We start from the raw sequence: 72089 nt of genomic DNA on the forward strand, positions 1-72089 counted from the left end.
ATTATGACAAAACACTGGCTTGGTTAAACAGACACAAAAAAACAAGTGTCCCTTGTTTAGTGGTTTACACATCGCAACAACTTGCTTTTTGAAAAGTTCTATATCTTGAAAACTTGATTGCTGACATGCAACACATTTTGGGAATCTATCAACAGTGGACTAATGAAAAAAATATAGAATTTTGAGTGGATTATTCCTTTAAGCAATGGTCCAGGACCAGGATATATGGGCAAAACATTGAATATATGCATTAGGAATATCGTTCTTATAACCATTCTAACAAACCAACCAATCAGTCAATATATTCTATTTGAATACTGGTATAGTCAATCTCCTAGCTAGACACCCTCCTAAGATCTCTCTGCAAATTAACCACCAATAAATCAAGGCAGGTACCTGATGATACCAAATAGGAGTTTCAAATCAAAATCAAAATTAAATGAATTCAATCTAATGAAATTGATCCATTCTAATGAAATCATGCACCACAATATAAATATATAGAGTAGAAATTGACATCAACTGTCACGCCCTGACCTTAAAGATCCTTTTTATGTCTCTATTTTGGTTTGATCAGGGCGTGAGTTGGGGTGGGTATTCTATGTTCTATGTTGTGTATTTCTTTGTGTTTGGCTGGGTGTGGTTCTCAATCAGAGACAGCTGTCTATCGTTGTCTCTGATTGAGAACCATATTTAGGTAGCCCTTTTTTCCACCTGTCTTTGTGGGAAGTTGACTTTTGTTTAGGGCACATAGCCTTTAGCCTCACGGTTTGTTTTTGTAGTGTTTGTTGTTTTGTTCGGCGTCTTTTTTCAAATAAAGAGAAAATGTACGCTCACCACGCGGCACCTTGGTCCTCTCCTTTCAACAGCCGTGACATCAACTAACAAGCTAATGTACAGCTGTCTATACATTTGTGGAATATCGTATATGACCTATCAGAACAATAATGTTACTGATAGCTACAGGAAACTGCAAAAATAATGGAAACACTTCACTTGAGTAAATGAGGGATAGTATATTGAAAGCAGGTGCTTTAACCTGGCCAAGGCTTTCGACTCTGTCAATCACCGCATTCTTATCGGTAGACTCAACAGCCTTGGTTTCTCAAATGACTGCCTCGCCTGGTTCACCAACTACTTCTCAGACAGAGTTCAGTGTGTCAAATTGGAGGGCCTGTTGTCCAGACTTGTGGCAGCCTCTATGGGGGTGCCACAGGGTTAAATTGTCGGGCCGACTCTTTTCTCTGTATACATCAATGATGTCGCTCTTGCTGCTGGTGATTCTCTGATCCACCTCTAGGCAGACAACACCATTTTTTGTATACTTCTGGCCCTTCTTTGGACACTGTGTTAACTAACCTCCAGACGAGCTACAATGCCATACAACACTCCTTCCGTGGCCTCCAACTGCTCTTGAATGCAAGTAAAACTAAATGCATGCTCTTCAACCGATTGCTGACCGCACCTGCCCGCCCGTCTAGCATCACTACTCTGGACGGTTCTGACTTAGAATATGTGGACAACTACAAATACCTAGGTGTCTGGTTAGACTGTAAACTCTCCTTCCAGACTCAAATTAAGCATCGCCAATCCAAAATTAAATCTAGAATCGGCCTCCTATTTCACAACAAAGCATCCTTCACTCATGCTGCCAAACATACCCTCGTAAAACTGACTATCATACTGATCCTTGACTTCGGTTATGTCATTTACAAAATAGCCTCCAACAATCTACTCAGCAAATTGGATGCAGTCTATCACAGTGCCATCCGTTTTGTCACCAAAGCCCCATATACTACCCACCACTGCGACCTGTATGCTCTCGTTGGCTGGTCCTCGCTTCATATTCGTTGCCAAACCCACTGGCTCCAGGTCATCTATAAGTCTTTGCTAGGTAAAGCCCCACCGTACCTCAGCTCACTGGTCACCATAGCAGCACCCAACTGTAGCACGCGCTCCAGCAGGCATATTTCACTGGTCACCCCCAAAGCCAATTCCTCCTTTGGCTGCCTTTCCTTACAGTTCTCTGCTGCCAATGACTGGAACGAACTGCAAAAATCACTGAAGCTGGAGATTCATATTTCTCTCACTAACTTTAAGCATCAGCTGTCAGAGCAGCTTACAGATCATTGCACCTGTACATACCCCTTCTGTAAATAGGCCACCCAACTAACTCATCCCCATATTGTTTTTATTTTTTATTTTTGCTCCTTTGCACCTCAGTATCTCTACTTGCACATTCATCTTCTGCACATCTAGTGTTTAATTGCTAAATTGTAATTATTTCGCCACTATGGCCTATTTATTGCCTTACCTCCCTAATCTTACTTAATTTGCACACACTGTATATAGAATGGTCTATTGTGTTATTATTAACTGTACATTTGTTTATTCCATGTGTAACTCTGTGTTGTTGTTTGTGTCGCACTGCTTTGCTTTACCTTGGCCAGGTCGCAGTGGTAAATGATAACTTGTTCTCAACTGGCCTACCAGGTTAAATAAAGGTGAAATATATATATATTTAAAAACACAGGTGTGGCCTCCCGGTGGCGCAGTGGTCTAGGGCACTGCATCGCAGTGCTAACTGCGCCACCAGAGTCTCTGGGTTCGCGCCCAGGCTCTGTCGCAGCCGGCCGCGACCGGGAGGTCCGTGGGGCGACGCACAATTGGCATAGCGTCGTCCGGGTTAGGGAGGGTTTGGCCGGTAGGGATATCCTTGTCTCATCGCGCTCCAGCGACTCCTGTGGCGGGCCGGGTGCAGTGCGCGCTAACCAAGGGGGCCAGGTACACGGTGTTTCCTCCGACACATTGGTGCGGCTGGCTTCCGGGTTGGAGGCGCGCTGTGTTAAGAAGCAGTGCGGCTTGGTTGGGTTGTGCTTCGGAGGACGCATGGCTTTCGACCTTCGTCTCTCCCGAGCCCGTACGGGAGTTGTAGCGATGAGACAAGATAGTAATTACTAGCGATTGGATACCACGAAAATTGGGGAGAAAATGGGATAAAAAAATAAAAAATAAAAAAAAACACAGGTGTGGTTCCTGAGTTAATTAAGCAATTAACATTAAGCAATGCTTAGGGTCATGTATAAAAATGCTGGGCTAGCCATTATTTTAGCTACCATGGCTATGCCCCAATAGGATGGCAATCCCTCCATCCACAGGGCACGAGTGGTCACTGAATGGTTTGATTAGCATGAAAATGATGTAAACCATATGCCATGTCCATCTCAGTCACCAGATCTATACCCAATTGAACACTTATGGGAGATTCTGGAGCGACGCCTGAGACAGTGTTTTCCACCACCATCAACAAAACACAAAATGATGGAATTTCTTGTCAAAGAATGGTATCGCATCCCTCCAATAGAGTTCTGGACACTTGTAGAATCCATGCCAAGGTGCATTGAAGCTGTTCTGGCTCATGGTGGCCCAACGCCCTATAGTACACTTTATGTTGGTATTTACTTTATCTTGGCAGTTACCTGTATAGCTTACTTTAGATCACTCACCTTGTTTGATAAAGTAGATCTAAGTTCATCCACATGTACTGTACTTATGAGGCCAGTTGAAAATGAGACACTAACATCTCCATTGAGGTTATCAAGTTTGACAGGAAACCATGGAAAGATTTGATTCATACAATTTGGTGAAACAAGATCCTGTGGTGCTATTCTACCTGTGCAATCCAAGCATAAAGGAATCTGTGCAGCAAAGCTTACCTTATTCTGTAGCTAAAGTAGGTGTCACTTGTCAGGCAACTGCCTATGGACTGCAGTATCTCCTAGCGCAGGCCCAGATCCAGAAAATAATATATCAGAACCCCAAATCAAAGTAATGCCAGGGTTCTGTCCTGTTCTGTTGGTAGGGAGTGGGTCCCAGCAACCATCTTCTACTGCCCTGCTTTACATTTCAAATCCAGGTTGCATGACAGAAATTTCCATAAACCCTTTTAAAATATTTAAATTAGGCAACATGGGACAGAGACCTAAGGTACCCTTTATAAAAAGCCAGTTTCACTGGATTGATAATGATAATTAAAACATGGTAATAAAACATCATCATACTGTATTACTCTCCTCCAACTTACTTCCTCCAACGTTTGACTTCGGTTTACACCTGCAGCTTCCGCATCATCCTTTCAAAAGCATTTCTTTATGTCATACAGTTTCCAATGTCGCAAAAATGCAACATTGAGCTTCAATGGTAGCAACAATGTGATCAGAAATTATATTAAAATCACATCAAAATGGATTAAAAGCATTTACATGTGATGAAAAATATTGTCTAATGGTATATATATTTAAAATGAATGTACCTACCTGGGGCGGCAGGTAGCCTAGTGGTTAGAGCATTGGGCCGGAAACCGAAAGAATTGCTGGATTGAATCCCCGAGTTGAAAAGGTAAAAAAAATTGTTCTGCCCCTGAACAAGGCAGTTAACCCACTGTTCCCCAGTAGGCTGTCATTGTAAATAAGAATTTGTTCTTAACCGACTTGCCTAGTTAAATAAAGGTTACCTTAACCATTTGGAATGAATGCCTAACCTTAAGAATTTTGAGTTAATGCCTGAACTCAACCCTAACCTTAAAAATGTGGAGTTAATCCTTAAACAAACTTGTCGTTTGGAACAACTTTGAAATTTGACGTTTGAGGAACATGGATGAACATCTAATTCTGACGTGAGAGCTGGTAGCAGCATACAATGTTTTCTAAATTGCATCCTGCAATCATGTCAAACACTGTATAGTGCATCTCCTTAGAACCAGATGTATCTTTTAATAATATTTGTTCAGTGTCAGTATGATTACTGTAGCATCAGTAGCCTCTGGAAAATTTGAAAACTGTCCACTCATCTAACACCACACTGGCCAATACACAGGCATATGTTGTAGGCCATCCATGCAAGTACATGACATGAAATATGTTTTCCTGTCTTTTCTAAGATGTAGTGATTATGTACAAAAAATGAAAATCTAGAAACAAACATTCTGAGTCAGAGCTAGAGGTAGTTTTGTAAGTGTTGCAAAAAGGCAAAATTGGGTTTAAAGGCTTGACACACTGATAGATACACTCTTAGAAAAAAGGTGTTATCTAGAGTTTAAAGGGGTTATTCGGCTGATCCATAAGAGAACCCTTTGAAGAACCCTTTTTGGTTTCAGGTAGAACCCTTTTGGGTTCCACGTAGAACCCTCTGTGGAAAGGGTTCTACATGGAACCCAAAAGGGTTCTACCAAAAGGGCTCTACCTGGAATTAAAAAAGGGTTCTACATGGAACCAAAATGAGTTCTCCTATGGAGACAGCTGAAGAACCCTTTTGGAACCCTTTTTTCTAAGAGTGTAGGGCCACAATCATATTTTGATAGACATGTTCCCTTTCCAAATTCTGCAAATATGGACAACCAAATACTTCAAGAGTAACTTTGATGCCGTCTCTACACATCAAAATAACAAAACTGTATATACAATTTAAGATAGAAAGGACAATCAGATATTACTTCTCCATACACAGAAAACTCACAAAATAGTTTGTACTTTCAAAAATATAAACATTCGGATTGTTCAAGTTGATCAATTTAGCTATTTCAGACACCTTTTTTAAATGAACCTTCATTTAACTAGGCAAGTAAGTTAAGAACAAATTCTTATTTACAATGACGGCCTACCCCGGCCAAACCCAGACGACACTGGGCCAATTCTGCACCGCCCTATGGGACTCCCAATCACAGCCAGATGTGATGCAGCCTGGATTCAAACCAGGGACTGCAGTGACACCTCTTGCACTGAGATGCAGTGCCTTAGACAGCTGCGCCACTCGGGAGGGTTAAGGTTTGGGAGGTAAGGGTTAAGGTTTGGGATAGGCTTAAAACAAAAAAATAAAGAACTACTTTCTATTTCTGGATTCAAACTTGCAACCTTTGGAATCAGAGGCAGTTGCTTACACCCATCCACCATCCCAGTCCCCAATGCCCTAGCAAAATCAAAACCTTCTTGAAGGTAACAGCGCTCCCTGTTGCCCCTAGTGTCCGGTTTCCACGTCATCTCCCGACATCCTCAGAGATGGATGGACGTCGAATACTGACTTGTATCACGGGTGACCTGGCTGGTATTTGTACAATGTTGGGTCTCACAGGGTTAATGAGCAACAGAGCCCAAATGCCAACTCAGTAGGCTATAGAGGAGCCAGAGTTAAGTGCAGGCAATTGAATTTCAAATGTGAACAGTTCCAATCTCTCTACAGTTGAAGAGATTTACAAAAACCCTGCATCACAGTTGTGTGGGGTTGTTGAGATCGTAAGGGAGGATGGTAGGCCCCCTACTTGGCAGGGATGGCTCAAAGCTGTTTGCTTGGTGCTGATGCTGGGATAGAGCTAATGCCAGCAGAGAGGATCCAGTGTAAAACGTTTATTTAGGCTCAGGAGAAAATAAGTTTACTGATAAAAAATCCTGGATCAAAATAGATTTTAAGCTTGCAAGAGAAAAGCTTGATACTATTTTGTCTGTTTTCCATCCCTGATTATCAAGGACAGAATTCATTCCTACCTTCACAATCACTTTAGAAAAATAGCATTGTTAATTTCTATACTGCCGATAGAATGCTATTCTGCAGAGTGGTTTACAGCAGCTGGAAAGGTAACCAAAGTCTTAATGTATTTAAGTGTATGCAAGCAAAGAGTAATTTAGTATTATGTAGTAAAATTTATGACTAGATTATGTTTCCAAAAGGTGCATTGAAGAACTTGACTTCAATTTGTCTGTAGGTGAATTTGTGTTCTGTTGACATGCTCTTGTTTTGTGGTTTATAATGATTGTCATTACTGTGATATTACTTGTGTAAGAAGATTTTTTAACACTTGTACTAGACCCTCCTGAGGATGAAGTGGTGAATCTCAAATGGTTTTCTCCACCTTTCTTTTTTGGTAATATTTTTGGGTGATGTCTCTCATACACATAGTATGTCACCTTGACTGATCTCTACATTTAATATATCTTTTTTTTTTGGGACATGGGTTGAGAAACAGACTTACAGAAACACAGCCACCTACAAAGATAAACCGAACCAAGACACTCCACAGAGAAAAGTGTAATTAAGTAAAAGTAAAAGCTGAAAAACTACTGGAGAAAGAAGGGGGGTGACTGAAACAATAAAAAGCAACTCTCCACTCAAGAAGAAGTCTTAAGACTTAATTTTCTCTAATTAGTCAGGAGACAAAAGGATCACAGCTGTGACGCACTGCCTTGTGGGAGACGGCAGCATTGTAGGAGGGGAGTGCGTATGTTTGTGTGGGAGTCTGTGCTTATTTTCCTACTTACCAGTCATGGAAATAGCAAGCTGCAATCTGTCTTAAACTTCAGCATCTACCGCCCAAACCATGTTCTCTCTCGCACTCAGCTTTATCAATAGTAGCCTCCCTTAAAAGCCCAGCCAAACTCCCCTCAGCTGGAACATCATACAAATATACAAGACGCAACCTGACAATAAAGAACATAGGATCTAGGAAAGTATGGGAATAAATGTTTCATTTTGTCATATTGATGTTTTTTAATAGCACAACTATAACTATAGCAGTTAGCAGTATTAATTTGATAATAGTAGGCCTGCCCCATTATTCTGCAGTAGAAAACTGGCCATTGATAAAGTACTATAACACATTTACCTCTCAATTAAGGAAGGCATTTTCCAATGGGTTGGCAGTATACACTGAGTATACCAAATATTAGGAACACCTTCTGCTCTCAGAACAGCCTCAATTCATTGGGGCATGTGGACTACAAGGTTCCACAGGGATGCCGGCCCATGTTGACTCCAAGGCTTTCCACAGTTATGTCAAGTTGGCTTGATGTCCTTTGGCTAGAGGACCATTCTTGATGCACACGGGAAACTGTTGATCTTAAAAAACCCAGCAGCGACGAAGTTCTTGACACAAACCCGTGCGCCTGGCACCTACTACCATACCACAGGAGGTTGGTGGCACCTTAATTGGGGAGAACAGGCTCGTGGTAATGACTGGAGCGGAATCAGTGGAATGTAATCAAATACATTTACATTTAAGTCATTTAGCAGACGCTCTTATCCAGAGCGACTTACATCAAACACATTTCTATATTCACCCTTTGAATGGCACACATACACAACTAATGTCTCAATTGTCTCAAGGCTTAGAAATCCTTCTTTAATCTGACTCCTCCCCTTCATCTACAGTGATTGAAGTGAATATAACAGGTGACATCAATAAGGGATCATAGCTTTCACCTGGTCAGTTTATTTCATGGAAAGAGCAGGTGTTCATAATGTTTCGTAAACTCAGTATAGGCTTTGGGTATTTATCTTATTAAATTAAAAGTGGTCTGACTTAAAGGGACATTGCGCAGTGACATTATGAAGGATTTTTAAAATGTAATTTAAGTATAAGAAAACAGACTTAATAACTTCAAATTCTTTGATGCATTTAAACAGATGTCATCTTCAAAAGTCACAACACATAACATGTATTGTCTCTCTGGGAGGTAAGATAAGACAATGATACCAACATGATCCTAGATTCTACCTGCAGTTGCTAAGCAACATCCACCTACAATCTCTCAATCTGTCCCATTGGTCAGTGGGTAAAACGCAGTAGTCACCTCATTGGCTCAGAGGAAGTTAATAAACTTTAGTCAAGACCTGCCTCTCTTGGAGAAAAAAACACAATGAAGAGTTTCTTGTGAATGAGAGGTGTCAGTACTTGCGCAGTAGAGTGCTGATATTTGCATTGAGCAGCACGGTGCACAGACCTTTCAGGGGTGCTCAAAATTAAACGTTTTAAAATAACAACTTTATAATATAATATTCATAATCTTCCAACTCATTATATATGGCTGGCTGGCTGGCTAGTGTGGATATTTGAGTGGTGGTTAGCTAGTCCAGAATACCTGTGTTGCTGCTGCCCTGACACACATGTGCAACTTCCGACTGAAGAAGGGATGGAGTTGAGTCGGAGGGTCGTTGATTCAGGCTCTCTTCTTTGTCTTTTTGCCTCCGTGCTGCGCGTATCAGCAAACCAGACCGAAATTGATGACGTAAATCCAGTGTTATCGTGTGTTAATTAAATGTTATGCTGCTGTGGTAGCTTGCTACACACACTTGACCGGTGACCGCATCTCAAGCAATGCACGTTTGGATACCGGCCGTGCGCAATCTCCATACAGGGCAGACTGGAAAACAGGCGCAACCCGGGCGCGCCGAACCCTGTACAGGTCAAACCTACAGGCTAACTTGACATAATGACTTATGTCATTGGGTCAGTGGGTTCAGAACAGCTATACAAAAAAAATATGTATACAGTGCCTTCAGAAAGGATTCTCATCCCTTGACTTTTTCCAAAACACATGTTATAATCACAGCTGCTTTGTACAATATTTGCCCATTGTTCTTAAAAAAATTATTCAAACTCTGTCAAGTTGGTTGTTGACAATTGCTAGACAGACATTTTCAAGCCTTGCCATACATTTTCGAGCTAATTTAAGTCAAAACTAACTAGGCCACTCAGGAATATTCAATATTGTCTTGGTAAGCAACTCCTGTATATTTGGCCTTCTGTTTAAGGTAATTGTCCTACTGAAAGCTTAATTCGTCTCCCAGTGTTTGTTGGAAAGCAAACTGAACCAAGTTTTACTCAAAGATGTTGCCTGTGCTTAGCTCTATTCTATTTCTTATATTTGAAAAAACTCCCGTCCTTGCCGAAGACAAGCATACCCATAACATGATGCAGCCACCATCATGACTGAACATATGAAGTGGTTCTACTTGTATTCAGGACAAGTTAATTAATTTGCAGTATTATTTTATGGGCTTATTGCAAACAGACTGCATGTTTTGGAATATTTATATTGTGTTCATTCTAATTTATGTTAGTATTGTGGGGTAACTACAATGTTGTTGATCCATCCTCAGTCATCTCCTATCACATCGATTAAACTCTAACTGTTTTAAAATCACCATTGGCCTCATGGTGAAATCCCTCAGCTGTTTCCTTCCTTTCGGGCATCTGACTTAGGAAGGGTACCTGTATCTTTGTAGTGACTGGGTGCATTGATACACCATCCAAAGTGTAATTAATAACTGCACCATGCTCAAACGGATATTCATGTCAGTTTTATTTTTTTTACCCATCTACCAATAGGTGCCCTTCTTTGCAAACCATTGTAAAACCTCCCTGGTTTTTGTGGTTGAATCTGTGCTTGAAATTCACTGCTCAACTGATGGATCTTACAGATAACTGCATGTGTGGGGTACAGAGATGGGGTAGTCATTTAAAAAATTCTAAAAACAATTATTGCAGAGTGAGTCCATGCAACTTATTAAGCACATTTTTACTCGTGAACTTATTTAGTTTTGCCATAACAATACATGAGCTTTTCATTAATTACATTTGTAAACATTTCCTTTTTGACATTATCGGGTATTGTGTGTAGACCAGTGACAGAAAATCTAAATTTATGCATAAAATTCAGGCTGTAACAAAACCAAATATTGGAAAAAGTCAAGGTGTGTGAATACTTCCTGAAGACACTGTATACCACCACCCAAAAGGGCACTCAGCGTTTTGGAGGGCATGTGCTCAGCACAGTTAGACTCCCCATCTGTGCACCTGGTATTAACTTCCTGGCTAAAAATAAAGATCACATTGGATGCTGTGCAACTGAAAGACTGAATTTAAAGTGATGAGTTGGCTTTCCAGACATAATGTAGGTCAGATGTTTTCTTTGAAGCTGGTATCAAAGCTGGTATCAAAGTGCATGTACAACACCTATTGTTAGAGCTGGTCGAAAACAAATGTATTTACTTAAGAGCGGCAACTAGATGGGGCTCAATACAGCTCTCAGTGAGTTGGAATTCTTAACACTGTTCAACATTCTGACCTAATATTTTATGAGCCCTACATTTCTGTTTATGATGTGTAGCCTGATATTGAACAGTGAAAAAAGTTCCACAGGTGAATGAGTTTCCCTATACAGATGGGTTACAAACGGAATGAACAAACATCACAAGTCTCCATGTCAACAGCATTCACATGACTTGACAGTAAAACTGCATGTCTGATAACTCAATCTACCCCTTCTGTTCAATATTACATTGAAAGGAAATATATGTACACTAAACAGGGAAAAGCCCAGAAATGAACCATTCGAGAAGAAATTGGACGAGTTGAATTATTCATGTCAAAAACCAACCACATACATTACTAGTTAACTAAACATTTTATTACTAAATAACAATAGCAAATTATCTGTACAACAAATGTTAATGTAGGAAATAAACATTTAAAAACATGAATTCTAAAACCAAAAATAAAACTAAGAACAAGTTCAGAATCATACACAATTCAAGCAAAAACTATTCAAGAAATCCATAGGACTTAATTTCTCTCTCCATAACTAAACACGATTCCCTAATTTCTACATGACATCAGCAACATCTGGTCAAAAGCAGGCCTCACATCCTCTTTGTCACACTCTTGAATTTCTGGGAGGTTTTATAGAATATGGACTTTTTCCTCTGAACATCCATGAGGTGAAGATTCCCCTCAGAAACACTCCTCATAACTCTTCTGGGCTCGTTCTCCTCTGACCCTAAGGAGAAACACAATGTTTAGATAGAGCCCCCATCTGTATGGAGAGCTTCAAATTGAATGTTTTTCCTTTGCAGTGTGAAAAATCTCATTATTTAAAATAAAATAAAGTTGGTTATTTTTAGATTACTGAACATACATAAATCGAACAATAAAACAAATTGCTGTCTAATACACATCACACCAAAAGTATGCAATCGGATGAGAAACCAAATTCTGCAGTTTTGTCCAAAAGCCAAACAAAATCCTTAAAATTAAAATAATAAGTGCCATAAGTAACAGGCAGACAAGCTCCTTCATTGTAGATTAAAAACAGCTTGGTTTTCTAAAAGCAAGTGTCCTTCATAACAGGCATATAAAAAAAAAAGAGCATATTCTGGCCTGGCCCTGCCCTGAACTTTGTGTTGCAGCTGACAGATGTAGGCATAAGCTCGGAGTGTAAGCACCACTAACTGAAATGAACATGGGGATTTTAGAGGGGGAAATAGCCACACATTTCATATATTTTTTATAAATAGCGAATAAAAGCAAGCTACATTCTTTCCCTGGTCACTTCAGGGGTGAAATACTGGTATTGTTGCACTCACCAGCAAAACGACGCACTCTTAGTGGTCTGCTTGCTACTACTGCGGGGTCCTGCTTTATGCGCTTGGGTGCTGAAAGGATTTCGTGCTCTCTGCTGCTGCTGCTACAGGGGGAAATGGAAACAAGAGATGAAATGTGTTAATATCTGAGCAGCACAACACTTCCTTCCCTGATCCTTCACTAAGAAAAATGTATTTTGAGTACATCACAACCACACTTACCAATTAATTTTGCGTTTGCCCTGCACAGCTGAAGTCATGGCCATGTAGGTCTTGCCATGTCGGATGTCCAACAGAGACGGTATCTCCAGTCTGCGGGAAACAACAAGTCAGGCAATTTCCTTCTCAATATTTGAACAGTCTCTGACGTGTGACCAAATCAAATAAACAGACTGGAATGAGTACAGCACTCTGTTACGTTAGACATTTCTGAGCTCTCTCACTGCCACTTGCTCGTACCTAAAACTTAAGAGACAAGGCAGCTCAACGTTTAGAAATAAGTACTTGGAGGGGCTCGAACCCGAATACAATTTCTGCCAGTCTGTCACCTGGGACAAAATGTGTAAAATAAAAATGTGAATCGTTGCAATAGTAAGAGAGGCAAAAACAACAACAACATATACTGAGAATGTCTTAACTTCTCTTGGGTAGGGGACAGCATTCGGAATTTTGGACGAAAAGCATTCCCAAATTAAACTGCCAACTACTCATCCCCAGAAGATAAGATATGCATATTATTAGTAGATTTGGATAGAAATCACTCTGAAGTTTCTAAAACTGTTTGAATCATGTCTGTGAGTATAACAGAACTTATTTAGCTTATTCAGATTTTTTTTGTTTTGAGGTCACTCTCTTTTCAATGAGTTTTCATTGGGAAACCAGATTTCTAAGGGACCTTCTTGCAGTTCCTACCGCTTCCACTGGATGTCAACAGTCTTTAGAAATTGGTTGAGGTTATTCCTTTGTGTAATGAAGAAGTACGGCCATCTTGAAGGAGGGTCACTCGAAGTGTCCTGTTTGTTAGAAGCGCATGACCAGAAAGCTAGCTACAGTTGGCTTTAATCCTGTATTGAACACAGATCATCCCGTCTTCAATTTGATCGATTATTTACGTAAAAAAATACCTAAAGTTGTATTACAAAAGTAGTTTGAAATTTTTTGGCAAAGTTTACAGGTAACCTTTGAGATATTTTGTAGTCACATTTCACAATTTGGAACCGGTGTTTTTCTGGATCAAATGCGCCAAATAAATGGACATTTTGGATACATATCGACGGAATTAATTGAACAAAAGGACCATTTGTGATGTTTATGGGACATATTGGAGTGCCAACAACAGAAGTTCGTCAAAGGTAAGGCATGAATTATATTTTTATTTCTGCGTTTTGTGTCGCGCCTGCAGGGTTGAAATGTTTGTTTACAATAGTGCTATACTCAGATAATAGCATCGTTTGCTTTCGCCGAAAAGCCTATGAATTCTGACATGTTGGCTGGATTCACAACCAGTGTAGCTTTAATTTGGTATCTTTCATGTGTGATTTAATGAAAGTTTGATTTTTATAGTAATTCATTTGAATTTGGTGCTCTGCATTTTCTCTCTCTTTTTGCCAAGTGAGACAGTAGCGTCCCGCCTAAACTCAGATTTTTGGATATAAATATGAACTTTACCGAACAAAACATACATGTATTGTGTAACATGAAGTCCTATGAGTGTCATCTGATGAAGATCATCAAAGGTTAGTGATTAATTTTATCTCTATTTATCTCTATGCTTTTTGTTACTCCTCTCTTTGGCTGGAAAAATGGCTGTCTTTTTCTGTGACTTGGCTCTAACCTAACATAATCGTTTGGTGTGCTTTCGTCGTAAAACCTTTTTGAAATCGGACACTGTGGCTGGATTTACAACAAGTGTATCTTTAAAATGGTGTAAAATACTTGTATGTTTGAGGAATTTAAATTATGGGATTTCTGTCGTTTTGAATTTGGCGCCCTGCAGTTTCACTGGCTGTTGTTGAGGTGGGACGCTACCGTCCCACATACCCTAGTGAGGTTAATCTATGAATGTATGCACTGTTTTACATTGTTCAGCAGCTAATATTAAACTGGACTGTTGAAATGACGGAGTATGATGACCATCTTCGACAATACCACACCAACCTTTTGGGGGGTTTGCTCATGTCATTGGTTCGGGGAGCCTGCTGTTGGCTTGGACTCAAGTGGCACGAAGACTCCGCTTGATGATTGGGGCCACATTGGTAAAGGACGATGGTAGCGTTGGCAAGAGCTGCTTCATTGTCTTCATCTTCAATGTCAAATGTCATGTTGGGGTCATTGACTGCAGAGTGCTGGAGAGGCAGGAGTGAAGGCCTGTTGAGTGTACCACTGGCCTCTGGAGTGTAGAGCAGTGGAAACATCCCCTCCTGTCTCAACACATCCTGAAGGACCATGGGAACCTGCGCTGAGGCGGAGACAACACTCCCAGGATTTGGTGGAGACACTGCCAGCTTCCTCCTGGTAGGTTTCTTGGGAATGGGTTCCATCACTGTCACCTGGGCTGCTGGGCCTAGAAAACAACATCAATATGATTTCTTTTTTTATGAAGAAGCCTCAATACAGTCCAATCCATGCACTGTGAATTGACAATTAGAGGATTTTTCAATTTAGGCCTATCTCTACAAATCACTTATTGAATTGAGAGAGGTCAAATGGAATTGACCTCAACCCTGACTTCTATAAAAATACAAATAAATTCTGTTAAGTAATTTAGAAACATCCTCCACCAAGCACTTACATGGAAGTGTATACACCTTGAATGTATTCACTGTGTTAAGACCTTTGGAATGTTGCGGATATAAAACGTAAAGAGTTCCATATTTTACTTGACAAACAGTCACATCTGTTCTACATACATTTATATGGGAGCGTTCTATAAACTTGCTTCTCCCTGAACAGGGTCCAGGGTTCATCCTGTTCAGCCAGAACACTTTTTCTGTTAGTGGTTGGTGAGGCCTTGCTACTTGGTTTACTAGTTTGAGCTCAAGTGCAAGATAAGAATGCATTAATCAGTCTAAATCACAGTAGGCTGTCGGCTTCAGCATGTGGGTATTCACTAACAACATGCCAGTAGTTTGTCATAGCAATGTCATACATGGCCCAGGGATTAAAGTTATTTAAAAAATTTTTTTTTTTTTTTTTTAAATCCCATGACTAAAACGTTTTGGCTCAAGGTCCACATCGGGATTTCAAAATTCAACAGAGGGCAGCACAGATTTTTTTAATGACCGATTTGTTTATCTAAATCGATTTAGTCATGAAAAAGAGCAGTTATTTGAAAATAGATACAGTTGAAATCGGAAGATTACATACACTTAGGTTGGAGTCATTAAAACTCGTTTTTCAACCACTCCACAACTCGCCCCCTCTGGACTTGCCTCAGACAAGAGAGCTAGTTTTATTTCCAGCTCTGTATTACAAAGCACTACAATTGTTCCATATGCCTACCCAAACCTCTGTGACCTGTGTATCCACTATACACAGGCCCCATTACTTATGAATGCATTTATTGGGTCGATGCATTGTTAGCTGCCCCCCACGACTGTTAAAATAAACAGAAAACCGCTAGGGGGATCCATGGTGGCATGAGCATAACTGCAACAAGAAATAAATAAATAGAGGTACATACAGTTGAAGTTGGAAATTTACATACATTTAGGTTGGAGTCATTAAAACTCATTTTTCAATCACTCCATAAATTTCTCGTTCACAAACTATAGTTTCGGCAAGTGGGTTTCGGCAAGTGTGGTCCCGTGTGGCTCAGTTGGTAGAGCATGGCGCTTGCAACACCAGGGTTGTGGGTTCATTCCCCACGGGGGGACCAGGATGAATATGTATGAACTTTCCAATTTGTAAGTCGCTCTGGATAAGAGCGTCTGCTAAATGACTTAAATGTAAATGTAATGTAAATGGGTTAGGACATCTACTTTGTGCATGACACAAGTAATTTTTCCAACAATTGTTTACAGACAGATTATTTCACTGTCACAATTCCAGTGGGTCAGAAGTTTACATACACTATGTTGACTGTGCCTTTAAACAGCTTGGGAAATTCCAGAAAATGATGTCATGGCTTTAGAAGCTTCTGGTAGGCTAATTGACATCATTTGAGTCAATTGGAGGTGTACCTGTGGATGTTTTTCAAGGCCTACCTTCAAACTCAGTGCCTCTTTGCTTGACATCATGGGAAAATCAAAAGAAATCAGCCAAGACCTCAGAAAAAAAATTGTAGACCTCCACAAGTCTGGTTCATCCTTGGGAGCAATTTACAAACACCTGAAGGTAACACGTTCATCTGTACAAACAATAGTACACAAGTTTAAACACCATGGGACCATGCAGTCGTCATACCGCTCAGGAAGGAGACACATTCTGTCTCCTAGAGATGAACGTACTTTGTTGCGAAAAGTGCAAATCAATCCCAGAACAACAGCAAAGGACCTTGTGAAGCTGATGGAGGAAACAGGTACAAAAGTATCTATATCCACAGTAAAACGAGTCCTATATCGACATAACCTGAAAGGATGCTCAGCAAAGAAGAAGCCACTGCTCCAAAACCGCCATACCACAGTTTGCAACTGCACATGGGGACAAAGATCATACTTTTTGGAGAAATGTCCTCTGGTCTGATGAAACAAAAATAGAACTGTTTGGCCATAATGACCATCGTTATGTTTGGAGGAAAAAAGGGGACGCTTGCAAGCCGAAGAACACCATCCCAACCGTGAAGCACGGGGCAGCATCATGTTGTGGGGGTGCTTTGCTGCACGAGGGACTGGTGCACTTCACAAAATAGATGGCATCATGAGGGAGGAAAATTAGGTGGATATATTGAAGCAACATCTCAAGACATCCGTCAGAAAGTTAAAGCTTGGTCGCAAATGAGTCTTCCAAATGGACAATGACCATGGCATACTTCCAAAGTTGTGGCAAAATGGCTTAACTTCTTATGGCTAGGGGCAGTATTGAGTAGCTTGGATGAATAAGGTGCCCAGAGTAAACTGCCTGCTACTCAGGCCCAGAAGCTAAGAGATGCATATTATTAGTAGATTTGGATAGAAAACACTCTGAAGTTTCTAAAACTGTTTGAATGATGTCTGTGAGTATAACAGAACTCATATGGCGGGCAAAAACATGAGAAAAAATCCAACCAGGAAGTGGGAAATCTGAGGTTTGTAGGTTTTCAAGTCTTTGCCTATCCAATATACAGTGTCTATGGGGTCATATTGCACTTCCTAAGGCTTCCACTAGATGTCAACAGTCTTTAGAACCTTGTTTCAGGCTTCTACTGTGAAGGGGGGGGAAAATAAGAGCTGATTGACTAAGAGGTCTGGCAGAATGTCATGAGCTCAGTCAGGCGTGTGCCCGTGAGGTAGCTGCGTTCCCTTTCATTTCTGAAGACAAAGGAATTCTCCGGTTGAAACATTATTGAAGATTTATGATAAAAACATCCTAAAGATTGATTCTATACATCATTTGACATGTTTCTACGAACTGTAATGGAACTTTTTGACTTTTCGTCTGGCCTGCGCCTCGTGAATTTGGATTTGTGAACTAAACGTGCAAACAAAAAGGAGGTATTTGGACATAAATGGACTTTATCGAACAAAACTAACATTTATTGTGGAACTGGGATTCCTGGGAGTGCATTCTGATGAAGATCATCAAAGGTAAGTGAATATTTATAATGCTATTTCTGACTTCTGTTGACTCCACAACATGGCGGGTATCTGTATGGCTTGTTTTGGTCTCTGAGCGCTGTACTCAGACTATTGCATGGTGTGCTTTTTCCGTAAAGCTTTTTTGAAATCTGACAGCGGTTGCATTAAGGAGAAGTGCATCTATAATTCCATGCATAACACTTGTCTCTTTTATCAATGTTTATTATGAGTATTTCTGCCACTGATGTGGCTCTCTGCAAAATCACTGGATGTTTTGGAAGCAAAACATTACTGAACATAACGCGCCAATGTAAACTGAGATTTTTGGATATAAATATGAACTTTATCGAACAAAACACACATGTATTGTGTAACATGAAGTCCTATGAGTGTCATCTGATGAAGATCATCAAAGGTTAGTGATAAATCTTTATCTGTATTTCTGCTTTTTGTGACTCCTTTGGCTGGAAAAATGGCTGTGTTTTTCTGTGACTAGGTGCTGACCTAACATAATCGCATGGCATGCTTTTGTCGTAAAGCCTTTTTGAAATCGGACACTGTGGTGGGATTAACAACAAGTTTATCTTTAAAATGGTGTATAATACTTGTATGTTCGAGGAATTTTATTATGAAATTTCTGTTTGAATTTGGCGCACTGCACTTTCACTGGCTGTTGTTAAGTCGGTCCCGTTAACGGGATTTCAGCCTTAAGAAGTTTTTAAGGACAACAAAGTCATGGTATTGAAGTGGCCATCACAAAGCCCTGACCTCAATCCTATAGAAAATGTGGGCAGAACTGAAAAAGCGTGTGCGAGCAAGGAGGCCTACAAACCTGACTCAGTTACACCAGCTCTGTCAGGAGAAATGGGCCAAAATTCACCCAACTTGTGGGAAGCTTGTGGAAGGCTACCCGAAACATTTGACCCAAGTTAAACAATTTAAAGGAAATGCTACCAAATACTAATTGAGTGTATGTAAACTTCTGACCCACTGGGAATGTGATGAAATAAATAAAAGCTGAAATAAGTCATTCGCTCTACTATTATTTTGACATTTCACATTCTTAAAATAAAGTGGTGATCCTAACTGACCAAAACCAGGGAATTTTTACTACGATTAAATGTCAGGAATTGTGAAAAACTGAGTTTAAATTTATTTGGCGAAGGTGTGTGTAAACTTCCAACTTCAACTGTATGTCCATTACAATTTCTACATACATTCTATCTAGTCTTAGACATTTGTGTGCTCTGGAGTGTTATTTTATATGCCAAATAATCACCCTCCTGAGAACTTTGACCCCTGCATGGCCTTACCATCTGTGTTAGAGCACCATAATCATATTTTAAGAAAATCAATCACATCTGAATAGATCTTAGTTGGCACCGGTATAAAAATAAGACAGAGTATCACTACCATTGAAAGATGAAGGAATAACCTTTCTGTAAAATACTGAAAGGAGAAGTCCATGTCTGCAGTAGGCCTAATATGGATTCTCATCTTTTGGCAGTTGGAGAAGTGTAGAGGTAGCCAAAGAAAATGAACCTGGTGACCTTTACACAGTGCAGACATTAATCAGAGGTGTAAGGGAGTAAGGGCCGGGACACATTCATGCCCACAAATTGAGTTTCACCAGTCCCGACAAGCCCAGCTACTGTGACATGGAAGATGGCTAAGTAGGGGAAAGAAGAAAATGAATCAAATCGAGTAAGGCAAAAGAAAAATATAATTTGATGTTTCAAAGAAACCAAGACTTAAAGGCCCAGTGCAGTCAAAAACACAATTTTCAGGGCCTCCCGGGTGGCGCAGTGGTCTAGGGCACTGCATCGCAGCGCTAGCTGCGCCACCAGAGTCTCTGGGTTCGCGCTCTGTCGCAGCCGGCCGCGACCGGGAGGTCCGTGGGGCGACGCACAATTGGCCCAGCGTCGTCCGGGTTAGGGAGGGTTTGGCCGGTAGGGATATCCTTGTCTCATCGCGCTCCAGCGACTCCTGTGGCGGGCCGGGCGCAGTGCGCGCTAACCAAGGGGGCCAGGTGCACGGTGTTTCCTCCGACACATTGGTGCGGCTGGCTTCCGGGTTGAAGGCGCGCTGTGTTAAGAAGCAGTGCGGCTTGGTTGGGTTGTGCTTCGTCTCTCCCGAGCCCGTACGGGAGTTGTAGCGATGAGACAAGATAGTAATTACTAGCGATTGGATACCAAGAAAATTGGGGAGAAAAGGGGGTAATTTATTTATTTATTTAAAAACAACAAAAAAACACGATTTTCAGCGTGTACTTCGCCTGGCCCGCCACAGGAGTCGCTAGTGCGCGATGGGACAAGGACTTCCCTGCCGACCAAACCCTCCCCTAACCCGGACAACGCTGGGCCAATTGTGCGCCGCCCCATGAGTCTCCTGGTCGTGGCCGGCTGCGACAGCGCCTGGACCCAAACCCATAATCTCTAGTGGCACAGCTAGCACTGCTATGTAGTGCCTTAGACCACTGCCACTTCAAATATCTTTTATCTTGCCTATTCACCACCAATGGCACACATACACAAGCCATGTCTCAATTGTCTCATAAATCCTTCTTTAACCGGTCTCCTCCCATTCATCTACAGTGATTGAAGTGGATTCAATAAGGGACTATATCTTTCACCTGGTCAGTGTTCATACAGTTTTGTAAACTCAGTGTATATTTCCACACTATGAGGTTGGAATAACTGTTTAATAAGAGCTGTTTGAAAAGACTGAAATTGAAATCTGTTTTGGTGGGATGGAGTTTTCGCCTGCCCTGTGACATTGCCAGGCGGTAAACTAGTTAATAGACCAATAAGAGAGTTCCAAACCATTCTGCCAATAACAGCTAGTTTTCCGTTTTCCCCTCCCCACTCAGTCCACTCCCAGACAGTCTTAGAACAATTCTTGCTTGAGAAATTGCTCTTCGCTAAGAAGCTATTTTTGCTTCTTTTTGACAATTTTTATGGAATACAATCACGGTAAGATTACTTAATTGTTATCCAGAAATGAATTGATATGGAGATAAAATCTGCTGCATTGGACCTTTAACCAATCAAGCAAACATAACAAGGCCACATAAAATCCTTATGGAACACAAAGCAAGGAACGAGGGAAAACAACTTATGGCCGACAAAGCAGGAGTGGACATATCCTATGATTAGTCCTAAGTTATTTCATGGTATAAGTGGTTCACAATCACTAGCCATAATGGATGACTCACACGCTTAGCAACCTGTTGTATAAAGGATACAGCTACACTGAATGGATCACCATATTAGTCATCAGTGAGGATGAGTCATACACACTACATACATACTGTTAATTATTGGTCATTTGATCAAGACTAACTTATATACAACTAACTTTACATACAACTGATTAAATGGGAATAATTGATATAGGCTACACAATTAATTTGTAATATACACCAAAGTCGTTTTAATATATATGCGTCTTCCATTAACCAGCCTAAATGTTATGAATAGAACTTTGGGATTTAATGATGTAATAAGAGCTTAAACGTAATAACATGAATAAATATGTCTTACGAGAATAGGTAGACTATGATAAAACCTGGCTGAGATTGAGGATTATGTCACCAAAAGAACGTAAGCAGGGTTGTTAGAGTTTAAAAGGTGGTGTGTAAGAGTAAAGTGGAGAGCACGTTGCATCAGAGCACAAGGAGGCAGACTCACTTGTTGCAGTGAGACACTGCGGCTGCATCATTTACATGCTGCTGACCACAGCCCTGTGACGCCGCTTCCTACCTAATACATTTTACTGAGGAGGAGGCAATTCCCAGAAATGTGAGCTGTGTGGTAGTGGATTTGACATATCAATTTGCCTACTCTAACCCCACCAAAGACAAAATAGAACAACCAACTAAATTGTTTAAAGTAGAAGCTTTTAAGTGACAATGCTCACATTTTTAACAACATATTTGCGTATAATAAAAGGGAGGGGGAGATATGGAAGATTAATGGACCTATTTATTCATGTGAAGAGCAGAATGCAATATTTAGGAAATTTGAGTCACAGCTCAGATAGCAAGGCAGGATGAGGGGACAGTGATAAATGGTACTGCTTCTCTGACGGAGATCTGGCCCGGCAATAAATGGCAGCCAAGTTCTTTCAATCACATATTTTTGGCTTGTAGGATTAATACATGCATGAGGTGCTATTTCTGGTAGAGACAGCGCCGTATTAGGGTCGCTTGGCTGCTGCCTCCCTCTTTATAGCGCTGCTGCTGTTCTTGCTGACGGGGCAGGGGCGTTTACGCTTGCCTTGCCTACCTTCTTTTCACTGCAGTGAATTTGCATTTTCATGAATGAGGTTTGAGCAGCCTGGGTTGGGAGGGCTGGATGCTGGATTGACTGAGTACAAGATATGGATGAAAGGGGGAGGGGGGCAAGGAGGGAGAGAGTGATCGAGCAGGAAAAAGTAAGACTGGCACAGAACGAGGTTGCAGGAGAGAGAGAGAGAAGAGTGATTGAAATTGTGTGTGCCATCCTGTGCTGAAGGGAGATAAAGGGATGGGTACATGGCATTGGACTGGCAGGGTGCAGAACCCTATTGAGAGGGTCATGTGTGGTGACCTGCACTCATATCCACTTCGAGATGGTGCGGTAATAAAAAGGTTGGAGAGGGAGGATCTCCATACTCAATCGTTATCAAGCTCTGATGCTAGTTACACAAACACAAAATAAAACAAAGATTTCACACGAACAGGTAACATGATTTGGACAAGATCTTATTTCATATCAAAAGCATAAATCATAGTCCACAGAAGCGATAGTCCAGTGTCCCATTGTGACATAGCTGCCTGGCTCTGAGACCACCATCTGCAGGGGACACAAAGCCCGAACATACACCTTCCTACAATTCCCAATCAACACGTCTCCGGTAGGCATCCTCTATTCATTTGAATGTGTTGACAATTGGAGAAACTGCTTGAGCTGCACTCAGAATGAGAAAAGTATGAAAGCTAACGGTCCAATATTCTAGAAAACGGCAGTGTATATGTGTGCCGGTTTTGGACTATGATAAACCCTTAAGTTAAGGACATTCATATAATTCACAATCACAAAAAGCCATTCTGAAGTAGATAAGACATGCAGAAAGTAGGGTTGTGACGGTCATGGAATTTTGGATGACGGATATTGGTCAGCCAAATGACCGTGGTCACCGTTATTACAGCTCAAATAGCAAAATAAAATACACACATCTTCTCATCTGCTCCTGACTGCCTGTGCTGCTGCCTGTTTGCTACAACACCTTGCTTCTTTCAGCAAGGAGCAACAAAGTTATCACATTGTTATTAACAGTCTATGTTACCGCAGAAATAGACTCAACAGCACAAATGCCTGGCCGTCCCCAGAAACAGACTCAGCCGCACAAATGCCCAGCTGTCCAGTCTTCAGTCAGCTGTTCCACAAAAAACACCTTTTACAACTGTTATAAGGGTTATTTTACTTTCATGACGGTTAAACGGTAATTGTGGCAGCCCTAGTGAAAAGTGTTTTTTAAGCCATTTCCTGTTGCGCTGTGGTCATCTGGTGTTGTTTTCTTTAAAAATGTAGCTGACGTTTCCCACAATGTGTTTCAATCAAATGTAGACCACCTGTGCAGCAGAAAATATCATTACAGACAATTTGGATGGCCATATTTCACATACTTCCTTATTGTACTTCCCTAAAGGTTTTCCCAGTCCTTTTCTTTCTCTAAAGGGGTCTCGAGTGTTATTTCATTTTCACAAAATATCTTTAGTTCCAGACCAGAAAGTCCGCAGTGCTGCACAACTGGAAATTACATTCTATTTCATGTCGGAATACTTTGTAGTTTATTTACAGATTGCCTATTTTATTTTTCCTCGTTTAAGAATCAGTTGAAGTGCCAATTGATGTCCCATCATCTCTTGAGGTTGGCAGAAGGGAAACTAAGTTGTTACACTAAACACCAGTGATCAGTGGGAATAAAACAATAAAAAACACTTAATCCACAGATCAATATTACTCATGGTCGCACTTTGACCACTACAGTGGGGATGTTTAATATTGCCAGTTCATTATTTTAACCATTCCAGTCTTTGTGGTCTTCTGAAACAAGCCTTCTCTGTTAACACCCCAAGTTTATACTAGTGAATCCTGAAACCAGTTTTATCACAACTGAAATTGCTGATGAACAATTAACAGCTGAAACAGAGCTTTTACCACAGGAGTGATGACTTTGATGGACATATTTGATCCCCTCGGACTGTCACTATGAAGGATTCCATGTGGCAAGCTGTTAGATTAATGACCAGGTTAGTAGGCCTGAGGGAGAGTAAAGACAGGTTTACCTTTCGATGATGGATTGGGTTGAAGGCGCAGCGAGACTCTCCTCTTATGTTTCTCAGCACCTGAGTGACAGACAACAGTATGTTCAACAACACAGCCTCCTTCATGAATACCATGCCACCCCCCCAGTTATCAGCACAACACACAGCATGACTAGCATCACAGCTCAGCCTGCACAGTTAACAATAGAACAGACACAATCGTGCCTCAGCATTTGGCTGTGGCAAATGTGAATAGTCATCATGAACTGCGCAGCAAAATCTACTGTTGTACACTTGCCTGGTTAAAGAATGGTAGCCCTTTACACTTGTATGTGCATATGGGTTGAAAATGGCAGATTTGGACATTGATAAGCTCCTAAATTGGAATGTAATGGCTGTACAGTAACATGCTATACATGATGTCAGATCTCAGGCTCTGCACTTCACAGCTCTGTATGGGTTTTGACTGACAGCCGTTCTGAACTTGAGCACCGCACACGACAAGAGGTTGCCCCCATCCCTCCCGCTAATTGGGCAACTTTAGAAAATGTTCTGTATGAGTGAGGGAAATGCTGTAAATTGCAAGGACTCTATGTATTTTGAAAGATGAGATGCTAAGGATTATAATAAATACTGCTTTGATGTCATACAAGCAAGCCTAACACCCATGAGTCCCAATGTGCACTTCACATTTCCATATCATAAAACTCATGTAATATACATTGTCAACATTTATGATTACTATGTTTGATGTACAGTTACAAAATAACATGGCGTTATACCCTGGGTTGTCCTGAACAGAATGAGCCGGTTTGTTGTATTGTGGAAAAATTTGCAGCGGACCACGCATTTGAATTTACTCATGAATCCATTCCATGCACACAAAATTACAATCTGTTTCTCTGAATTGCTTTGTGAAAGCCTAACACTAAGATCCTATTTTATAATTTTGCTAGTCATGTTGGCAATAGAACAAGCGCTCAAATTTCACCCACCTGACCCAGATTGTGATTTATAAAAATTGACTGTTTTTGGATTGTGTAAGCAACAATAATTGTGTAAAGGCGAGGATGCAGGGCTGTATTCCAGATAAAACAATTACAAGTGTACTTGCTCTAATTCCTAAACGGCACAGCTATGAGAGCTCAAAAAAGCAATGTATAGTTGAGGACTTCTGAGTCATAAAACTGCATCGAAATTAATTTGGAACTGTGCAGGTGTGTGGCCACTTGGAAACATCAGTTAGACCTCCCACTCAAACCTTTGTAATGCTTTTGTCTTTTGTTGCACCTATCTCAAATTTTCCAAGAATATTCTTATCATGTTACTGCTGGGAGAATTTTTGGATTTTGTTAAAAAACAAATGCGGCAAAAAATTACAGTAAATGTAAAAATGCACATAAAATCAACAGTGTAATGTTCGGATTCAGTCTTGTGTCAGCTGAACGGTTGGCCTCACCTTTAGTCTAATAATTTTGCCCTAATCTCCACTGTTCCCTTTAAATTTCTACCATGGTTATGTATTTCCATATTTTTTTTTATTTTTCTGTAAGAAACATTTACATTTAGCTCTATCCCTAACCAATTCCCACAAGTGTTAGGGGTTAAAAGTTCAATGCAGCCATTTTTATCAAAATATGAAATCATTTCTGGGTAACAAGTTCTTTACTGTGATTTTAACCATTTTAATTGAAAACAAGGAAACAAAAATTGCTTCTTAGCAAAGAGCAATTTCTCAAGCAAGAAGTTTTCTAGGACTGTCTGGGGGTGGCCTGAATGAGGAAGGGAAAACTAGCTGTTATTGGCAGAGAGGTTTGGAACTCATTCTTATTAACTAATTTACCACTTGGTGATGTCACCAGGCAGGCCAAAATGCCATCCCGCCAAAAGAGGCAGACATTTAAGCAGTCTTTTCTTAAACTAAAAGGGAATTATCATAATTTTTTACAATTTCATAGTGTGGAAATATATATAAAATGCAGGAAATCACATTTTTGACTGCACTGGGCCTTTCAATAAATGTAGCTTTAAATAAATAATAACAGTAGTCTTCAGGATAGTCATTGCAAGGTGAAAAAGGAGGGAATAGAACAAACAGACGGGACCTATTGAGATCTGGTATCATACATTTGTGCTCATGGCTTGTGAAAGGAGGGTCAAATTACAGGATATCACTCAACTACAAGCACAAGTGGACAGGGACAAAAATACAAAATAAAAGACACAGGGAAACAAGCATGTGACGGGTACAGGGGGACAGGTGCGGGGTGCACCTGCTGACATTTGATGGACAGCAACATAGTAATTAAGTATTGCTGGCCAGCTTTGGTTCACGCTCCATTGTCTCCTAGGGGCTGAATGTCATGAAAGGAGGCCTGATGGTGCACTGGTGCTGGGTTATACAGGGTGTGATAGGACCTGGAGAATGGTGGCTCCCATGTGTGTAGGCTCCCATGATCAACAGTAAATAGAGCCCAATAGCCCAGGGCCACCAGATATTGCTGTATGGCCACTGGTGGCCTGAAAATAAAGCACCACAACAGATGATTAACCAGTCAACCAGGGGGGTATACTACAAAGCAAGATCAATGGCCAGCTAACTTGCCAAAATATATTTAGATTTTCTAGAAAGACTGGGCATGGTAGTATACCCCTCAGGGGGAATTACATGTCATCGTTGTCACTGGGAGTTGAAGCTAATTCTGCATTTTTTAAGACAACATAAGGTGTGAAGTCATGACTTACTACTGCAGGGACTGTTTTGATGGGGACAGATGAGGTGTGAAAATGACAGGATGGGTGCGAGCTCTGGCCTAAGCCTGGAACCCTCAGCCTGGGTCTCCTCATCCTTCTGCTCCCCTGCCTTCTCCTGATCAGCCCACACCACACCCCTCTCCCTGAGGACCAGGTGCTCCAGGTCCTGGTTCTCAGCCTCGTCGGTAGCTGTGACCAGGCCCGACCCCCTCAGCATCCAGTACTGTCTGCTGTAGGCAGGCAGCAGCATGTGCACCATTCTGAACAGAAGAAAGCATGAAACGCAGGCTTAAAAGATGTTCTGTTGAGTCAGTATCACAATTTATAGTGTAAAAGGTGCCAAAGTGAATTTTGTTGCATATGCATATGTATGCAACATCTAGTAGAGTATAATTTAAAAGACTAATACTCCCTATTCACTAATTCATATAAGTAACCAACAACAACATTCGAAAACATGTTAACTTTCACTGCTATGCAGATGACACACAGCGGTACATTTCAATGAAACATGGTGAAGCCCCAAAATTGCCCTCGCTAGAAGCCTGTGTTTCAGACATAAGGAAGTGGATGGCTGCAAACTTTCTACTTTTAAACTCGGCCAAAACAGAGATGCTTGTTCTAGGTCCCAAGAAACAAAGAGATCTTCTGTTGAATCTGACAATTAATCTTGATGGTTGTAAAGTCGTCTCAAATAAAACTGAAGGACCTCGGCGTTGCTCTGGACCCTGATCTCTCTTTTGACGAACATATCAAGACTGTTTCAAGGACAGCTTTATTCCATCTACGTAACATTGCAAAAATCAGAAACTTTGTCCAAAAATGATGCAGAAAAATTAATCCATGCTTTTGTTACTTCTAGGTTAGATTACTGCAATGCTCTACTTTCCGGCTACCCGGATAAAGCACTAAATAAACTTCAGTTAGTGCTAAATATGGCTGCTAGAATCCTGACTAGAACCAATTTTTAAAAAATCATATTATTCCAGTGCTAGCCTTCCTACACTGGCTTCCTGTTAAAGCAAGGGCTGATTTCAAGATTTTACTGCTAACCTACAAAGCATTACATGGGCTTGCTCCTACCTATCTTTCCGATTTGGTCCTGCCGTACATACCTACACGTACGCTACAGTCACAAGACGCAGGCCTCCTAATTGTCCCTAGAATTTCTAAGCAAACAGCTGGAGGCAGGGCTTTCTCCTATAGAGCTCAATTTTTATGGAATGGTCTGCCTACCCATGTGAGAGACGCAGACTCGGTCTCAACCTTTAAGTCTTTATTGAAGACTCATCTCTTCAGTGGGTCATATGATTGAGTGTGAAGGTGAACGGAAAGGCTCTGGAGCAACGAACCGCCCTTGCTGTCTCTGCCTGGCTGGTTCCTCTCTCTCCACTGGGATTCTCTGCCTCTAACCCTATTACAGGGGCTGAGTCACTGGCTTACTGGTGCTTTTTCATGCCGTCCCTAGGAGGGGTGCGTCACTTGAGTGGGATGAGTCACTGACCTGATCTTCCTGTCTGGGTTGGCGCCCCCCCCCTTGTGTTGTGCCGTGGCGGAGATCTTTGTGGGCTATACTCGGCCTTGTCTCAGGATGGTAAGTTGGTGGTTGAAGATATCCCTCTAGTGGTGTGGGGGCTGTGCTTTGGAAAAGTGGGTGGGGTTATATCCTTCCTGTTTGGCCCTGTCTGGGGGTATCATCGGATGGGGCCACAGTGTCTCTTGACCCCTCCTGTCTCAGCCTCCAGTATTTATGCTGCAGTAGTTTGTGTCGGGGGACTAGGGTCAGTTTGTTATATCTGGAGTACTTCTCCTGTCTTATTCGGTGTCCTGTGTGAATTTAAGTATGCTCTCTCTATTTCTCTCTCTCTGAGGACCTGTGCCCTAGGACCATGCCTCAGGACTACCTGGCATGATGACTCCTTGCTGTCCCCAGTCCACCTGGCCGTGCTGCTGCTCCAGTTTCAATTGCTCTGCCTGCGGCTATGGAACCCTGACTTGTTCACCGGACGTGCTACCTGTCCCAGACCTGCTGTTTTCAACTCTCTAGAGACAGCAGGAGCGGTAGAGATACTCTTAATGATCGGCTATGAAAAGCCAACTGACATTTACTCCTGAGGTGCTGACTTGCTGCACCCTCGACAACTACTGTGATTATTATTATTTGACCATGCTGGTCATTCATGAACATTTGAACATCTTGGCCATGTTCTGTTATAATCTCTACCCGGCACAGCCAGAAGAGGACTGGCCACCCATCATAGCCTGGTTCCTCTCTAGGTTTTGTCCTAGGTTTTGGCCTTTCTAGGGAGTTTTTCCTAGCCACCGTGCTTCTAAACCTGCATTGCTTGCTGTTTGGGGTTTTAGGCTGGGTTTCTGTACAGCACTTGAGATATCAGCTGATGTACGAAGGGCTATATGAATAAATTTGATTTGAACATTCTCTGGAGGTAATGTATGACACAGGTATGGATGGCACACAGCCATTCATACTCACATAGTACAGTGTGAGTCACTACTCATACTCAATTATTCATAAATATTATTTAATATCATTCCCATCTTAATATGCCTGTGTCTACCTGACCATATTTTCCCATTCATGTAGGATTCGGCCTGAAGATACCTTCTAAAACATGTAGCAATATCTGTACAACAGATGTTGTGGAATACTGGCTCGGATTGACTTAAGTCTACTTTACAGGTCTGAAAAGTCTAACAAACCCCTTTAAGACTGAAGGCCATCTTATGGTAATATCACTGCATTTCCACTCTCTGTCTTCAGTGGATACAGGTGGATGATTCAACTCTGATATGTAATTCCAGGCTTTTGTTCCAGCCCTGCTGTAGCATATCAGACTCCAGCAATCAGCTGCTCAACAGGAACAAAAGCCTGCACACCCAGTAGCTCTCCAGCTGGAGCATTGGCTTGGCCACATGTTTTACACAGGAAGTGAGGTATTTTTCTACTGTCGTATTGCTGGGGTAAAGAGTATCAAATACTACAATGAATATCGGTATCGAAGTCCAAATGTTGATATGGTGACAACATTATGTGTTTAACCCTGTAAAAGAAAAATGACCTACTTTTTATTCTGTTTGTTCTCCTGGTCCTGGATGCCGATGAGGTGGGTAATTTGCTCAATGTGCTGCTTGAGGTCCTCTACCTGTAGCTGGAGCCTGTGGCAGCGAAGGTCCTTCTGGAGTACCTGAGGGGGAAAGGGAAAAGTGGAAGAGCTGGGGAAATGACCATGAGGGAACATATTGAGTAACCCTGACCACAGCTAGAGAACAAGCTGGCAGGGAGTCATCAGTGACGCATAAGACAATGAGTCTTGAGGGGTTTATTTTGTGCCATGCTTCATCTCTGAGAACCTGTCTTCTGGGTAAAAAAAAAAAAGCTGTCATCCACCTCTGACGTAAAAGAGTATACGAAACGACAGCAGAGAGAACATTTGACAAGCGGATGAATCATTGTTCTGTGCCACTTCCTAGAAGAGGGATGAGAAAGAGGAAAAAAACATCTACATGGTTTTAGGTAACTGGCTGTGTGAGGGATGCGTAAAGATCATTGATCCACTCACCTCAATCATCCACCAGTGAACAAGAGCAATAAAATATGCACAGTTCTAATTACCAGGAGAAGAGATGGAAGAAAATAAACTGTCACAACAACAGTTGAGATGTATTTGCAAAAACAAACAAACCATAAGTAAAAAAGAAAAAGGTTGCATAGAGTAAAATTCCTGTGACGCGTTCCCATCCCTTCTAAAATGTACTCTGGGAGATGGAAAATAACATTTAAAAGGGATAGGTCACCATAACTATAAGTAGAACCATTTCAACGTATAATTAGCAATTCGTTTATTATATGGATCTGATCCAGCGAGCCAGCAACCAAAAATATGGCTTAGTTTAGGTAGCTTACAATTAGCAGCGTTGTCAATAAGTCTTCCCAATCCCTCCAGGATTTTGTGAGGATTTTCTGTGATATTTGCAGGGCAACAATGCACCGTTGAGGGAAAAAAAGTGTGTGTTGACGTGTGGCTTGATCCTCAACACGGGGACCCCTCAGGGGTGCATGCTTAGTCCCCTCCTGTACTCCCTGTTCACCCACGACTGCGTGGCCAAGCCCGACTCCAATACCATCATGAAGTTTCCCGACGACACAACAGTGGTAGGCCTGATCACGACAACAATGGCCAGCCTATAGGGAGAAGGTTAGAGACATGGCAGTGTGGTGCCAGGACAACAACCTCTCCCTCAACGTGAGCAAGACAAAGGAACTGATCGTGGACATACCCAACAAACTATCATGGTCCAAACACACCAAGAAACTCGTGAAGAGGGCACAACAATGCCTTTTCCCCCTCAGGAGACTGAAAAGATGTGGCATGGGTCCCCAGATCTTCAAAAAGTTCTATAGCTGCACCATCGAGAGCATCCTGACCGGTTGCATCACCGCCTGGTATGGCAACTGCTCGGCATCCGACCGAAGGCGCTACAGAGGGTAGTGAGTATGGCCCAGTACATCACTGGGGCCAAGCTTCCTGTCGTCCAGGACCCATATACTAGGCAGTGTCAGAGGAAGGCCCCAAAAAATTGTCAAAGACTCCAGTCACCAAAGTCATAGACTGTTCTCTCTGCTACCGCACAGCAAGCAGTACCGGAGTGCCAAGTCTAGGTCCAAAAGGCCTCTTAACAACATCCACCCCCAAGCCATAAGACTGCTTAACATTTAATCAAATGGCCACCCGGATTATTTACATTGACCCCCTCCCTTTTGTATTTACACTACTGCTACTCGCTGTTTATTATCTATGCATAGTCCCTTTACCCCTACCTATATGGTCAAATTACCTCGACTAACCTGTACCCCCGCACATCGACTCGGTACCGGTACCCCCTGTACATAGCCTAGTTATTGTTATTTACTGTGTAACTTTTTTTAAACTTTCGTTTATTTAGTAAATATTTTCTTAACTCTATTTCTTGAACTGCATTGTTGGTTAAGGGCTTGTAAGTAAGCACTTCATGGTAAGGGCTATACCTGTTGTATTCGGCGCATGTGACAAATACAATTTGATTTGAATTGCGAGCCCTCTTTTTGTACTGCGGTAATGGGTCAGCTTTATGCGATAATATAACAAATGTTTTTACTGTTTTATGCAGAAATAGTGCAGTGATTGGTGAAATGTGCAAGCCCTCACATAATATTCAGAGAATTGTTGATTTAGCAACAAAAAAAACTTTTTAAAAATCCTGGAGGGACCATCTTCCTCTACATCTCCCCGACCAGTATATGAACAAAATAACCCATATACCACACCACTAACACCACCCCTGGGTCAAGCGCTACCATATCTCCTGACCCCTCCAGCAGTTGCCTCACCACTGGTGGCTGGGAGTCCTGTCCCAGTAGCTTCACGTCATTCTCCACGCGGTGCAGCCAGCCGTCGTTCTCAAGGAAGCGCAGCTCAGCCTCCTTCAGCCTCTTGCGGATGTGCTGCTGCTGTGTGAGCAGGGAAGCCAGCTTGCGCTCGTGCTTGCAGGTGGCCTATTCAACAACAGAGCCTATCAGATTGGGATATGACAAAGGAGTGTATGTACTTTCAACATCCATCTATCACTGGTACTTCATAAAAGACAAGCTCCTTTTGGGACCATTTTCTGGCTAAAATGACATGGTGATAAGCAGGGTCTTTTTCAGACCTTCTCAGTCTTGTCTTTGGCACCGAAGAGCTGGGCCTGCTGGTTGCACTCCTCGCTGTGGCGCTGACGTAACTCGTTCTCCTTCAGCTGCCGCTCCAGAACAAGGTGCTCCCTCCTGATCTGAGTACGGCTGGAGAAAATGCTCTGTAGGGACTCTGACACCCTGTCCAGAAAAAGGGGCAACCAGCCAGTTATTATTAAATGGAGTCTTTGCTTAATAATGTAGGGCAAAGGTTTATAAAAATAAAACTTTTCAGTGTTTGCCCTTCCTCAAATAAAAATCCTATGTCATGTTATTGTACAACTCAACAGGTTGAACAGTGTTAAAATCAGGCAGCTGCCCTGAATCACCCTCAGCAGCTTTCACCCAATAAGGCAGAGGCCTTGCAACAATGTCTCATTCTGGTAAAGGAAGAGGGATATGTAGGTAAATAAATAAACAGACAGTGGAGAGCAGCCGCTGAGATGTGACTGCAATCTCCAATGTAACCCCTGTGACGTAGGAGCCGCCGTGGCCTTGCCAGACTGATGAATTTTTAATTGTGTGAGAAGCATGCTGCCTCTCTTCAGAGCCTCACATTGTGCGAGTTGTGAATTCTGATGCCGGTGAATGAAATGCGTGGGAATGAGACTCATTCAGCTCCACCCCCCCTTCTCCTCTCTCCCTTTTTAAACAGACACCACTGCAGCCCTTGGAGGGGAGTGAAGGAAGGACTTTTTTTAACGAATATCGATATATTATATGTGTAGTTTTATTTTTTATGTGGCTCACAGCTTCCCCTATCAAAAATGCAGAGCAAACTCTCCACCCAAAGCCCAGGTCCTTGGGCTTTGTACTTTCCCTCAACATTATAAATTATCTATGGATTTCAATTAAAGTGTACAAGTTTAAAGGACACTCAAGTGTGGTGCATATTATGCATAACAGAACTTGTATTACTGTATAAATACAAGTTTTGCCTTTTGGTTGTTGCATGCACATTGGTACAAGAAATAAGTACCTACTTGTGAATCTCTGTTTGGTTCTGACTGGAGATGGTATTAGAGCCTCCAGGAACAAGAGGGCCCATCTTCCTCTCCTCATACTCTTTCAACTTCTTCTTCAACTGAACGATCTGAAATGGCATAAACTGTTGATAAATTGTGAAATGTATGTCCACACATTTTCAGAACCTAAGGGCCTCCAGTCTGCGTAGTAGAGATTGGTGCTGCATCTTATATTACCTCTTCTCGCTGCCTCTCGCATATCACTGCATACTGGCCGATGTGACTGTCCAAGCTGACAACATTCCTCTTGAGCTAAAGAACAGGTAGATGCATGTAAAAATGTATGGAAGGAGAAAGAGAGGCATTACAAACAGAAATATTGTAAGAAATGCCATGTAGTACAAGTTTCACTATCAAAACTACCTCTGAACTTATGTTTGGCTTTTAAAAACAGAGTTTATTACAAATGAAGGTACACTAAGGAGAGCACAGCCAAAGAGGCCTAAGTAAATCCTATAACATTGTTGGGATGGGTGAGTAGTTTACTGACCGATGATTTGATCTCTTTGGCCCTGTTGGCGTATTTCAGTGTGTTGTGGGTGTCGTCATAAGATTTGGAGGTGGGGCTAATGTTGGCGATCATGACCGTCCTGCAGTTCCCGCCAAGAGAATCTTTAAGGAGTCGTGTTAGCTTGCTGTCCCTGTATGGTATGTGGGCTTTCTTACTCTGCTAAAATAAATAAAGCAAAAGCAACATTAGCCTGAGAAAAGAGTAAAAGTGCAAAACAGGAAAAGGTTAGGCCTGACAAGCCTCACAGAACATAAATGCTTTTTTATTTATACCAATTAATTCCAACTTGCTTGCGTCAAAATGCAATTGACCACAGTCCTATTACCCCTTGGGACTCATACAGTAAATGTCCAGTGACAATGGGACAACACACTAATAAGGCTGTATAGGGGGCTGTTTTAGAACATACACTGAATGTACAAAACATTAAGAACACCCGCTCTTTCCATGACAGACTGATCAGGTGAAAGCTATGATCCCTTATTGAAGTCACTTGTTAAATCCACTTCAAAATCAGAGTAGATGAAGGTGAGGAGACAGGTTAAATAATTATTTTTAAGCTTTGAGACAATTGAGAGATGGATTGTGTATGTGTGCCATTCAAAGGGTGAATGGGCAAGGCAAAATACTTAGGTGCCTTGGAATGAGTTATGGTAGTAGGTGCCAGGAAACACCCGTTTGTGTCAAGATCTGCAACACTGCTGGGTTTTACATACTCAACAGTTTCCAGTGTGTATCAAGAATGGTCCGCCACCCAAAGAACATCCAGCCAACTGTGGGAAGCATTGGAGTCAACATGGGCCAGCATCCCTGTGGAACACTTTCGACATCTTGTAGAGTCCATGCCCTGACGAATTGAGGCTGTTCTGAGTGCAAGGGGGGGTGCGGTGCAAGTCAATATTAGGAAGGTATTCTTAATGTTTTCTATATACACAATCTTATTTTTACTTTGGCAGATGGTAACTATTTGTTTCCATAAACAGGTTTCTGGCAGACAGATACCTTTCATTTCTATAGAATATGAAAACACCCAAGCACATTATCTTCTGCTGGTGTGAATGTGCTAGGTCTGAATTCAGCCTGGCTTCACTAATGGCACAGATGCGTCTTGAGTACATTACATCTGTTCAGGTGAGTCACAGTCGCATGGAGATTCAAATGGCAGGAATTACCAGGAACTTGCAGAGGCAAAGTGATCTGCAATGGGCTGGGGGCTGCCCAGCTGTTCTCCCTGGCCAAAACCTACATCTGGAATCAGGAAACCCTTATATTTCCAGCTGATCCTATGGGAGCTCAAAGTTTGCAGCTAAAAGAAGGTTGTCCCAATTAAGCAGAGTGAGTCTTTCGTCAGAGCAGGATTTACAATGTACAGAGAAACAGCCCGAGAGAGAGAGGAAATGGGCCAATGGAGAAAACCACAAAGGCTAAATGTGCAACTGCACTTCATGGCCATGGGACCAGTCCTAGCTGGGACATCAAGGTATCATTCCCTGAAGCGAACAATGGTGCCATAATAAAAATACATTTTGGTACTGCGTGGCATGTTTGTGCAGCATTTCCTAAATGCATGTGGCCTGCTTGTGGAATCCCCAGGTTCAGTGGTAAACCAAGAAGACTCAGTGACAGGTTAATGTATGCAACTGGAGTGAAATATTACCCAAATAATTGGCTTGCTAACAGACCAAGCAAGGCTCCTTGAGTCACAGGGAGCTGCTCACTTTTTTTTCTGGCAATGACAGAGCAGGGGAGTATTGCTGCCAGTGTGATGTAAAATTGCAATCAATTAAACAACATACAAACAAAATGAAGGCAGAATAAATTAGACTAGACCGACCTAAATATCCACAACAAGAACAAAATCATCTTAAAAAATGCAGTGACCACAGAAATCAACTGGCACAGTGAAAATGAATGACAGCAAAGGATAACCCTAACACCATTCACCGGTGAGATAAACATATGTATTCAGTTGTAACACCACGGTAGTGGGTTCAATTACCGGGACCACCCATAAATAAAATCTATGCACACATGACTAAGTCGCTTTGGATAAAAGTGTGTGGGGGGGAATGAACTCAATAGTATAAAATTACTAAAACCAAATGGAAACTGTGTAGAAATGATAATGATCCTACATTCATACAGTTTCTTGACTGTGTCCAGCGCGCTAATAATCCCAGAAATGAAAGCCAGACAATCCAGGAGCATTGAAAATTTTAAAAATGATGGATAGAGGACTATCTTTAGCAAATTTTGATGGCAAGGAAATATACGTTTCAGTGCGTCCCTCTGGACTTTGAACACCGAATGCGACCCCCAGGGCAAAATTAGTTTGACACACCTGTCTTAGTATTAAATCTAGACATAAGTTTGTGTATTCTCAGTGGTGAGGTAGCAGCACCAAGGCCTGCTCAACATTGCTTACGAGTCTCACAGAAATGCCTGTGGGTGTTATTGTCAAAAGATCAACCACCTTTTTGAATTATATTGAATTCTGTGAGCAGAAACATTTCCTTTGAATAATTTGTCATATTGAATGAGAAACATGCATAAAGATGCTTTACACATACCTTAGGGTCAGCCAGAGCGTTGATGACATTTCCCAGGGCAAGGAGTGAACGGTTGATGTTAGCGCCTTCCCGTTGACGTGCTCCCTTTGCGTTAGTGGCACTTGCTCGCTCTGAGCCAGCGAGGTCAATCAGGCTCATTTTGGCCACACGGACATTTGGATTAAGGCTGGCCGTCCTGTCCTGTTGCTTCAAGTAAATCTAGTGGGACAAGAACACCAACAATTTCATCTTCACCTGTCCAGTGACTGCAGTGGGTAAACCTGCTTGCTGTCTGGTAAAGGAGGAAAGGTAGATGACGCCACTCCATTGAAATAGCATACCTGAAATACAGCATGGGAACGTGACGAGGTGGCATTCATGTCAGTGGGGTGCTGCGTTCTATTCCGATTGCCATAATCCAAAGCTTCAAGGATGTGCTCAGCAGACTTAGGCTACAGAATAGGTCACATGAATACTTTTTAAACAAATAAAATCAGTACACGTCCATTAAAAATAGATGTAAATTCATTCAACTAAGGAAAAAAGGACAACAAACACACCTGACAGACACAACAAATAACCTGTCGATCACTAACCTGGTGCAGAGTAAGGCCTTGGACAACCACTCCATTCGAGGGGTCCTCCCTCACTGCAAGTGGGCCCACATTAGCCAAGAGGTCCCGGATCTGCTCATTATAGACCTGCAAACCAGTTATGACAAAAACTTGGCTGGTTTCTATTGACAATTTAAATTCTAATTGTTCATTAATAAAATGTGTTTCTTTAATTCCCAGGTATGATGGAGGAAGATTATTCCTTGATTTCTGTGTAAATGTATTACTTGTAAAATCAGACAGACAAAACCAAAGAGTCACCTCAAGATAAGAAAATGCTACATCGAATATTTTCTCTTCCTTGACTTGATCCATACGGTTGAAGAGCTCTGTCATGGTGCGATACATCACACCCGGGTCATTGCTTGAGCCCAACATGGTGTGTGTCTTGCCTGCTCCTGTTGCGCCATAAGCAAAGACTGCAACGTTTCAGAGAAGGATTAGTAATTAAACATGATCAAAACTTCCACTTCAAATTAAAATAAATCTGATTTTGGTAGGTTTAAATGTGACACCAAATCTATTGGAATTTAACTGCTAAATGGGGTACAAAGATGTAGGCTACTGTAGTATACTAATGACTATTTCTATAATGGTCCTCTGTACTATGACATTAATTTAAATTAAGCTATTTGCAACACTGTTTTCACAACGTCTGTCTCAATGTGCACATAGCCATAAGCCTACTAATCAGACGGTGTAGTCCTGTAAAGATTAGTAGGCTCAGGCCTATTTTATTACCTGTACAGTTAAAGCCATTCAACACTCCATCAAGTATCCTTTTAGTGGTGTTCTCAAAGATATCCACCTGAGAAGAATCCTCCCCAAAAACATTATCAAAGACAAATTTCAGGTCCTTATTGGCTCTCTTGTTGACATCTCTGTTTCGAACTCTTGGTCCCCCGAAAGATGTAATTTGCTGTTCCTTGGGGTCAAATATTAGCATGTGGTTGTCCACAACTTGGACCACATTTCTGAAGTTCTCGCACTTCTCATTGTCATTAGTTGGCCGCACACGAACAACCACTTTGACATGGCTGCACACGTCCATGACTCTTCTTATTGTGTATTGATCTAGTTGAGAGATCACAAGGAAGATGCTTTAGCTGACTAAACTCCACGGTGAAGGATGTTTCTGATATACTCCAATGGAGTGGAGCAGAGACCAGGCTTTGTGGAATTGGGCGTGGCCAGATGTAATTTTTTAAATTTTTATTTATTTCACCTTTATTTAACCAGGTAGGCTAGTTGAGAACAAGTTCTCATTTGCAACTGCGACCTGGCCAAGATAAAGCAAAGCAGTTCGACACATACAACAACACAGAGCTACACATGGAATAAACAAACATACAATCAATAATACAGTAGAAAAATATATATACAGCATGTGCAAATGAGTTAGGATAAGAGAGGTGAGGCAATAAATAGGCCATTGGTGGCAAAGTAATTACAATATAGCAATTAAACACTGGAATGGTAGGATGTGCAGAAGATGAATGTGCAAGTTGAGATACTGGGGTGCAAAGGAGCAAGATCAATAAATAAATAAAGTATGGGGGATGAGGTAGATTGGATGGGCTATTTACAGATGAGCTATGTACAGGTGCAGTGATCTGTGAGCTGCTCTGACAGCTGGTGCTTAAAGCTAGTGAGGGAGGTAAGAGTCTCCAGCTTAATAAGTAATAACATAGCTAACTACTTGCATTCGACGTTACATTTTAAGCAGTGAATATATACAAATATGTTGTTACATAACGAACAGGGCGACTTGAATGTCTCGTGTAGTCGTCGCCCGTAGTGCCTTCTTGTGGCTAGCTAACATTAGCAGTCAACAGAGTCATAGAAGCTCACCTCCGAGCGAAAACATTAAGTGCTGCGAGTTGTAAAATACATCATAAACATGACTTCTGTCCTGGAGCGAAGTATAATACAGCCACAGCTTACCTTTGACTATAATTGTTTCACATTTGCAATTGTGGCTCGCTAGGAAGTACTGCCACTGCTACATTTTCTCCCAAGACCAGCGCGTCTTTTCAAAAACAAGCCCCCTCTTCCTTCGCAACAGCTGATTGGCTATGCACCTTGAGTGACGTCGGTGAGCTTGGTGTTGCAGTCATTTGATTGCAGTACTGGTGGAGGAAGTGGTTTTAAACTCTGTTCGTATGCCAGCTATTATCTAGCAAAAAATGTTTTATCATGTAATTGAAACCATTATGACACATAGCTAACATAACAAAGTAAGTATACTATTGCGTTAAGATCAATGTCCTAAGTACAATTTGGATCGTCCAGTTGCAAGTTATTCAAGGTGTTGTAACACTAGCTACTAACTATCTACTACAGCTGAACGGAACGCACATATCCGAACACTTTTCCCCGATAGTTTTTTATGAAGATGCACCTGAGAATAGCTAGCTAGTATCTGTCTAACGCTAGTAGCTACCAAGGTAGCTACACAAATCATTATTTCGCACTTCTCCACTTTGAAATTAGATGACTCTCTTCAACGTGGTCTTCTTCTACTGAGTACTGCACTCTAGTGTAAAAATGTGCCCTGGAGCCCACTTTGATTTGGTTTACTGTGTAGTTGGCTAAGTAGCTAGCTATTTACTGTAGCTGGAAAAAACGGATCAATGCTTCATATTTTCTGATACCTCGCTAGCTTAGCTAGCTAGCATTTATTGTATTAGCCACTAGCTAGAATAGCATCTTACAAAGTTGCTGTGTGTTTGTCATGTCACTCTCATCATGTCTATGCCCTTCCAATTCTCTTCAGACCATGGCATGCCAGCATGTGTCTGCTTGTCCCACTTTGAGATCATCATGGAGAGTGGCTCTTGATGTTGCTTGTAGAGTCAGCCAGCCATGGAAGGGGAGTAGGTTGTATTACTCTGGCTTTGCTCCCATGGAGCTTGGTCACCAGGACAGACGTAAAGATGACTCCACCATCTTGGCTGAACAGACACTGCACACACCTGTCATGCTTAAAAAAGTGCAACTCCAATGTTTAGATATTCAACCTTGCCAGGTAAGTCTTTCTTCTCTAACACGCTGTGTGTGTGTGTGTGTGTGTGTGTGTGTGTGTGTGTGTGTGTGTGTGTGTGTGTGTGTGTGTGTGTGTGTGTGTGTGTCAACCCACCTTTTCTTAGTGAGCCCTTGATGGTTAAAAATTCTATGGAACAGCAGGTAAGGTTTGTTGTGCATTTTGCCTGTTTTTACCACATGATGAATCATAGGGAAATCTGCATTCTTTGAAAGGTTGTTTGTGGCCAAACTTCACTTCTCAGTTCATAAGATGGGCTACTTCTCTTGAGAGGGCACATTAAGTCACCAAGATCCCACTACCTTGGCTTTCCCATACATACTACAAGGACAGATGGGCATGAGTCAAAGGCCTTCTGTTTCTGGTGGGCAGTGCGGAGGGAGACTTGATGGGCCCCCTGGGTGGCCGAGAGATGCTGCACGGACAGGGCAGGTGGGGGCCATGGGTCAACAACTTAGTCAGGCATTGTGCCACCGTAAGGCTGTTGGCAGGACATAGAGTGCTGCCTGCAACACTCCTGCCTGAACTTTAGCGCCTCTTACTGTAACTCCTTCACTCTCCGCCCATTGACCAACTGTCCCAATAAAGCTAGCCAAGAGCTTGCCATTAAAAACAAGTGTTAGATGGATTTTTTAATTTAATTCTAGTCACTGCACATTGACAGGCTCTATCTAGGGTGTAGCCTAGTTGCATATATATTACGGTATTGCTTTATACAGTTTGTGCTTCACCCCCAAATGCTGAAATAGAATTTATTAAAAGCTGAAGGACCGGCAATGTAGCACAGTAATTAAAAGCTGTAATACTTTACGTTAAAGCAGCAATCTGCTGTTTAAACAATAATAAAGGACACCCCGCCACTGTTTTGGTAAAATGCTGAGGGATGGGGCTTAAGAAATGTAACCACTCTCAAATTCATAGACAGAGCTATGTATGGACTGACTATCCATGATGCAACATTTGAGTTTTAGCCATGTTTTGAGGCCATACAGTGTTTATAATGACATTGTTTACAAAAATAGGCGATATTAGGCGATATTTTGGGTTCTGATGGGGTACGACAGTTAAACTAAGCTCTTGAGGAATTTATAAGATATATTCTTCAAGAATCAGTGGGTATACATCATTCATTTAAAAGGCCATGTGGGATGTAGTAGTCACAGATTGCCCCTTTTAAGTTGTGCTTACTTGTGTATGATGCTGTAATTACACTTGTAGCAACATTGTCAAACCAGCATTACAGTATATACATATTGGCATACTCAGTCCCCTCCCCCATACTCAAATACATTAGTAGAATGTTTTGGGTACTGCACATCCATCTTACCTTCTTCAACTTTCAGACTGAGACACTTGTGTGTGCAGGAAGTAGGCTAGCTGTGTAAATAGAAACTACATAAACACTAAGCCTACTTTGGCATGTTTGATTGAATCCAGCTCTTACTGTAATTTCTCTTTGATGGAGAATTCAAATGCGTCATGTTCAGACTGCTCGCTGGAACATTGCAACGACAATGGTAACTGTTTATAAACTGTAATGTAAGGTCTCACAAACATAAATAAAATGTTTATTCATTCATGTGGTCTATTAGGCTATATGTAATAGCAGCCTTGGTCAAGGTACACATGTAAATAAACAGCTACAAACCATTTCGTTTTTGTGTTTACATTTCCATGTAGTAATGACGGCACATGTAAACACTTAAACGGTCTTACAATAGAAATTTGTATGGTGGAGATTCTCCATGTGAAATCCCCCCACCATTTCTGTTAATGAACCAGTAAGGCAATCAGGTGTCTGCACTCTGTTTCCATCAGCTGTCCTGTAGAGCAGCTAGGTAGTGTAATCACAGACCCTGTTTGTTTAAGTGGGGGTTTCACTGACAAGTCAATGACTGGGAGGAAACCCACGCTCCATGTTAGCCAAATACTCACTTAAATCACTGAACTGAGTCAGATTAATATTTTGATCTGCTATTGTAAAGCAATCAACCCTGCGTAGTTGCTCGTCAGGCTAAGCATAGTGTGTATGAATGGAGCACTTAGGGAGATGATGGGTATCTGAGCGCAAACGCTGCAATTACACCAAAGTGGGTAAATGGCAATGCAGCTTTTCACACCCCGCTGCCTCCCACGCATGAAGTCCAGCACAGATATCTACACAGGTGGACTGTGATATTTCCCAACATTTTTCTCACACTGTCAGGGCTAGTAGTGCTGCACATGCAAAGCCTTTAAAATAACAAGTGATTGTACTACTTACAAAAATGGCGATAAGGTTATGGGCTTAGGTCTTAATTGTGCTGATCAGTCTAGAGATAGTTGATAAGTCTAGAGATGGACCTTGTAAAACCTTTTTATACTCCAGAAATGAGCTTTATCTCAAGCAGCCACAGTGTTGCTCTCCTGCTGGCCTTCCTTCCCTTCCCATCAACCATAAATTACCCAAACTAGATTGGCCTCATTAACCACCAAATTAGCTCTTAAAAGATTACAGTTTGTACAATTGAATATTTTTCTATTCACCTTGAACGTGAATGCGCTTAGCCAGCCGGATAACCATTTTAACCTAATTATCTTCACCATCTTGATTCAATTGTAGCATTTGGCTAATTGAATAATGGGCAGTGTGAGGCCTAAAGGTGGTTATAAACCATGATGTGGAAGACGGCGGTTGGGGGCTTGGAGAAGGATATCCTTTCTCAGGGCAGAATCAGGCTTTTCCTGACCTGGAGGTTATTACTTTACTCAAGACAGGAGGAGCTGGAGGATAGGGTATTTTCTTTACATGGAGGAACAGGATTTCTGGATGCTTATTGCTATGAAAATGACTAAAATAAATCCAATTGATTCAAAGTAAGAAAGTGTCAGAAGATGACTAACACTAACAAAGTGCCACTAAGATTTTGAAATGGATGAATAGGATGACCATATTTTAAAAGTCCACATGATGTACGTTATCCCCCTTCTCGGTCACTCCTTTTGATACATTAGTTTAAATTAGTTTACATTAGTTTAAAGACTGATCATAATACACTTGAGAAGGTAGTGTCAGTCAGCATCACCACATAATGTCAGGGCTGCCCCGCCAGCTAGGAACATACAGAGAGTATCTCTGTGTTCCTAGCCCATCAGTCAGTAATCATAAATTACTGTGGTACACCCTGGCTGATGATACAATTAGGCCTTTTTACTCAGGCTAAGTTAATAGCCTTGATGAAACCCCCTGCATCATCCCTGACACTCCCTTTGTTGTAACTTAATTATTTGAATGAAACAATGTTCTCTGCAAGTGTCGAACATAGCTTTTATACAATGTTTAAAAAGAAAGAATAAGTTTTCTCAGCAAGTTGAACTATTTATCCAGCCCCCATTCACGACCTCCCCTATCATTCTTAGGAAAAGAGACATCTTTTCAAAATGTATGGACTAAAAGCCTGTCGCCCAGCCCCGGAACTCAATATTGTTGAGTGTTTTGTCTTTTTGTCAGGTCCACCCACGACCACTGCAATAGATTTTTCTCCTCCAGCATCCCTCATTACCAGCCCACAGATGATAGTGGGTGAGTGTTTCTCTGTGCCCCCCCCCGCTTTCACACGCCCACTCACAGAGGACATCCCGGTGGCTCCACGGGCAGGAAGTGATTTCTTTGTTTTTATGCTGCCAGGAATCCCCCGTCTTGTTGTTGTGGTCCTCATCTCCTCCTCATTTCAGTGGTTGGCCCAGGCAGGTGGAATTGCGAGAGTGAGGACAAGGTGTGGGGAATCCTTTTCTCTGGTGCCAGATTTGGGGACCTCCGCCAGGGCAGATTAATGAGCCGTCAACTGAATGTCCAGGGAAAGATCCACTACTGCTTTAGCAGGGAAAAACTAGGTGGCCACTGCAGTCTCACCACACTCCCCCTTGTGGAATTAAAATGGCCTCCCGTGTTACACATTCTCCTTACCTGAATTTAAATACATAACAAATACAATGTCCTTTTACAAGAGTGTTTTAGTTCCAATGAAATTTGTTAGCCAAATAATGAAATAACTTTTAGAAAATCAAAGCACCTTATACTTTCGTCTGTCTGAAAAACAGTGAGACAGGAAAGTGTATGTGCTGAACTGCAGAGATTCAACTTACTCAGCATAAATAGTTTTTTAAATCTATAGTTCAATATGTTAATAAAAAAATAAGTGAACAAATGGATGACCTAACTTTTGCAACTGTTCGTGGTTGCCTATGCATTTACATAAATAGCTCCATTTACATAAAGGCTACCGCTGCTAAATCGTTGCCTACACTCCAAAAAATATGATGAAACCTATATATTTTTTTTCTACACGTTTCACAGTGTTAACTTAAATGACTAAACCATCTACTCTGCGTCTCACAAAGACACGGCGGTTGGAACCAAAAATCGCACATTTGGACTCATAAGAACAAAGGACAGATTTCCACCGTGCTCTTATTGGTGTCATTTAGTAGTGGTTTCGTTGCAGCAATTTGACCATGAAGGCCTGATTCACACAGTCCCCTCTGAACAGTTGATTTTGAGATGTGTTTGTTACTTGAACTCTGTGAAGCATTTATTTGGTCTGGAATTTCTGAGGCTGGTAACTCTAATGAACTTATCCTCTGCAGCAGAGGTAACTCTGGGTCTTCCTTTCCTGTGGCGGTCCTCATGAGAGCCGGTTTCATCATAGCGTTTGATGGTTTTTGAGACTGCACTTGAAGAAACATTCAAAGTTCTTGAAATGTTCCGTATTGACTGACCTTCATGTCTTAAAGTAATGATGGACTGTCGTTTCTGTTTGCTTATTTGAGCTGTTCTTGCCATAATATGGACTTGGTCTTTTACCAAATTGGGCTATCTTCGGTATACCACACCTACCTTGTCGTAACACAATGGATTGGCTCAAACACATTAAGAAGGAAAGAAATTCCACAAATTCACTTTTAACAAGGCACACCTGTTTAATTGAAATGCATTCCAGTTGACTACCTCATGAAGCTGATTGAGAGAACGCCAAGACTGTGCAAAGCTGTCATCAAGGCAAAGGGTGGCTACTTTCAAGAATCTCAAATATGCGAAGGTCGAGTCATGTGTCCTCCTGAAATATGACCCGCCAAACTGCACTCCTTAACACCCACCCACTTAACCCGCAAGCCAGCTGCACCAATGTGTCGGAGGAAACACCATTCAACTGACGACCGAAGTCAGCCTGCAGGTGCCCGGCCCGCCACAAGGAGTTGCTAAAGTGCGATGAGCCAAGTAAACCCGTCCCGGCCAAACCATCCCCTATCCCGGACAAAGCTGGGCCAATTGTGCTCCGCCCTATGGGACTCACAGTCACAGCCGGTTGTGACACAGCCTGGGATCGATTCCGGGTCTATAGTGATACCTCAAGCACTGTGATGCATTGCCTTAGACCGCTGCGCCACTCGGGAGACATATATATATATATACAGTTGAAGTCGAAAGTTTACATGCACTTAGGTTGGAGTCATTAAAACTTGTTTTTCAACCACTCCACACATTTCTTGTTATCAAACTATAGTTTTGGCAAGTCGGTTAGGACTTCTACTTTGTACATGACACAAGTTATTTTTCCAACAATTGTTTACAGGCAGATTATTTAACTTATAATTCACTGTATCACAATTCCAGTGGGTCAGAAGTTTACATACACTAAGTTGACTGTGCCTTTAAACAGCTTGGAAAATTCCAGAAAATTATGTCATGGCTTTAGAAGCTTCTGATAGGCTAATTGACATAATTTGAGTCAAGTGGAGGTGTACCTGTGGATGTATTTCAAGGCCTACCTTCAAACTCAGTGCCTCTTTGCTTGACATCATGGGAAAATCAAAAGAAATCAGCCAAAAAAATTGTAGACCTCCACAAGTCTGGTTCATCCTTAGGAGCAATTTCCAAACGCCTGAATGTACCACGTTCATCTGTACAAACAATAGTACGCAAGTATAAACACCATGGGACCATGCAGCCGTCATACCGCTCAGGAAGGAGATGCGTTCTGTCTCCTAGAGATGAACATACTTTGGTGCAAAAAGTGCAAATCAATCCCAGATCAACAGCAAAGAACCTTGTGAAGATGCTGGAGGAAACGGGTACAAAAGTATCTATATCCACAGTAAAACGAGTCCTATATCAACATAACCTGAAAGGCCGCCCAGCAAGGAAGAAGCCACTGCTCCAAAACCTCCATAAAAAAGTCAGACTACGGTTTGCAACTGCACATGGGGACAAAGATCGTACTTTTTGAATACATTTTCTCTGGTCTGATGAAACAAAAAGAGAATTGTTTGGCCATAATGACCAACGTTATGTTTGGAGGAAAAAGGGGGAGGCCTGCAAGTCGAAGAACACCATCCCAAACATGAAGCACGGGGTGGCAGCATCACGTTGTGGGGGTGCTTTGCTGCAGGAGGGACTGGGGCACTTCACAAAATAGATGGCATCATGAGGCAGGAAAATTATGTGGATATATTGAAGCAACATCTCAAGACATCAGTCAGGAAGTTAAAGCTTGGTCGCAAATGGGTCTTCCAAATGGACAATGACCCCAAGCATACTTCCAAAGTTGTGGAAAAATGGCATAAGGACAACAATGTCAAGGTATTGGAGTGGCCATCACAAAGCCCTGACCTCAACCCTACAGAAAATGTGTGGGCAGAACTGAAAAAGCGTGTGCGAGCAAGGAGGCCTACATACCTGACTCAGTTACACCAGATCTGTCAGGAGGAAGGGGCCAAAATTCACCCAACTTATTGTGGGAAGCTTGTGGAAGTCTACCCGAAACGTTTGACCCAAGTAAAACAATTCAAAGGCAATGCTACCAAATACTAATTGAGTGTATGTGAACTTCTGACCCACTGGGAATTTGATGAAAGAAAGAAAAGCTGAAATAAATTATTCTCTCTACTATTATTCTGACATTTCACATTCTTAAAATAAAGCGGTAATCCTAACTGACCTAAAACAGGGACTTTTTTTAGGATTAAATGTCAGGAATTGTGAAAAACTGAGTTTAAATATATTTGGCTAAGGTGTATGTAAACGTCCGACTTCAACTGTATGTATGTGTATATATGTGTGTATATATATATATATAATATATATATAAAAATATATATATAGAGGCATGTACAGTGGGGCAAAAAAGTATTTTGTCAGCCACCAATTGTGCAAGTTCTCCCACTTAAAAAGATGAGAGAGGCCTGTAATTTTCATCATAGGTACACTTCAACTATGACAGACAAAATTAGAAAAAAAAATCCAGAAAATCACATTGTAGGATTTTTAATGAATTTATTTGCAAATTATGGTGGAAAATAAGTATTTGGTCAATAACAAAAGTTTATCTCAATAATTTGTTATATACCCTTTGTTGGCAATGACAGAGGTCAAACGTTTTCTGTAAGTCTTCACAAGGTTTTCACACACTGTTGCTGGTATTTTGGCCCATTCCTCCATGCAGATCTCCTCTAGAGCAGTGATGTTTTGGGGCTGTTGCTGGGCAACACGGACTTTCAACTCCCTCCAAAGATTTTCTATGGGGTTGAGATCTGGAGACTGGCTAGGCCACTCCAGGACCTTGAAATGCTTCTTACGAAGCCACTCCTTCGTTGCCCGGGCGGTGTGTTTGGGATCATTGTCATGCTGAAAGACCCAGCCACGTTTCATCTTCAATGCCCTTGCTGATGAAAGGAGGTATTCACTCAAAATCTCACGATACATGGCCCCATTCATTCTTTCCTTTACACGGATCAGTCGTCCTGGTCCCTTTGCAGAAAAACAGCCCCAAAGCATGATGTTTCCACCCCCATGCTTCACAGTAGGTATGGTGTTCTTTAGATGCAACTCAGCATTCTTTGTCCTCCAAACACGACGAGTTGAGTTTTTACCAAAAAGTTATATTTTGGTTTCATCTGACCATATGACATTCTCCCAATCTTCTTCTGGATCATCCAAATGCTCTCTAGCAAACTTCAGACGGGCCTGGACATGTACTGGCTTAAGCAGGGGGACACGTCTGGCACTGCAGGATTTGAGTCCCTGGCGGTGTAGTGTGTTACTGATGGTAGGCTTTGTTACTTTGGTCCCAGCTCTCTGCAGGTCATTCACTAGGTCCCCCCGTGTGGTTCTGGGATTTTTGCTCACCGTTCTCGTGATCATTTTGACCCCACCGGGTGAGATCTTGCGTGGAGCCCCAGATCGAGGGAGATTATCAGTGGTCTTGTATGTCTTCCATTTCCTAATAATTGCTCCCACAGTTGATTTCTTCAAACCAAGCTGCTTACCTATTGCAGATTCAGTCTTCCCAGCCTGGTGCAGATCTACAATTTTGTTTCTGGTGTCCTTTGACAGCTCTTTGCTCTTGGCCATAGTGGAGTTTGGAGTGTGACTGTTTGAGGTTGTGGACAGGTGTCTTTTATACTGATAACAAGTTCAAACAGGTGCCATTAATACAGGTAACGAGTGGAGGACAGAGGAGCCTCTTAAAACCTCTTGGAAATAGGGGGCACCCTTTTCACTTCTGGATAAAATCGTGCCCAATTTAAACGGCCTCGTACTCTGTCCTAGATCATATGATATGTATATTATTATTACTATTGGATAGAAAACACTCTGAAGTTTCTAAAACTGTTTGAATTATATCTGTGAGTAAAACAACTCATTTGGCAGGCAAACTTCCAAACAGGAAGTGAAAATTCTGAAATGGGTCTCTGTGAAAGGCATTGCCTATTCAATTGTCTTTTATTTATGGATCTGTATGCACTTCATACGCCTTCCACTAGATGTCAACAGGCAGTAGAACGTGGAATGAAGTCTCTAGCCTTTTCTGGGACCGGATGGGACTCGTTGGAGTGAGAGGTCAGCCATATTAGTAGTACTTGGCTACGCACTTCGGTTTGTCATATCGTTTTCTGCAATGCGTTAGGTAGACACGAAGAAATGCTCCGTCTGGGACGTTATTGGATTGATTTCTGAAAAACATCCTAAAGATGGATTTTCAACTGAGTTTGACCAGTTTATTCGACTATTATTATGACTTTTTTAATTTTTCGTTCATGCGTAAAATCTTCATGGACACGTGAGTTCCACTATGCTAGCCAAAGTTGCTAATTCGACAGAAGAAATGGACATTCTAAAACAAAACAACGATTTATTGTGGAACTAGGATTCCTGGCACTGCATTCTGATGAAAGATCATCAAAGGTAAGGGAATATTTATGATGTTATTTCGTATTTTTGTGGACTCTTTGGACTCCAACATGGCGGAGAATGGCTGAGCGCTGTCTCAGATTATTGCATGCTGTGCTTTGTACTAAAGTTATTTTTAAAAAAATCTAACACAGCGGTTGCATTAAGAACCAGTGTATCTTTAATTATATATGCAACTTGTATTTTTCAGCAAAGTTTATGATGAGTTTTTTTGTTAGATTACGTGGCTGTCTAAAATTTCTCCGGACATTTTGGTGCTATTTGTGACCATGGCTGCAATGTAAAACCCAGATTTGTAGCTATAAATATGCACATTTTCGAACAAAACATATATGTATTGTATAACATGATGTCATAAGACTGTCATCTGATGAAGTTGTTCAAAGGTTAGTGATTAATTTTATCTCTATTTGTGGGTTTTGTGAAAGCTATCTTTGCGGTGAAAAAATGGCGTTGTGTGTTGCGCTATTGTGGTGAGCTAACATAAATATATGTTGTGTTTTCGCTGTGTTTTTGCTGTTTTCGCATTTTAAAAGTCGGACATGTTGGCTGGATTCACAAGATGTTTATCTTTAATTTGCTGTAATGGACTTGTGATTTCATGAAATTATATTATATGATATTCCCTGTGGCGCTAGGCTAGGCTATGCTAGTCAGCGTTTCTGATGATATATATGTGTGTGTATATACAGTTGAAGTCGGAAGTTTACATACACCTTAGCCAAATACATTTAAACTCGTTTTTTCACAATTCCTGACATTTAATCCTAGTAAAATTCCCTGTTTTAGGTCCTTTAGGATCACCACTTTATTTTAAAAATGTGAAATGTGGAGGTCTACACATGTCAAGCAAAGAGGCACTGAGTTTGAAGGTAGGCCTTGATATACATCCACAGGTACACCTCCAATTGACTCAATTCGCCTATCAGAAGCTTCTAAAGCCATGACATAATTTTCTGGAATTTTTTAAGCTGTTTAAAGGCGCAGTCGACTTAGTGTATGTAAACTTCTGACCCACTGGAATTGTGATACAGTGAATTATAAGTTAAGTAATCTGTCTGTAAACAATTTCTGGAAAACTTACTTGTGTCATGCAGAAAGTAGATGTTCTACGGACTTGCCAAAACTATAGTTTGTTAACAAGAAATTTGTGGAGTGGTTGAAAAACAAGTTTTAATGACTCCAACCTAAGTGTACGTTAACTTCCGACTTCAACTGTAGTATATATATATATATATATATATATATATATATATATATATATATATATATATATATATATATATACACTGCTCAAAAAAATAAAGGGAACACTTAAACAACACAATGTAACTCCAAGTCAATCACACTTCCAGAGTACTTCCGGCGCCGACCGAGATGGCCGCCTCGCTTCGCGTTCCTAGGAAACTATGCAGTATTTTGTTTTTTTTATGTGTTATTCCTTACATTGGTACCCCAGGTAATCTTAGGTTTCATTACATACAGTCGGGAGGAACTACTGAATATAAGAGCAACGTCAACTCACCATCGTTACAACCAGGAATATGACTCTCCCGAAGCGGATCCTGTGTTTTGCCTTCCACCCAATACAATGGATCTGATCCCAGCCGGCGACCCTAAACAACGACGCCGTGAAAGGGGCAAAGGAATCGGTCTCCTGGTCAGGCTTCGGAGACGGGCACATCGCGCTCCACTCCCTAGCATACTACTCGCCAATGTCCAGTCTCTTGACAATAAGGTTGATGAAATCCGAGCAAGGGTAACATTCCAGAGAGACATCAGGGATTGTAACGTTCTTTGCTTCACGGAAACATGGCTCACTCGAGAGACGCTAACGGAGTCGGTGCAGCCAGCTGGTTTCTTCACGCATCGCGCCGACAGAAACAAACATCTTTCTGGTAAGAAGAGGGGCGGGGGTGTATGCCTTATGATTAACGAGACGTGGTGTGATCATAACAACATACAGGAACTCAAGTCATTCTGTTCACCTGATTTAGAATTCCTCACAATCAAATGTCGACCGCATTATCTACCAAGGGAATTCTCTTCGATTATAATCACAGCCGTATATATTCCCCCCCAAGCAGACACATCGATGGCCCTGAACGAACTTTATCTGACTCTTTGTTAACTGGAAACCACACACCCTGAGGCTGCATTCATCGTAGCTGGGGATTTTAACAAGGCTAATCTGAAAACAAAACTCCCTAAATTCTATCAGCATATCGATTGTGCTACCAGGGCTGGTAAAACCTTGGATCATTGTTATACTAACTTCCGCGACGCATATAAGGCCCTCCCCCGCCCTCCTTTCGGAAAAGCTGACCACGACTCCATTTTGTTGCTTCCAGCATACAAACAGAAACTAAAACAGCAAGCTCCCGCGCTCAGGTCTGTTCAACGCTGGTCCGACCAATCTGATTCCACGCTTCAAGACTGCTTCGATCACGTGGATTGGGATATGTTCCGCATTGCGTCCAACAACAACATTGACGAATACGGTGATTCGGTGAGCGAGTTCATTAGAAAGTACATTGACGATGTCGTACCCACAGCAACGATTAAAACATTCCCAAAACAGAAACCGTGGATTGATGGCAGCATTCGCGTGAAACTGAAAGCACGAACCACTGCTTTTAACCAGGGCAAGGTGACCGGAAACATGACCGAATACAAACAGTGTAGCTATTCCCTCCGCAAGGCAATCAAACAAGCTAAGTCCCAGTATAGAGACAAAGTAGAGTCACAATTCAACAGCTCAGACACAAGAGGTATGTGGCAGGGTCTACAGTCAATCACGGATTACAAAATGAAAACCAGCCCCGTCGCGGACCAGGATGTCTTGCTCCCAGACAGACTAAATAACTTTTTTGCTCGCTTTGAGGACAATACAGTGCCACTGACACGGCCCGCTACCAAAACCTGCGGGCTCTCCTTCACTGCAGCCGAGGTGAGTAAAACATTTAAACGTGTTAACCCTCGCAAGGCTGCAGGCCCAGACGGCATTCCCAGCCGCGTCCTCAGAGCATGCGCAGACCAGCTGGCTGGTGTGTTTAAGGACATATTCAATCAATCCTTATCCCAGTCTGCTGTTCCCACATGCTTCAAGAGGGCCACCATTGTTCCTGTTCCCAAGAAAGCTAAGGTAACTGAGCTTAACGACTACCGCCCCGTAGCACTCACTTCCGTCATCATGAAGTGCTTTGAGAGACTAGTCAAGGACCATATCACCTCCACCCTACCTGACACCCTAGACCCACTCCAATTTGCTTACCGACCCAATAGGTCCACAGGCGACGCAATCGCAACCACACTGCACACTGCCCTAACCCATCTGGACAAGAGGAATACCTATGTGAGAATGCTGTTCATCGACTACAGCTCAGCATTTAACACCATAGTACCCTCCAAACTCGTCATCAAGCTCGAGACCCTGGGTCTCGACCCCGCCCTGTGTAACTGGGTCTTGGACTTCCTGACGGGCCGCCCCCAGGTGGTGAGGGTAGGTAACAACATCTCCACCCCGCTGATCCTCAACACTGGGGCCCCACAAGGGTGCGTTCTGAGCCCTCTCCTGTACTCCCTGTTCACCCACGACTGTGTGGCCATGCACGCCTCCAACTCAATCATCAAGTTTGCGGACGACACTACAGTGGTAGGCTTGATTACCAACAACGACGAGACGGCCTACAGGGAGGAGGTGAGGGCCCTCGGAGTGTGGTGTCAGGAAAATAAACTCACACTCAACGTCAACAAAACAAAGGAGATGATTGTGGACTTCAGGAAACAGCAGAGGGAGCACCCCCCTATCCACATCGACGGGACAGTAGTGGAGAAGGTGGAAAGTTTTAAGTTCCTCGGTGTACACATCACGGACAAACTGAATTTGTCCACCCACACAGACAGCGTTGTGAAGAAGGCGCAGCAGCGCCTCTTCAACCTCAGGAGGCTGAAGAAATTCGGCTTGTCACCAAAAGCACTGACAAACTTCTACAGATGCACAATCGAGAGCATCCTGTCGGGCTGTATCACCGCCTGGTACGGCAACTGCTCCGCCCACAACCGTAAGGCTCTCCAGAGGGTAGTGAGGTCTGCACAACGCATCACCGGGGGCAAACTACCTGCCCTCCAGGACACCTACACCACCCGATGTCACAGGAAGGCCATAAAGATCATCAAGGACAACAACCACCCGAGCCACTGCCTGTTCACCCCGCTATCATCCAGAAGGCGAGGTCAGTACAGGTGCATCAAAGCAGGGACCGAGAGACTGAAAAACAGCTTCTATCTCAAGGCCATCAGACTGTTAAACAGCCACCACTAACATTTAGTGGCCGCTGCCAACATACTGACTCAACTCCAGCTAGTTTAATAATGGGAATTGATGGAAATTATGTAAAAATGTATCACTAGCCACTTTAAACAATGCCACTTAATATAATGTTTACATACCCTACATTACTCATCTCATATGTATATGTATATACTGTACTGCATATCATCTACTGCATCTTGCCATCTTTATGTAATACATGTATCACTAGCCACTTTAAACTATGCCACTTTATGTTTACATACCCTACATTACTCATCTCATATGTATAGACTGTACACTATACCATCTACTGCATCTTGTCTATGCCGTTCTGTACCATCACTCATTCATATATCTTTATGTACATATTCTTTATCCCTTTACACTTGTGTGTATAAGGTAGTAGTTGTGGAATTGTTAGGTTAGATTACTTGTTGGTTATTACTGCATTGTCGGAACTAGAAGCACAAGCATTTCGCTTCACTCGCATTAACATCTGCTAACCATGTGTATGTGACAAATACAATTTGATTTTTGATTTGACTTCTGTGAAATCAAACTGTCCACTTAGGAAGCAACACTGATTGACAATAAATTTCACACGCTGTTGTGCAAATGGAATAGACAAAAGGTGGAAATTATAGGCAATTAGCAAGACACCCCCAATAAAGGAGTGGTTCTGCAGGTGGTGACCACAGACCACTTCTCAGTTCCTATGCTTCCTGGCTGATGTTTTAGTCACTTTTGAATGCTGGCGGTGCTTTCACTCTAGTGGTAGCATGAGACGGAGTCTACAACCCACACAAGTGGCTCAGGTAGTGCAGCTCATCCAGGATGGCACATCAATGCGAGCTGTGGCAAGAAGGTTTGCTGTGTCTGTCAGCGTAGTGTCCAGAGCATGGAGGCGCTACCAGGAGACAGGCCAGTACATCAGGAGACGTGGAGGAGGCCGTAGGAGGGCAACAACCCAGCAGCAGGACTGCTACCTCCGCCTTTGTGCAAGGAGGAGCACTGCCAGAGCCCTGCAAAATGACCTCCAGCAGGCAACAAATGTGCATGTGTCTGCTCAAACGGTCAGAAACAGACTCCATGAGGGTGGTATGAGGGCCTGACGTCCACAGGTGGGGGTTGTGCTACAGCCCAACACCGTGCAGGACGTTTGGCATTTGCCAGAGAACACCAAGATTGGCAAATTCGCCACTGGCGCCCTGTGCTCTTCACAGATGAAAGCAGGTTCACACGCACATGTGACAGACGTGACAGAGTCTGGAGACGCCGTGGAGAACGTTCTGCTGCCTGCAACATCCTCCAGCATGACCGGTTTGGCGGTGGGTCAGTCATGTTGTGGGGTGGCATTTCTTTGGGGGGCCGCACAGCCCTCCATGTGCTCGCCAGAGGTAGCCTGACTGCCATTAGGTACCGAGATGAGATCCTCAGACCCCTTGTGAGACCATATGCTGGTGCGGTTGGCCCTGGGTTCCTCCTAATGCAAGACAATGCTAGACCTCATGTGGCTGGAGTGTGTCAGCAGTTCCTGCAAGAGGAAGGCATTGATGCTATGGACTGGCCCGCCCGTTCCCCAGACCTGAATCCAATTGAGCACATCTGGGACATCATGTCTCGCTCCATCCACCAACGCCACGTTGCACCACAGACTGTCCAGGAGTTGGCGGATGCTTTAGTCCAGGTCTGGGAGGAGATCCCTCAGGAGACCATCCGCCACCTCATCAGGAGCATGCCCAGGCATTGTAGGGAGGTCATACAGGCACGTGGAGGCCACACACACTACTGAGCCTCATTTTGACTTGTTTTAAGGACATTACATCAAAGTTGGATCAGCCTGTAGTGTGGTTTTCCACTTTAATTTTGAGTGTGACTCCAAATCCAGACCTCCATGAGTTGATAAATTTGATTTACATTGATCATTTTTGTGTGATTTTGTTGTCAGCACATTCAACTATGTAAAGAAAAAAGTATTTAATAAGAATATTTCATTCATTCAGATCTAGGATGTGTTATTTTAGTGTTCCCTTTATTTTTTTGAGCAGTGTATATACAATTATAAGATCATGATCAATCACTATATAAATACTAGACAGTCAGGGAGAATCAAAAAATGTCATGGCATGAGGCCCACATTGATTTTGTTATAATGTTTGAGTCACTCTGATGGCTTATGCTGTGTTCTTATGCTATTGCAAAATGTGTAAAATTGCAGGAAACTAGCTTCAAAACTGTAAAATATTCTCTTCATAGGATGTTCTCCCACACTAAGTTTGAAAAAAGTCCTAGGGAAAAAACAGAAAACCATGCCAATGCCTGTATTTTGGAAGTGGGTCTTTTCATGACATGACACCTACCATCTCGGATTGCTCTGAAATAATTCCCGTATTTAGAAACAGATAAGATTAGCATTCCTGCAACGTTATTTTGTTGAAATATAATTTGATCTCTGATAAATTAAGCTATTTGATTGCACCCAACTTGGCAATTTTTAATTCATAGGATTCATATATTATTCAATAAATACCTAACATCTGATTTGGACCAAACTTTTTTCTAACAGGGAGTAAGACATGAGGAATATAAATAAATAGTCAAAATCCACCCACGGACCCCCTGCACCCCACGCCAATCCCACCCTAACAACCAGTATACAGAATCTTATCAGTTTCTAACAACAAACAATTTCAAAACAATCTGAGATGGTGGGAGTCGAAATCTTCTTTGTTGTGCTTTTTGAAGTAAAACAACTTCAATATTAGGAACACCTTCCTTTTGCCCTCAGAACAGCTTCAATTTGTCGAGGCATGGACTCTACAAGGTGTCAAAGCGTTCCACAGGGATGCTGGCCCATGCTAACGCCAGTGCTTCCCACAGACATATGATGTCCTTTGGGTGGTAGACCATTCTTGACACACATGGGAAACTGTTGAGCGTGAAAGATCCAGCAACGTTGCAGTTCTTGACATAAACCGGTGCGCCTGGCATCTACTACCATAGCCTGTTCAAAAGCACTTCAATATTTTGTCTTGCCCATTCACCCTCTGAATGGCACACATACCAAATCCATGTCTCAATTGTCTCAAGGCTTAAAAACCCTTATTTAACCTGTCTCCTCCCCTTCATCTACACTGGTTGAAGTGGATTTAACAGGGGACATCAATAAGGGATCATAGCTTTCAGCTGGGTTCCCCTGGTCAGTTAGTCAATGTCATGGAAAGAGCAGGTGTTCATAATGTTCTGTACACTCTGTGTATGTACAAGAGCAGGGGGTTAACTGTCCCCCAAGGGTAAAATTGGGCCCCCCTGTGGGCCACGGCCACTGTTTTTTTCTTTCTCACTCCTCCATTGTTTTTCGGCGCACAGTGTAGTGAAAGAGGAGGCTGGTGAATAATTGATCCTTGTAATTAAACACTCCAGCTAGGGACGCCGGGGCTGATTGACGGCCAGATATTAAGCCCTTGTCTCGTAAGGTTGCAAGTTTAGTCTGAGGTTATCAGTGGCCAGCAGAGTCTCTCTCCCTCCCTGGCTCATTACTTTCATGAGTAGACCATTTCATAGTGGTGATGGGGGCGTGGTGTGAAAGAGAGTCTGGGACTTCATTAGTGAAATGGGGTGCCTGAGTCTATAGAGCAGCAGGTGGTTCAGCATTGCTGAGCAGACAACCCCCCTTGTGGGTGCTCCACCGGACTGTCATGTTGAGCTACTTTAACCCTTTCATCTTACACAGTCTGGGGCTCTAGTTTCTTTTAAATACATGTACATCAATGTACTGTACATGCAAACTATTAGTGGCATAAGTCCAAAATGTGTGAATATAGCCGTTTTTATCATATCACACCCAAACGTATCCTTGTGCCAGTTTGTTTAGTTGCTTACATTACACATGAGAACATTACTGTGTGCAGAATTTGCCTGTTTTGTCAACAGGTTCCATGAATTTGACTTCAGTTATTGATATCTTGAGATCAAAATGTACAGTTGAATATCTGCCTTGATGGTTACTCATGTTGTCAATAATGAGGATGATATTTATACTAATGATGAAAATGGTAGGAGAGAGAGCATAAGGCACAGAATAGAGAGGAGGCTGCCTGTAGAAGGATCTCAGAAATCTGCACCTGAAATCCAGTTTTAATAACTGTTATTTGCGTACTTGCTCACAGTCATACAATATTGCTGAAAGTTGGAAAAATAAACAAAGCAAAGCCTTTCCAAGACACGGGAGCAATGTTATTACGGAGGGTTTTATTACAATATTTACATTTGCGCCTGGTGTGTGAGCGTGGGTATGCTAATCAGATGTATGCCCCGTGGACAGCTGGATTGAGATGATGACTCATCCCTGCAACATGTCCTTGATTGGGGTTTGAATGAGGGCTCAAAAACTGCATTATTTGAATGAGGATTTCGCTTAAATTTATTACAGTAGATCTCCATAATGAAACCTTTTCCTGAAAAAGTACATCTCCAGCTATGTTTGTGAATTTAATGTTATCATTATGTCCACTAATATTTCCTTTATTGTCAGATTAGGTTTATCTTTGGGGTGAGGGGGAGTATGGGGTTCAGTGTTTCCCCTATATTTATTTAGCAGCGGCGCACCACCGCTGCTAAATCATTGCCGCCACTGCACATTAAGAAACATATATAAATTTATTTATTATAATAAAATAATTATACCGAGACGTGCTTTTAAGATCAGATGACAAGTTACAACAAGTTACAGATCTTCCTCATATTCTCATCAGATCGTCTGAGAAACCTCCAAGGTTTCTAGCTAGCTTGTAATCCTGGAAGTGTAGGCAACCCATAGAGATGGATAGAGGACTCTAGTACCCAAAAGTATGTTTTAGATTAGGCAGTGCCATTGAGGACTTTCACCATATTAAAGTAGTCAATTGGTTGGGACTTCCTATGGGTTAAGGAAGGATCACATAATTCCATCCAGGTCACCAGAAGGGATCAGCCAATGAATTACACACGTGAGCAAACATTCCATAACTGCAGATGGCAATAAATCGCCAATTTTGGCTTCATACCTGTTCAAACAACACAATGCAGGTGGCCGTTTGCACTCTTTCAATTTGTTTACCAACTCATAAAGTAGTAGAAGAAGAAAATGTACTACTTCAAAATGGTGATGGCCTCAATTCATCTGCCCATGCTCTCACAGACGGCATAATGGGACAGATACAATGTTGCGTCCTCCATCCATCTCTGAGCCAACCCTATGAATAGATGTATGTAATAATTGTTAGCTAGGATGCATTAAAGTTACGCCAGATAAATATTTTTTGGGGTTAATATTAGGGATGTAGCGATTTACCGATACGCATCAGTCCCCATTTCAAATGTTTAAGATAGAAGTGCATCGGTCTGCAGACCCCAAACCGATTCAAATGTAGCATCAGTCAGAACATCTATATAAACGTTACGAATTGCCGGTTCACAAAAATGGTTTCTTTCTACCTACCAAAAATACCTAAATCTTTTGTGATAACTGATGCGTCTACTTCAGTGGCGAACTGCATGTAACTGTGTTGACAGTCATTGATCTAAAAGTATTTTTGCCTGCCAAACAACCCCAGGCCATATCAGTAGCCGAGTCAAACTGTGTGGCTTTATTAGTTGACAAACTGTGCGGCTTTATTAGTTGACAATCTATGTCATTTGCTGGTTTATTGTTATCTATGCGCTGTTGAAAATGGTTTTACCTGAATAAAAGTAATCTACCGGAGACAGAACTTAAATCTGGCTATACCTGCTGAACGGGGCTTACAATAGATTTTATTTTGATTGTTCAGTTTTTTTTAGTTTTTTTTTTACAATCAGTGTATATATTAATTTGAACTAATGGGAAACAGCCTCAGATTTAATTGAAGTGCAGTTGTTAGCCCCTCACCTGATTTGACAAGTCCTCAAAGTATGTACCCCTATTTATTTATTTATTGTTGCAGGTATGCTCATGCCACCATGGATCCCCCTAGCGGTTTTGTGTTTATTTTAACAGTCGTGGGGGGCAGCTAACAATGCATCGACACAATAAATGCATTCATAAGTAATGGGGCCTGTGTATAGTGGATACACAGGTCACAGAGGTTTGGGTAGGCATATGGAACAATTGTAGTGCTTTGTAATACAGAGCTGGAAATAAAACTAGCTCTCTTGTCTGAGGCAAGTTCAGAGGGGGCGAGTTGAGAAGCCTATCATTTTGTCTTGTTTCATTTTGTGACCCTCCCTAACACTGCTGTCATTTTCATATCATACAGGACATGTCAAACATAGTGGCACTGTAATAATCATTGGTTTTTTGATGTACAATTCAACATTTAAACTCATCACTGATGTAAAACATTTCATGAATTTGCCAGCAAACCCAGATTAACTGATTGTTGACATAATGTAGTCATTTTGGTATGACCTTCAGTCTACAGTGTTATGACTAGCCTACTTTATACCAGACTGACTTTGTCTCATTTACACAGGTAGCCCAATTCAAATATTTTATTTTGTTCCTTTGACCAATCACATCAGATCTTTTCACATCAGATCCTTTTCAGAGCTGATTTGATTGGTTCAAAGACCAATTTAGTGAAACAAAATATCACAATTGAGCTACCTGTCTAAACGCAGCCCATGTCGTCTAAATCAGTGTTTGCGAACTCCGGTCCTCAAGTACCCCAACAGTACATATTTTTGTTTTAGCCCCGGACAAACACACCTCATTCAACTCATCTGGGGCTTCATGATTAGTTGACAAGTTGTATCGGGTGTGCTTGTCCTGCTGTTAGGGGTACTGGAGTTGGGAAACACTGCTCTACGTGACTGTCTATTGAGTTTATGGATAGTACTAGAATGATGGTTGAGTGTTTGATAAACGTACATCACTTTTGCCTATTTATCAGAATTTTCCTGTACTTGTGTCTCGTTAGTTCTCTAAGCATCAGCCATCAGCAGCCATACAGCTAACTATCACATGGGAATGAACTAACTGATTAATTAAATACATGACTAATTTATTTATGTAAAATATAGATAAAAATAGGGAAAAATAAGGAATCACTTCACTGTTAGTGATATAAGAAAAAAATAGTAACTTTCATAATGATCAGGGAGATCATATCCTGAGAGAAAATACACTTAGCAATGTTAAAAAGTACTGCTGAAGGTGAATTTTTATAAACATGAATGTTTCACATTCATTAAAACCCCTGAAAAGATTATAGCAGGGATTTGGTCAATCTGCATTGGGCTTTAATATACCAATATGTTAACAATATTTTATCTACAATACAAACACAATGCTTCTGATACACATTCAATATCCAATAGGAGCTCAATCCAAGGCTTGTAAACCTCATAGACACACGACGATACGATACAGTATCGATACTAACGGCAACAATACCATATGTTGGATTTATCTACTAACTCATACGATCATATGCATTCACTATGCACATGATTGTACAAAGTTAAATAATGGTTTTCTAGTGCTTTAAATGTTCTACACTGAGCCCATTGAAAGTAGGATTATACTGCGGTGTTGGCCTTGTTCCTGCTCAGGCTGCTTAGTGGCCCAGGGTTCAGGTGGGGTAGGATGCATTACTCCTTGTGGTGCTGAATTACACCTGCAACTAGTCAGCTGTGGAAAAAAATAAAATAATATATATATTCTCACTCTGGCAAAATCAGAATGAAAGGATATGTGGTTAGCAGTCTTCACCAGCAGAAGTTAGTCCTCATAAATGATGTCTCACAAACCCAAATGGTTGCATCATGAAAGACGTGAGATTCGATATGCAGATTAAGCTGCAAGGCCACCAAAACAAAAGCTCGGACTGCCCAAGCCAAAGTAGAACATTTTGGGTTTCCAACATTGTAAATGTTCAAGGCTCAAAGTGACAATCGAACAATCTCTCGGTTAGCATATATTGTTGTCTAACGGAAATTGGGGCAACCGGACTAGTACCAGTTATGAATGGTCTACTCTACACAAACATTGCCTTAGCTTGTACGAAACAGGCTCATAGAGCTCCCTGTATGCACTGTGATCATTGCTTATTGTTAGTTGGGTAGGTCATCTGTTTGCATTGTATCTGTGTCATAGTACAAGCACACTCAATGCAGCTCAAACAGCCCCAGAATAAACACTCTGCTAGTGAAGGGAAGTGAAGTGCCACGTATTTGGCTTGTAGGTAGGGTAGAGTTGGCTCTGTCATTCCCAGGAGGATGCTGTTATTATTGGGGAAACATCAGTATGGGGTAGTAAAGGGCAGGTGCAGCAGTGCTTTTAACACAATGTCAACAAGCAGTCTCCAGTCTAATTTCATGCATAGTCAGTTTACCCCTACCTACATGTACAAATTACCTCGACTAACCTGTACCCCCGCACATTGACTCGGTACCAGTACCCCTTGTATATAGCGTCATTATTGCTATTTTATTGATACTTTTTATATATTTTTTTACTTGAGTTTATTTAGTAAATATTTTAACTCTGTTTCTTGAACTGCATTATTGGTTAAGGGCTTGTAAGTAAGCATTTCACGGTAAGGTCTACACCTGTTGTATTCGGGAGCATGTGACAAATAACATTTGATTTGATGTGCCTGCCAGCTAAGTATTAGAAATCTACATTTGTACTATAATTGTAATATGGTTTGATATGTTTTGACAACTTCAAACATCTGTTTCAAAGGAAGTTCATATTCAAACCTGCCTGTAATCTGGCATACCCAGAATCTGTCACAATAATATTTTCTGAGACGTTTTAGTATTTTATTTTAGTCCAATACCCCCTTAGAGCACTAGCCTTGAAGGGCGGCAGGTAGCCTAGAGGTTAAGGCCAGTAACCAATTGCTCCCCGGGCGCCAATGATGTGGATGTCGATTAAGGCAGCTCCCCGCACCTCTCTGATTCAAAGGGGTTGGGTTAAATGTGAACGACACATTTCGGTTGAATGCATTCAGTTGTGCAACTGACTAGGTATCCCCCTTTCCGTTTCCCTAATTGGAGCTAGACCAATCCACTGCTCCCACACAAACAAATAAGAGCCTTGGAGGGGAAGACCAGGAATCTGAACACACTTGATTGGGTCTTGAACAGTTTCTCCCTTAATAATACTGATACTTAGTAGCATACTGTTGATAATAAGTAGCCTACTCTTTTTTAAATTTATTTTTCAAAATTTCATTCATACCTTTACACCATGTCTTCTATTTTTATGGTAGCATAGGCATATATTTTGTTTGTAATTTATCAAATTCAGATATAAACAGCCTCATTAATATTTGTTTACTCAATAGATTACTTAGCTTTTCCGATGGTTTTCTTTGGTACTACTTTAGAAAACATATTTAGTACAACACCTAGACTACAGCTTGTTTGCCTTGCAAACTAATTATACTACAGTTGTAAGGTTACATTGGGGATAGTGCTTGCTCCAGAAACTATACTGACAAAAATATAAACGCAACATGTAACTGTTGGTCCCATGTTTCATGAGCTGAAATAAAAGATCCCAGACATTTTTCAGATGCACAAAAAGCTTATTTCAAATCAAAGTTTATTTGTCATGTGCGCCGAAGACAACAGACCATACAGTGAAATGCTTACTTACAAGCCCTAACCAACAGTGCAATTTTTAAGTAAAAAATAGGTATTAGGTAAGCAACAGATAAGTAAAGAAATACAAAATAAAAATAAAACAGTAAAATGACAGTAGAGAGGCTATATACAGCTGGTATCGGTACAAAGTCAATGTGCGGGGGCATCGGTTAGTCGGGCTAATTGAGGTAATATGTATGTGATTGTATAGTTAAAGTGACTATGCATAGATTATAAACAGAGAGTAGCAGCAGCATAACATTTTGTGCACAAATTGGTTTACATCCCTGTTAGTGAGCATTTCTCCTTTGTCAAAATAATCCATTCACCTGCTGACTGCAGGACTGTCCCCTAGAGCTGTTGCCAGAGAATTGAATGTTAATTTCTCTACCATAAGCTGCCTCCAATGTCGGTTTAGAGAATTTGGCAGTACGTCCTACCGGCCTCACAACCACAGACCGCTGGTATGGCATTGTGTGGGCAAGCGATTTTCTGATGTCAATGTTGTGAACAGAGTGCCCCGTGGTGGTGGGGTTATGGTATGGGCAGGCATAAACTACAGACAACGAACGCAATTGCATTTCATCGATGGCAATTTGAACGCACAGAGATACCACGACGAGATCCTGAGGCCCATTGCCGTGCCATTAATCCTCCGCCATCACCATGTTTCACCATGATAATGCACGACCCCATGTCACAAGGATCTGTACACAATTCCTGGAAGCTGAAAATGTCCCAGTTCTTCCATGGCCTGCATACTCACCAGACATGTCACACATTGAGCATGTTTGGGGTGCTCTGGATTGACATGTAAGACAGTGCGTTCCAGTTCCTGCCAATATCCAGCAACTTCAAACAGTTGTTGAAGAGGAGTGGGACAACACAGGTATCTGTGAGCAACAGATGCATATCTGTATTCCCAGTCAGGTGAAATCCATAGATTAGGGCCTAATTTATTTATTTAAATTGAATGATTTCCTTATATAAACTGTAACTCAGTAAAATCTTTGAAGTTATTGCGTTTATATTTTTGTTCAGTATAAGTGCGCTGATGAAAATTGTCAAGCTCAATGGCCCATCTAGTGTTGAAAGGAGCTTCACTACGAAGGCTGTTTACTGTGGATCAATGCTTGCTTTGTGGCTTTAACAGATCAGGCCCACAACACTCTTTTCCGTCCTACTCCTCGTCCTTGCTTATTCTGCCCAATCCCATAGCACGTCCAGAAATGCCAAGCTTGGCATATTATTGCCAACATTGAATTATGTGTCATTTAGCATATTGCTAGATGATACAACATGATACAACTGTCCCATACAAAACATATAAGACACAAAACAAAGATAATAGATTAAAATCTGAGGAAGTTTTGGTGCCTTAATGACTTTCAGGGGTTTCTAAGGCTTAAAAAGTGAAAATTCTCTTGTGTTTCGATACTGTCTGAGTCTATTCTGAGAGGTTGAACTAGAAATGATGTGCACTTAGTAGGCTACACCCCCACCCCCTTTCTAACAGCTAGATGTATACAAAATAGCTAGCTATGGACTGATGATAATTCAAGTCTTCAAACTGCCTGGGGCATCCACTTTATCAGGAAATCTTTAAATCGTTGCAGTACATGATGAAGGATGGCACAGTCTCTCAACTCATCCAACCCTCCCTCCCCCAATTCTATTTCTTTCATCGGTTATTGTGAAAACAGGCTTCAACTACCAGAAGCATCTCTTCATATGCCTCTAGATCTTTTTTTTCTATGAGACTCTTTCACTGGGAGGTCTTCATTTAGCTTGATGCCACACTTGACACATACTAATGGACATGACCCTGTTCTTCTTTTGTCTTCCTTTCGTAGCATGAAATTCACCTTCAGGAGGGAAGCCATTTCTCCTTCTGCTTCTTTACATTTTGTGAATATACAGTAGTTAGAGGATTCCACCCCGAACCCCCTCCTTTCAATTTGGTTTCATTTGGGCTATAAATAGTTTGCGTTGTTTCCTTTGCACGCCGTGTTGACAATACTGTTACACTCTCTCATCCATTTGACAAAGTGGAGTCTTTTAAAATGGGCACCAACCGACCGCATAGTCATTTTGAAAGGATCCGCTGTATCATGTTTGACCCTGTTTTTGTTTTGTTCTTGTTAAAATGAATTAAGAAGAGCTTTTTGGCATTGCCATTTCTTTTAAATCCTTCCCCTCATCCCCCAACCTCTGGAGCTTTTCTCATCTCTATAGTGGGAAGAAATATTTCAAATTAATGTCAATCAAAATATCTTGTCCCAGAGACAGCAGGCATGACTAACATCCTTTCCGTACCTCAAAGCTATGGCTTGGATTCAGCCTACTCATCAGATTTCACTCTCGTTAGACTTTATTTTTTTCTTCAAATCAACACTTCCTTCAGTCGAGTGATGTCTGCGTACATTTGTCAACACACATTTTCAAAACCCTTTTTATTTTTAATGTTTTATCTGCATTTTATTTGATGATGATGCTGAGGATGATGTTGATGATGCTGAGGATGATGCTGATGATGCTGAGGATGATGGTGATATAAATGAGTAAGTCAAATTTATTTGGAAATAAGGTGAAGTGGTGCTGGTGAATAACTAACCTACAGGGCAAAATCTGTCTAGAATTCTGGGTATGGGGTGATGACTCATGCACACACTTAGAAGAGTTTGCTCCTTCTCCTTAACCTGGAACATTGCAATAACTCATTACCTGCTGTCATTCATTGCCTCCAGACTAGATTGCCACCTTATTGGACTTTTACCTGTGAAACATTTTGGCTTGTATTTGACAGAGGAAAAAAAAATACTCTTCACATCAGATATAGCTCAGACATTTGTCTAGCAATGTATTTTGCTGACAAGTTCAGTTTGTGATTCATTGTTGTCTATTTTAACGATAGAATGAAGTGCTTCATATACAGGCTCCTCCTTACTTTTCCATCCACCACTGTATCTGTTAAGGCAGTCTCAGGGCACCTGCCGTGGGAGGCAGGGTTGTCAGGGGCTTTATGAAGAGGAGGCTCGGTCAGGAGTTGTCGATGGCATTTGTAACATCTAGAAACATCTTTGGGGGCGTTGATGGAGAGAGAAGATTTATCTCCCAATTCCCTCTGTCCTCCTCCACTCAGTGTGGCTTGGGGACACGACGTGGTAGCCTCATGATCTGTAAAACAGCAAGTGATTGTAGGATCATTAAAGAGTTGATCACCCGCATGAGACAATTAACAAGCCATGAATTAAAGACAGAATTGGTTGCCATAAAAAAACTAAATCCTCTCTTGGTTTCTTCTCACCCCATGTCCTGTGATTCTGAGAATGATGACGTAGGCCTATGTGGTTTGATGTTAGGCTAGATTTAAGGGCAATGCAAATTAGTTTAAAAGGCACTAGATCCCTCACCCTAAGCCCTAAAGGAATTAGTATTGATTTAATTGATTATATTGAGTCCATCTAATAATGAGCAAATTATTAAGTGAAGATAAAGATATATTTTTTATGCAGCTTGTATAGCCTATGTGGTGTAGTAAAATGTAGCTATTTTCCTTGCTAGCAAAGGGCGAAAGAAGGTAGAGCTCGTCTACTGACTGTGTGTGCTAGGTAGAACTGACTGAAACACTATTGTATATCTAATTTCACCTCTGGGTCCTGGGGACAGTTCCTCTTGCACACTAAATCCATTTATTTAATCTGAAAAATCACAAAAAAGTCTAACTTGTTTTCATTTACAAATTTTTACGTTGCAGTATGTCAGTTTTGCAATTGATTTGCAAGCAGTTGTTTTTTTACATGCTGACTTTTCAGACTGAAAAATTTGATTTGGTCTGCAAAAGGTAGTTATGATTTTGTGAACATTGTCATGGGTCTAATCTCGCGTAACAGACATTCATATAAATATGAAGATAGAGTTAGCTAGCTACCTGGCGAGAGATGTGCTAATGGGTTCCGAGGTTAGGATGGGTCAGATCTCTAGTATGGCAGCCATTGGCCGGACTCTCCACAGAGGGGTTATGGTAGGGTCCTAAAGACTGTGTGCTCTGGGCCTCTGAATCTTTTTCCTGATGGAATTCAGCTGCTAATGTATTCATTTCTTTGGGAAATATTTCCTAAGCCTACTCAGGCAGGGTGGTTATAGTAACAAACGTTTTGGCTCGTACAGTTCTGTCTTGTCCTCGCTAGCTTAAAAGATTTCTCCTAAAAAAAGTCTTTACTTAAAATTAACAAAAGAGAGATTACCTCTACATACAGCAAGGTAGTAGAAGACGGCCCTCTCACACACACACACACACACACACACACACACACACACACACAGGGGGACGTTTTTCAGGTAGGTCTATTCAAAGCCTATAGAGACAGTTGAGGCAAGAGACCACGTGTCTTGGCCACGAACAGCAATGAAGCCGATAAACATAATAACCTCAGTCTTGACAGAGTAATTGCTAGAAATTTTCTTGTCCGTGAGATATTCACCTCTCATTTGCCTTCTGCGTTGCTGCTATTCAAGCCTTGGTGTATGGAGTTGATGCCCAGACAATTATTTGTTTTCTGATGTGGATTGCTATTTCCTTTCTGTAACATTTTAAATTTGTATTGGATTTCGTTACGAGTTTCTGTGACACGTTTGAAGATAGTAAGTTATCCTAGTGGGAATGAGTCTGACCTTGATTAATAATGTGAAATGCATATACAACATCTTGTGCTACAAAGGTCCATACTGTATATTAGTGCAAGTTCTTCACACTGAACTCTGTTTCAGTGTGCTGGGTTGTAAATTATATGTGCACTTGGAGCAACAGAACTTGGTTTAAAGTAAAGGGAAAGTGGGATACCTAGTCAGTTGTTCAACTGAATGCATTCAACTGAAATGTGTCTTCTGCATTTAACCCAACACCTCTGAATCAGAGAGATACGGGGTGCTGCCTTAATCGACATCCACATCATTGCTGCCCAGGGAGCAGTTTTTGTTGGGGGTTAACTGCCTGGCAGAACAACCAATTTTTACCTTGTTGGCTCTGGGATGCGATCCAGCAACCTTTTGGTTACTGGCCCAACGCTCCTACCCACCAGGCTACCTGCCAATTGGCTTGTCCAGATACTGTACATCTTTGTTTCAGTATTATGTTTTATTCCCTCCCTATGTTCGGCCTAGACTTATTTTAATTCCTGAACAGGTGTGCAGCGAGAAATACCGATTTAGCACTAAGATGTTTTTTCTTTGTGAGATCTGCACGTGTCTGTGATGGGAAATGTTGACCCTAATAAACAAAACATCTCCTTCTGCAAAGCACATTGACCATATTCCAAGATTTTATCTCCAGTCTTCAAGATTCAGTGTAAATGTAGACGTTTAACAGTTCTTTACATCTTCTTAATAGCCTTAACCAGTAAGTGCCAGTTGGCTGCCTGCCTTCCGTGCAATTGAGTGAATCCATGGGCAACGGCTATACAGGAGACACTTCTGCTTCTCAACCATAAAGCCATCCAGTCGATGACAACTTCCCTCACCCCCATCACATTCTGCACCTTTATTAGCCATTGAAGACACTGAGTGCCCTACATAAAATACACACACTCCATCACAAGATTGACAAATTTATGTATACTTAATCTTGCTCTGAACTTTGAGTGACGGGGAAATGCAAACCCACTCCCCCATCCCTGTCATGGCAACAGATGCGACAAGGAAAGCGATCCTGTACCAGTGGATCGGTCTCCCTAATGGTTTGTCTGTTAGTGTAACAAGATATTTAAAAACTCCCCTCAATGACATTTTAGATCCCTCACTGTAACTGACCCGGGCTGGGGAGTCACAAGTAGGATTTTTGTCTTCTGCCATCTCTCAGGTTCCTGTCCCCTTTTCCTAATGAACTGAAGAGGAAGATTATCGAGATGTGGCCTTTTTTTCCAATAAGCCAGAGACTGTCATATGTCTGCATGAACTAAATCACTAATGAACTCAATATGTAAAACCATTTTATAAAATGCAAGGGCATCCCTGAAGGATTTTCATATAGGTTATTGTGTAACTTTACCCTTTAGCAGTACCACTGCTTTGTAGTTTCAATACCCAACTGCCCTGCAAACTACAGTACCACTGCTTTGTAGTTTCAATACCCAACTGCCCTGCAAACTACAGTACCACTGCCTTGTAGTTTCAATGCCCAACTGCCCTGCAAACTACAGTACCACTGCCTTGTAGTTTCAATACCCAACTGCCCTGCAAACTACAGTACCACTGCCTTGTAGTTTCAATGCCCAACTGCCCTGCAAACTACAGTACCACTGCCTTGTAGTTTCAATGTCCAACTGCCCTGCAAACTACAGTACCACTGCCTTGTAGTTTCAATACCCAACTGCCCTGCAAACTACAGTACCACTGCTTTGTAGTTTCAATACCCAACTGCCCTGCAAACTACAGTACCACTGCCTTGTAGTTTCAATGCCCAACTGCCCTGCAAACTACAGTACCACTGCCTTGTAGTTTCAATGCCCAACTGCCCTGCAAACTACAGTACCACTGCTTTGTAGTTTCAATGCCCAACTGCCCTGCAAACTACAGTACCACTGCCTTGTAGTTTCAATGCCCAACTGCCCTGCAAACTACAGTACCACTGCCTTGTAGATTCAATACCCAACTGCCCTGCAAACTACAGTACCACTGCCTTGTAGTTTGAATGCCCAACTGCAACACTTGGGGCACTCCTGACTCTCCTGTTCCCTCTGCTGGAAAAGGCAGATATTACATCCCTTAATTAGTGGACATGCATGCAACAAGATATTGACGATCATTCATTCACAAGGCTAAGGTTCAAGATGCATGTCTCACCTGTTATGATTGCTTTACCTTTCCTCCTGCCTTGTCAAATCAGATTACAACCTCATCATTAACATATGTTCATCTAAGACAGGGGTGTCAAACTAATTTTATCCCGGGAGCCGCCTTCGATCTTCAACGGGGTCTGGGGGGGGGCCGCACTGAATATTGGTTATATTTCCTCGCTGTCAAAACTTGCATCGTTTTTGAACATTTCTATACTCTTCGACTGTGCAGCTTTAATTCCGGTGATTATTAGTGAGCTGGACAGTCAAGAAACTGTATAAATGTAGGTCCATTATCATTTCTACACAGTTTGATTTGGTTTTAGTCTTTTTAAAGGATACTGAACAAAAATATAAACTCAACATGCAACAATTTCAAAAATGTTACTGAGTTACAGTTCATATAAGGAAATCAGTCAAATGAAATTAATTCATTAGGCCTTAATTTCACATGCCTGGGAATATTAATATGCATCTGTTGGTCACAGATACCTTAAAAAAAGGTAGGGGCATGGATCAGAAAACCAGTCAGTATCTGGTGTGACCACCATTTGCCTCATGCAGCACGACACATCTCCTTCATGTAGAGTTGATCAGGCTGTTGATTGTGGCCTGTGGAATGTTGTCCCACTCATCTTCAATGGCTGTGCGAAGTTGCTGGATATTGGCGGGAACTGGAACATGTTGTCGTACACGTCGATCCAGAGCATCCCAAACATGCTCAAATGGGGACATGTTTAGTGAGTATGCAGGCCATGGAAGAATTGGGACATTTTCAGCTTCATGGAATTGTGTACAGATCCTTGCAACATGGGGCCGTGCGTTATCATGCTGAATGAATGGCACAACAATGGGCCTCAGGATCTTGTCACCGTATCTCTGTGCATTCAAATTGCCATCAATAAAATGCAATTGTGTTAGTTGTCCGTAGCTTATGCCAGCCTATACTATAACCCCACCACCATGGGGCACTCTGTTCACAACGTTGACATCAGCAAACCGCTCACCCACACTATGCCATGTCTGCGGTTGTGAGGCCGGTTGGACAGATTGCCAATTTCTCTAAAACGACATTGAAAGCAGCTTATGGTAGAGAAATTAACATAACATTCTCTGGCAACAGCTCTGGTAGACATTCCTGGAGTCAGCATGCCAATTGCACGCTCCCTCAAAACTTGAGACAACAGTGGCATTGTCTTGTGTGACAAAACTGCACATTTTAGAGTGGCTTTTTATTGGCCCCAGCACAAGGTGCAGTTGTGTAATGATCATGCAGTTTAATCAGCTTCTTTATATACCACACCTGTTAGGTGGATGGATTATCTTGGCAAAGGAGAAATGCTCACTAACAGATGTGAACAACATTTGAGAGAAATATGTTTTTTGTACATAGAACATTTCTGGGGTATTTTATTTCAGCTCTTGGAACATTAGACCAACACTTTACATGTTGCGTTTATATTTTTGAGTTTGTTTCCCCAACCACTCGCAGGCCAGGTTTGACACCTTCGTGGGCGGGATCCGGGCCTCGGGCCGTATGTTTGACACCCCTGATCTAAAAAGAACACCAGCAACAGCATTGTTACTTGGACATAGTTACTCCCCTAGCTTCACCTGGAAAGATAGTATGACCTGGCTTTGTGATGTTTTATTCTGG

At 41.7% G+C, this 72089-nt stretch overlaps 1 protein-coding gene across 1 annotated transcript; it reads right to left on the reverse strand.

Annotated features, from left to right (window-relative positions):
* Positions 1-11215: 11215 nt before the first annotated feature.
* On the reverse strand, positions 11216-39423 carry LOC120036153 (kinesin-like protein KIF18A). Its single transcript, XM_038982625.1, has 18 exons — positions 39342-39423; positions 38139-38471; positions 37659-37816; positions 37380-37484; positions 37125-37235; positions 36805-37002; positions 34214-34393; positions 33901-33975; positions 33682-33791; positions 32677-32839; positions 32357-32521; positions 30052-30173; positions 26959-27227; positions 24235-24294; positions 14347-14752; positions 12412-12501; positions 12193-12293; positions 11216-11606 (listed from the first exon to the last, which is right to left on the reverse strand). Exons 2-18 carry the CDS (start codon positions 38446-38448, stop codon positions 11470-11472), a joined length of 2760 nt encoding a protein of 919 aa, XP_038838553.1. The 5' UTR covers positions 38449-38471; positions 39342-39423; the 3' UTR covers positions 11216-11469.
* Between the last annotated feature and the right edge of the window lie 32666 nt (positions 39424-72089).

This window comes from Salvelinus namaycush, unplaced genomic scaffold (genome assembly GCF_016432855.1).
Source record: "Salvelinus namaycush isolate Seneca unplaced genomic scaffold, SaNama_1.0 Scaffold122, whole genome shotgun sequence".
Classification (NCBI taxonomy): Eukaryota; Metazoa; Chordata; class Actinopteri; order Salmoniformes; family Salmonidae; genus Salvelinus; species Salvelinus namaycush.

Bases quoted from the DNA above. Each gene is read 5' to 3' on its own strand.
- LOC120036153 (XM_038982625.1), bottom strand. From the start codon at position 38,448: ATGGACGTGTGCAGCCATGTCAAAGTGGTTGTTCGTGTGCGGCCAACT. The intron at 30,174-32,356 runs GTGAGGCAACTG...TTTCCCCCTCAG, and splicing joins AGGACTCCCAGCCACCAGTG to GTACTCCAGAAGGACCTTCG. The intron at 14,753-24,234 runs GTAAACCTGTCT...GTTGTTTTCTAG, and splicing joins ACCCAATCCATCATCGAAAG to GCCCAGCAGCCCAGGTGACA.